The following is a 72,089-nucleotide window of genomic DNA, read 5'->3' as shown; positions in this document are numbered from 1 at the left end:
ACCACTGCAGCAACACTGACACGTTCAGCGGAGTGGCTGCTGTCTCTGTGCCGTCTGTGAAGAGCCATGAGCCGGGAGGGGCAGCAACACCGCCGGGTAATCTCCACACTGACTCGAGACTTGAGAAAAAGACCCATATCGGCCAAGATATCCCAAAACAATGCCCGGGGAACTTTAATTAAAAGCTAGATGCAGTGGCTATAATTGGCTCATGAAAGCTTTCGTGAGCAATGATGTACGAGATTGGTAATACATTCATCAAAGTAACACATTTTTAGACCATCTGGGGGAATTAAATAGTACAAAATGTATTATTATACAATGAATCAATCTGTATATTTATTCTAGAGTACATTTGAATTTTTTGATCAACTAGAATATAATAAAAAAGTGAATCTATGGTACATGATGTGTATTGAAATAAGACACCACTGTCTGTCCTGTGTCCAAGTGGCATGCTACAGCGAGAGCCTAACACCGGGGCTCCACCGGGCGCGTTGCGTCTCCGTTGCGTGCGTCAAAACACGAACTGGGGCAATTTTAATGCAGTCACGCAACGCAACACAGGCAGTGGAGCCACCCTTCATTGACATTTTGTGGCATGCTACGCCAACATTCAGTCAAAGAGCTTCCATGTTGTGGATCCTGATGACCAGACATTTAGCTTTGGACCTGGTTCTCGAGTTACGTGGATTACAGACGTACAGAGACATGTATAGATATATTGTACTATATGACGTAATCATGCAATGACATCACAACCTTGTAATTGTTCTTTTAAAAGACGTGTCCGATGCACTAAACATCAGTTAGTGACTTGCAATGAGGAAAATGAGCTGCCTTCGTCCTAACAAGTTAATCTGTAAACTAGTTGTCAACACTCATTGACAGTGGAGCTACTGTGTGAAATGTTTCACTGGACCATACATCTGGAAGGAGAACACTGGGATGACCAGGCTGCTGTGGTGGTCGGACGCTTTGGTGGAGACGTAAACCAGATAAGAGATCCCATTGATGTGTTCGTCTTCAACACACTGTCTTTACGCTGGAGGAAGTTGCAGTGACCCCAGGAACAGGAGGACGTCATCTTGAGGTTCCTTCCAGGCGCTGGGGCCACACAGCTGTTCTGATTGGAGATACTGTTTACCTCTGGGGAGGGGTGACTAACCAAGGTTACTGCAACGTGCTTCATGCATTTGATGTCGACGCCCACATATGGTTCAAACCCAGGGTGTCTGGTACTGTTCCAGAGGGGAGGAGGTACCACTCAGCCTGTGTGTTGGCACTGTTGGGGAAGGTCATGTTCATCCATGGAGGATACACTAATGACATCTACACATTGGACACGAGCACAATGGTCTGGACTTTAATTAACACCAGAGGAACTAAACCACCTGCCTCAGTTGTCACTCTGTCACCATCATCGGGACAAAGATGTTTGTATTTGGGGGCTTGGGGGAGTTTCAGTACTCCAACACCATCAGTGTTTGACACAGAGACCAACCCCTGGATTAACACATCTTCTCTACAGCTTCTTCCAGAAGGACACTGGTGGCATTCAGCCTTTACCTATAATGGAGAGCTGTACATATTTGGTGGCTGGAACGATAACCAGAGCTTCAATGATCTGTGGGAATTCAGTCCAGAGACGTTCTCCTGGAAGAAGGATGAGCCCAAGGGGAAACGCCCTGCTAAGAGTATAGGATGTGCTGTTGCATGATGGGAGATTGTGTCTTCCTCTTTGGAGCATACAACAGACCTGTATGTCTTATGCCTCAAGACATTATGTAAGCTAGCGGTTATTGAGTACGGTCTGGAGCAGTCTGAACTCCCACACGACATCAGGTGGGAACTGGCAGCCATGACTATAGCTAAAATTAACTAAAATTAAAAATCAAATAGCGAGGCAAAAAAACTAAAGAAAGTATATAAACTGGCAGCCATGATGACTACCAAAAAAATCAAACGGCGAGACAAGCAATGGAAAATAAAGAAAAAAAACGGTTGAAGTGTCAGCCATGATGACTATACCAACCACAGCTGAATAAACCAACACATAATAAAAGCAAGAAAAGTTAAAAATAAAATAACAATGAAAAACAAAAGGTGTGATAGCACGGACATCTCAAGAAGACCTGTCTATATCTCAGGGAGTGATAGACCTATCAGAGAAGACCTGTCTATCTCTCAGGGAGTGATGGACCAATCACATGTCTGGAACCGATGTCTCAGCCTCAGACCTCAGGATTCAAAGATCATGTTCCTCCTTTATTCTTCTTTTTTTGAAGCCGTAAGCCCCTCCCACTAAGCCATAAGCCACTCCCACTTGCCGTTTGGCACGTTCCATCAAGAGGTCATCTTTTAGTGGCAAGACTAGTGACGGGAGATTAATCTGCAAATTTGCTATCGGCCGGTTCTAGTCGTTTTTAGATTAATCGGCATGGTTAATTTAATCAATCAGACCGATTAATAAATTGGTTCGATTAATCGGTCTGATTTTTCAGATAAACAAGCCCAAAGTAACAGCTTGAACAGATCTACAAGCTCACAATATTAAATATAAAGGTAGGTATTCAAGTATATTCAAGGTATCTGAAGTGCAGATACGCGGCTACATGTATTTTTCAGAATGGACAAATTAGTATAATTTTTTTCAATACAGAATGAGATCATATCGACATCGGTAACATCGGGGGGGGGGGGGAGATAATAACAACTTATTTTGCATAACTTTTCAGTTGTTGCATGATGCAAGCAGTTACGACGACAAGCCAGAAGATGGTGCCACAGTCTCAGAGTAAGTGGAGTTAATTTCCTTGGTATGAAATTAAATACATCTACTGTATTATTGTAAAATTCATTAGTTCTGTTTTGTTTTTGTGTCTAAGTGAACTTTAATCACATAATAAAAAAAACAAGATCAAATATTATTTATATTTATACCAGCATGAGAGAGTGAAATTCTGTCATTTGGACTCATTGACATTGTCATGTTGTTGATGAAATATATACAACACACCTGATAAAGATTAGCTTTCACATAATAAATCAATGAATCAAAGTCCTTTATGATTGACACCCGGTTCATGTTTAAGAACTGAAGCTGTATTGAGGTCATAAAACCTAAGAAAAACGAAACATAAAAATAAATGAGAATCAATGCCATAAAACCTTTAAGAAGATCTATTAAAAAAAAGTCAGCAAACAGACTTTTGTACACACTTTTTAAAAAAAAGTTTAAATTGATTATTTAAATAGGTGACATTAAGTGGATCAGTACAAACCCATTGTGACTTCAAAGTAAATCTTCACCACGTTGGGTTCAGAACCATCTGTATGGTCAGGTACAGAACACTGGGTTCAGAACCATCTGTATGGTCAGGTACAGAACACTGGGTTCAGAACCATCTGTATGGTCAGGTACAGAACACTGGGTTCAGAACCATCTGTATGGTCAGGTGCAGAACACTGGTTTCAGAACCATCTGTATGGTCAGGTGCAGAACACTGGGTTCAGAACCATCTGTATGGTCAGGTGCAGAACACTGGGTTCAGAACCATCTGTATGGTCAGGTGCAGAACACTGGGTTCAGAACCATCTGTATGGTCAGGTACAGAACACTGGGTTCAGAACCATCTGTATGGTCAGGTACAGAACACTGGGTTCAGAACCATCTGTATGGTCAGGTACAGAACACTGGTTTCAGAACCATCTGTATGGTCAGGTACAGGACACTGGGTTCAGAACCATCTGTATGGTCAGGTACAGAACACTCAAACAGTGCTTTTTGCATTTATGACGTGGTCAGACCCAGGTGGAATCCTTATGCGCTGAGTGTTTTTAGGTCAAGGGGCTTAATAGCAAATGAAATTGCGCAAAGCGAAAATAATTAACATATGGACACTCCCCCAATGCTAAAATATTCAGGAACGTCGTATGCCATATGTGTGTGCGTTCAACGCAGCTTCCATAATACGAAAGGGCGCAGAGCGAGGCCAATTTCGGTATTACCGCATGGGCTTAGTAATATGATGTGTGTGCGTGTGCGCGTGCGCGCATCCTACAGATAAGGCCCCACCATGTAACAGGTGGGATTAGCTGGTTAGTAAACATAGCCTACTCCTGTGTGTGTGTGTGTGTGTGTGTGTGTGTGTGTGTGTGTGTGTGTGTGTGTGTGTGTGTGTGTGTGTGTGTGTGTGTGTGTGTGTGTGTTTGCGCGTGTGCGCGCGCACGTGAGTTTGCAAACTCAATAAAATGACATTCTCTACATAGAATGCATGTGATCTACAGCATGCCTCACCCCAGTTGAACTGATACTGCTCTTTGATGTGTGCGTGCATGCGTGCATGTATTCTTGTGAGCCACAAAATGTTTACGGTATGCTGTGAGGACAGTTGTAATACAAAATAAAAATAAAAATAATAAAAAGCAGGAAAGCATCTCTCTCAGCTAAAAAAAAACAAGGCATGATTACATAGTAATAATGTGTCCGTTGTCCCTCTTTTTGCCTTTGTTTTCCCACCATATTATTTTGGTTAATATTTTAGTAACGTCTATGTTTCTCTGTCGCAAATAATCATACAACACCATTCGAAATTGAAAACTATCATTTCACCTTGGGCGAGTCCATTTGGATGCGTATAACTGTCGGGCTTTGGAGACCGAACTTGGCATATGAATTAATTTGGTGCGTATTCTCCAGGCACACACGTTGTTTTTGGCAGCATATTTTAGTTTTAGTTTTAGTCATTAGTCTCTTGAATAGTTTTCACTTAGTTTAGTCACATTTTAGTCACCTGGAATGTTTTAGTGTCTAGTTTTAGTCGACTAAATATCATAAGATTTTAGTCTTATTAGTCTTTTAGACTAAAATGTGTTTTGGCGGGACTTGATGCCGTCGTAATGACGGTGTATTGTCCTGTATTGTCGTAATTCGACAATACACTTATTATTACACTTACTTATACACAAATAGCCGATCTACAAGCCCACAATGTGTCTGCGACGCATTGTGAGCTTGTAGATCTGCGGTGGTACACGGAGACGCCACACCAATCACGATACATTACATACATTGAGTCTGCGCGTGCGTGGTTCACCACGATACATTACATACATTGATTCTGTGCCGTGGTTCAATGACAGTGTTTGGTTGTGGCGTTGCATATTGGCCGCAGCGCTGCGCACGCTGTTTCAGCCGCGGTTGGTCTGAAGTTATATCGAGTGACGTGCGAACATTGCAAACGTGTCAAATAAGTGTAGTATGCGGCGCGCGTTTGATGGAAAAGAAACTCCACCTCCGCGGCTGACAGACGCGACGGACAGATTCCCGGAAACGCTCTCCTCCGCGTCAGTCAGCCGCAGAGGTGGAGCTTCTTTTCCGTCCACCAGCTGTCTAAAAAGCCGGGGGTCGACGTCGGGCGTCAGGTTCTTCTGACGCGGCTGTGCGCGAAGGTGTGCCTGAGCCTTATGTCTGTCTGCTTTGCTGCCATCGGTGCCATGGATATTTGCCCCTCCCCTTCCCATTGGTTCCCATTACCTATCCACACTTTTCCTGGGCTGTGTGCTCCAGTTCCTGTTGATTTCATTGGATATCATTGGTCATCTGACCAGTTTCATTGGCTTTCATTGGATCAAATCGACAGGAACTGGAGCACACACAGCCCAGGAAAAGTGTGGATAGAGGCAGCATTGCCGTTGCTTGTCGTCCCATTGGCTAGAAGCAGCCAATCACGTCAGTATGGACTACTATGGTGTTGATCTGGTAGTCTAACTTGGGGGTAGACACTAGTAATAAATCATTATTTAATACTGTTGCTGATGAAAAATAGCAGATCTGGGCGTGTATACCTGCATATATATCTGCAGTTTAAAAAAGGGGGGAAAACTGTTTTTTCTTTCAGTAATATATAGTGTATGTTTCTTTTTTTAAAGAGTCCCATAGTAACATAGTCCCATAGTGACATTGTTGTTCCTTGGAGTGGTTGCACCACTCAAAAAACTAGAAATGTAAAGAAATGTCTAGAAAAATAAACTCTGAAAGAAAAAGGACAAGAGATCCAGTATACGTCATTTTACACTGGGTTGCATGCTGAATATAGCAGATCTACAAGCTCACAACGCGCGTTGTGAGCTGAAATAATATTTGCCTCTGAAATGTAGTAGAAATAAAAGTATTGGAAATACTCACTCAACTGCAGTTCATAATTGTATGAATTAAGCTGCGGACCGTATAGATTTTGGCCCGAGGTCCGCACTTTGGACACCCCTGGTCTAAAGTGTACACCACTGACGCGTGTGCACACACACACACACACACACACACACACACACACACACACACACACGCAGTAGTAGTAGTTACATAAGTGCAGTGGAAGCACTTCATGCAAAATCATCTCAAGCAGAGGGGCGGGGTGTGTTTGTGTGTGTGTGTGTGTGTGTGTGGGGGGGGGGGGGGTTCTGGTGCTACTGATAGAAGCAGTGAGAGAGAGAGAGGGTGTGTGTGTGAGTGTCAGTCTTCAGACCAACACAGAAAAGAACTGACTTCTGATGTCACAACAACAGGTAAACAGACTCTTATAATTCCACAGTAACGTTTCTAATTAATCTTTAACAGCGCTGTATTCTGTATTCTTTATCTTTCTTACTAGCAGGAGTTGTACTTAGTATTTATTGAAGGAATGTTGAGTTCCTTCTTATCTCTAGTTGTTGTCGGTGCTTTTTATCTCCCTATAGCTGTCTTAGTGCTGTCTCTGACTGCAGGGAAGAGTTGTGTCTATAGCAGACCTAAAGGTCCATTTGGTTTGGATTCATTCCTTCAGTTGTTGTGTGTCTATAGCAGAATTATACAGATCTAGTTGCTGTGTGGAATTAAAGGTCTTTTTTACTTTGGATTCAGTTGTTGTGTCCTTGACACAAGTACTGTAGTTTGAGAAAGACTGATAGGATTAGGATTCAGGAGGCATTTATTGGGTTAAAGGTCTTTTTAGTGTGGATTCATTCCTTCATGCTGTCTCTCTTCAATGTCGAAGGAGTAAAACATGGTACGGAATGTGTAGGAGTGTGTAGCTGACACATGGTATACATTATGTGTATCTGACACATGGTACACAATATGTGTAGCTGACACATGGTACACAGTATGTGTATCTGACACATGGTACACAGAATGTGTAGCTGACACATGGTACACAGTATGTGTAGCTGACACATGGTACACAGAATGTGTAGCTGACACATGGTACACAGAATGTGTAGCTGACACATGGTACACAGTATGTGTAGCTGACACATGGTATACAGTATGTGTATCTGACACATGGTACACAGAATGTGTAGCTGACACATGGTACACAGAATGTGTAGCTGACACATGGTACACAGTATGTGTAGCTGACACATGGTACACAGAATGTGTAGCTGACACATGGTATACAGTATGTGTAGCTGACACATGGTACACAGAATGTGTATCTGACACATGGTATACAATATGTGTAGCTGACACATGGTACACAGAATGTGTAGCTGACACATGGTACACAGAATGTGTATCTGACACATGGTACACAATGTGTAGGAGACACATGGTCCACTGTACTACACGATGTGTAGGAGACACATGGTCACAAACTTTACGTAGGTTGAGACATGCATGTGTTGTTGTTATTGTTTCCAGCTTGTATTGATGTTGTCACTGCAATAGTGTATATCAGTGGTTCCCTAAATTGGGAGTCTGGGGAGGCCCCCAGGGGTCCTTGAAAGAGTTCCAGGGGCTCAAGGTTCCAAGGTGTTTATTGTCACACAGAGGTACAAGTAAATGCATTGTGAAAAATATGGGTTGGGTGATGCTCCATGCACAATCTATCTCATTTTTTGCTCGACCGCTGTCTGTCAGTCAGTCCGAGTTAGAATGCATGTTGGGACGGCTTCCGGGTCACCAGTGAAATGCATGTTAGGACGGCTTCCGGGTCACCAGCGAAATGCATGTTGGGATGGACACAGATTAATACTGGGACACACTTTTCCGCGTAACTTGAGTTGTGCGAGTGAGTGATCGCTAAATTATTAGATAGATTACCCACACTGAACATCATTTGCTGTAAATTCATATATTCAGAATGGGTAAGGACTAGTACACAATAAAACGGTAAATAAATAACGATACTTAAGTCTAAAGAGTTTTGAAAAGTGTAAAATAACTCAGTATACAAGGCCTTGATACCATGGAAATGTTCATGTGGGCTTGTTAAGCAGTCTTAGCCTATACAGCCTGGGGGAGAGAACTGTTCTTCAGTCTGCTTGTATTGGCTTTGGTACTCTGGTACCTCTTCTCTTCCCTGAGGGCAGCAGCCTGACAAAGACGTTATGGGGGTGTGTGTTGGTCCTTAATGATCCTCAGGTACTCCCTGAGTTTAAGAGTTTTGTGTCCATATCACTACGCCCAAAAAATAGTTCCGTGTGATAGAGGGGACAAAGTTGAACGAAAGTTGCGCTAATATTTTAGAAATATAGGTCAACAATACAAATTACGTTAGTTTTGTGTATTCATTTACTTTTACTGCGTGGCCCCCTGTGCCCCCCACAAAATGACCGGAACTACTTAATATTTCACCAAAACCAGAGCAGAACTCCCACCACGGGACTCTGGCAATCAATTAATACAGTTGCAACCACTATATTAATGGCAAGTATTCCATACAGCTTATCCCTTTAAAGCGTTGCGCATTATACATAATATTTATCCACAATAATTCACACAATTCACATATTTATTTACAAAAACCATGGTCTGATCCAGAGCCATAGAGTAAGACAGAGTTACGCAAACTGCGTTCACTTCATGGGGCTTCAGTCCAATGGCGGCTCTCCTACATAGATTGCATTGAGCGTAGGGACAACCAATTGGAGGACTGGAAGTAGGCAGAAATGCATTGGACCCAGGCAATAGCCCAGCTTTAATGATCTTAAATCCCTTTATTTTAGATTGTTTTGTAGTAATAGTACAAAATAAACATTACAGAGACTTTAGTTGTTACTGTACAATACTTTAAAACAGTTGTCATGTTGCACACATGCTTAAAATATCTCTCAATGTATTTCCAACTCCAGCTTGTCTCAGTTCAGGCTGCATGAACAGCGCTCGAGCGCTCGGTTTCTGCCCCCTCAATGTCGCAAATCTTCTATTAGATGGCTCTGGTCTGATCCAGTGGGACGGACTGAGCGTGCTCCCTACAATGGAGTCAGGCACTATAAAGGGCAGCCTGATGCTACAATCGGGTCCTTTCCCACTGGCCAGAACCAGGAAGCGCTGCATGTGGTAAACATAAAACAACTTAGTGTCAAACATTTCCCAAACAACATGATTTACAACTTAAATAATAAAGGTGAGACTTTAACCCATTGTTGTGTCCTTATACATACTATGTAGCCTATTTTATGGGAGAACGCAGGAAAACATTCAACAACTGCTACATGTGGCGCGCAATTATGCGTCCCACCAACGTTCTGTGTCTGATTGGCAGGCATAGTTTTACTGAGGTTAGGGTTAAGTAGATATTCAAAGACTTAATTGCGCCTACATTTTCACATTTAAAAAAAAATAGCAGATATACAAGCACCGAGTTTCTACGAGCTTGTAGATCTGCTATTTTTCAATAGCTAAAGTACAAGGGGTTCCCGCCCAGAATAGACATGTGAACAACAGACAGACATATGGTCTAAAAGCAATAGGCCTACTTTATTAGACAGACATGTAAACAGTACATGGTCCAAAAGCTACGTACAGACATGTAAACAGTACATGGTCTAAAAGCTACTTTATTAGACAGACATGTAAACAGTACATGGTCTAAAAGCTACTTTATTAGACAGACATGTAAACAGTACATGGTCTAAAAGCAATACTTTATTAGACAGACATGTAAACAGTACATGGTCTAAAAGCAATACTTTATTAGACAGACATGTAAACAGTACATGGTCTAAAAGCTACTTTATTAGACAGACATGTAAACAGTAGCCTACATGGTCTAAAAGCAATACTTTATTAGACAGACATGTAAACAGTACATGGTCTAAAAGATACTTTATTAGACAGACATGTAAACAGTACATGGTCTAAAAGCTACTTTATTAGACAGACATGTAAACAGTAGACTACATGGTCTAAAAGCAATACTTTATTAGACAGACATGTAAACAGTACATGGTCTAAAATCTACTTTATTAGACAGACATGTAAACAGTACATGGTCTAAAAGCTACTTTATTAGACAGACATGTAAACAGTAGCCTACATAGTCTAAAAGCAATACTTTATTAGACAGACATGTAAACAGTACATGGTCTAAAAGCTACTTTAATAGACAGACATGTAAACGGTACATGGTCTAAAAGCAAGGCCCCAGAAAAAGGTCTTGTTTCCATTCAGGTCCTATCTATTCAATTCATACACGACACGAAAAAAAACAAACAACACAATTCAATATCAGCACAAGGGTCTTGTGTTCGACTGCCTGGCGGTTGTGTTGTGCATGCGTGTGGCTCCAATGAGTAAATATCTATGTACATGCATTATGTTGCTGTACATTTCCGTGTGCTTAATGACTTCAATGTGACGTCATTTGAGGTTCGGGGGTGCGGGTACCGTCCTAAAGTCGGCTCTTCGGTGCTACTGACATTTTGTGACGAGCCAAAATCATTTCGGCACTACAGCACCGAAACAGCGGTAAAATAGGAGTATGAACCGGAACCTTAGTATTAGCCATGTGGACCCCAGACTAGGGACGTGCACATAGTGTTAGAGAGGCAGGGGCTGAAATCCCGTAAGAAGGCACTTTTGGACAAAAATAGCTGATCTACAAGCTCTCAACGCGTCGTGCTGCGACGCGTTGAGAGCTTGTAGATCAGCTATTTTCGGGGCACAACCCAGCACTCTTTAACTAGTGGAGATGCGGATGGATTTATAAACAACTTTGTTCAATGTAAAATGCTGTGTTCAAGTTCAGGAGACTTCAGGGGGAAAAAGCGATTCTCCTGAATGCTGCCTTCCGGTATGGCATGGAAAGGAGAGGAGGGGCATGTGCATTTATTTCACCATGTAGTAAATGCTGCATTCGTGGTCTGGAGAGGGCAGTTGTTTTACAGACGGGTAAAAGGGCAGGGGCTGAAGCCCCCATTTGATGTCTACAGGTCCATCTCAATGATATTGTAAAAGTTCATTAATTATTCCGTAATATAATTAAAAAAGTGAAACTTTCATATATTCTCAATTCATTGTGCATAAAGTGAAGTATTTAAAAAGTCTGAAAAGTATGTTAATGAATGCAGTTAATACTTGGTCTGGGCTACTTTTGAACAAATCATTTCATCAATGGGGCGTGGCATGGAGGCCCAGGTTTGCTTTGATAACGGCCGTGAATTAATTTGTATTGTTCAGTCTCATGTCTCTCACAATACAACTCTTGACAATACAACCTAGATTCTCTGTGGGGTTCATGGGTCAGGCCAGTTGGCTGGTCAGTTAAGCACAGTAATACCATGGCCAGTACACCAGTTACTAGTAGTTTTGGCTCTGTGGGCAGGTGCCAAATCGAGCTGGAAAGGAGAATTAGCATCTCCATGAAGCTTGGCAACATGAGCACAATGTACTTCACTGTCAGTGGATCAACACCATAGCAGATAGCATGGCCTAAATCATCACTGTGTTTTGTCACGTCCAGAGTCTCAACACACGCTGCCGCCTTGTCATTAATTGTGCGGAAGGCACACAGTACTGTAAAATATCATAGTATCCCAGCCTGTGTCCTCTGTGGAGGAAGCCCAACAAACCTCGGTGCAGGCCTTTAGGAGGGCCATTATAATCCACCACTCCTGAATGGAGTGCCTGGTGCTGGGAGTCTGGTCTATCACACAGGTCCTGGGCCTGGTGAAAGCAGGAGTGGACCTGGTGAGACGTAGGAGGGGCCCGGACAGGAGTCAACCCACAGAGCCTAGTCCTTCCACGCGCCAGAATTTGGTTCTCCCCAGCCCCGGCAGAGTAGTTCCGGATCAACGGATTGTGTGGCCTTTCTCATTCCCTGATGGGACTGATCGAGGGTATAGCTACTGGGACGTAAGTCGGGATTTGATCAACCCCGGCTGGGTCGCCTGAGTGAGGGGTATGATGTTGGTAGACCCCGAAACCCCGTTGACCTCAGGATGCATCACTGAGGATACGTCCCAGGTGCATCCATGCGATGTATTTTTAGTTATAATAGACGGTTGTGTTGAGACTTGCACAGGAGGGACTCCGGTCCGTTTGGCTTCAAGCTGAGACATTTGGGAACCACGACAACTGAAACAAGAGATGCAGTGAAGTAGTTTAGTTTACATCATGAATCACATTGGGTTCAAAGTGACCGTAACACTCTGGATGTCAACATCTCCCAAATAAAGCGGCCTCTATAAGAGCATGCTTTCTATTCAGTAACAGATGTTCTAGTCAAGGATCCTTGATCTAATTTGCTTCCACTCTTTTTTACACAATCCTGGCCACAGTTTCTGAACTCCTCTGTGAACGCCACTGGTGGAAAGTAACTAAGTACATTTACTTAATTACTGTACTTGAGTACAATGTTGAGGTATTGTATTTTTTTCCTTTAGTGGAGTATTTCAATTGTCAATACTTGCTTTACTTCTACTCCATTACATCTCTGAGGAAAAGATTGTACTCTAATTGCACTAAAATATTTTGAAAACGTTGTTAGATTTAGATTTCTATTACTAAACATACACAAGCCAATTAAGATCTTTATATACATTTCGGCCATTTGAAAACAATGTAGATCCGCTTGTAGATCTGCAGAAGATTTTGGTATACATTTTTGAAAACTTGATATGGGACATGAGTTCTTTCTACTTTTGGCTACTCTAAGTACATTTTGATGCCCATACTTTTGTACTTTCACTCGTCTCGAGTACACAATGTGAGAACTCAGTCTGAGGGCCGACACTGTGTTCGTCTGGAAGCAGAGACAGATGGTCGTGTGTTCAACACATTCTGCTTGTATAATCTAATCAACTGTTTAAGTCCTCCTCAACCAGTGGCCCGGGGACCACCAGCGGTCCACAAGGGGGTTCCAGGTGGTCCCCATGCAGCTAAATGATGGAGGGATGGTAACCAAATGGACCCTCATATATCTTTAACTCGACTCATGAGAGCGTTACATCATTTTACGCTCTCAAGAGTTCAATTATATTATTACATCTGCATTAGTTAATCTACATAATGAGGGCTCCATCTTTGCGCCACCCTTATCCCTTAATTATGTCTAAACTAATTAGCCATTTTTTACTATTTAAAAAAAACCTTTTAAAATGGTTCAACTACATCTACATCGAGACATTGTGAGCTCGTAGATCGGCTATTTGAACTTAAAAAAGAATATATATATATATATATATATATATATATATATATATATATATATATATATACAGTATATATATATTTGTAATAGGTTTTTTCCATTTTAAAATACAAGACATACATGACCACAAACAAAACATAGGAGATAAAATAAGAGACAAAACAGTAAACAAAACAAACTGAAACAAAACAAAACAGACCCTCACAAGTATCCACCCGCCCTCACGCTCCCATGCCCCGGGGGCAAAAGAATAAGTTACTGTGTCTGAAATTCATGCATTAAAGTAGTTAAAATTAAATGCTAGCAATAATGGAGGCAATGTAAAGAAAACAAATATATATATATATATATATATATATATATATATATATATATATATATTTGAACTATTTTGAAAGGTTTTTTTTTAATGGTAAAAAATGGCAAATTAGTTTAGGGATAAGGGATAAGGGGTGTACAGACACATTGATGACCTTGTGCATTCCTTCCAAAGTGGTATCAGGCCCTGCAGGGTTAGGCAACCTGGCCTGGCGGAGAGGAGAGCACTTTTCCAGTTGAATCATAATGAGTTGCTGTTGCTGTTCTTCCAGGTGATCGGGGGTTAAATGCTGCTGTTCTTCCAGGTGATCGGGGGTTAAATGCGTCGAGGTCATCATGTCTCAGACGTCGGGAGAAGAGGACAGCGATGAGGAAGTGACCTCACAGATCTCCCAGACCACACAGAGTCCACAGATCTCCCAGACCTCACAGAGTCCACAGATCTCACAGACCTCACAGAGTCCACAGATCTCCCAGACCTCACAGAGTCCACAGATCTCCCAGACCTCACAGAGTCCACAGATCTCCCAGACCACTGGCGCCACATCTCCCAGTGAAGCTGAAGGTCAGTAGCTTTAGCTATTGGAAGATAGCGCAGATCTACAAGCTCATTGCGCGGCACCGAGTGCTGCTGAAAATGTGGCGCAAATCATTGAATATCTTTCAGAGCAAACGTTTTGAACTCAAACCTTTGCTTCTGGTGGGGGGTCCCGGAACAACATGTTTTCAGATGGGGGTCAAATACAGATAATTCTGGGGGTCCTAGTAGCCTAGGGTCCACCTATGCTTTCTATGGCATCGGCAGCTCCCGGTAGGATCCGCCGGGAGAATCTAGACGCAGCTGCGCGACATGAGACTGATTAATTAAAGCGACAGAGAGAGAGGTGTGTGTGTGTGTGTGTGTGTGTGTGTGTGTGTGTGTGTGTGTGTGTGTGTGTGTGTGTGTGTGTGTGTGCGTGCATGCGTCAATTTAACACAGGAGAGTGATCAACGTTTGCGCTACTCTATGCCGAATTGAAGTGGACTCGGTCCCAGACTTTTTTTTCTTCTCCCTGGAAATAAAAACGTCTGGGTTTCCGAGGCTACTGACATAGAACCAGGTTTTTCAGAAAAAAATGTTAGAAGACTTTTTCTTTTAAAGCGCAAATAACATGCATTTTAAAACTGCTTTTAATATTTAATATCATATTGTCTATGTCCCTCAAAGTTATTTCTAATGGTTTGAGCCTCAATCACCACTGATATAACCAGTCCTTGTCATTTCTTTCTGGACTTTGAAAGCAGTTTTAGCTGCAGTACCACAATGTCCTGAGGTGGTGGGGGTGCTGATATGCAGATTATTTAATTTATTAGTCAGTATAATACTGATGCTAGATAAAACCAGGCTTGTTTCCATTCCATGCCAGTTTGGAAAATAAACAATGGTGGACATTGTAAACAAAGTGGAAATGCAAATTTGGAACTGAAGACTGAAGAAGAGGAGGAATTATACAAAGTAGGGTGACCTTGATGACATCACGATGAGGACAAAATCTGATGAGCTGTTCCTGAGAGCAATTTCCATTAAAGCACCTATTATGATATTAAAGCCTGATTGTTCAAAATTGGTTATTTGTGGGGATAGAAAACACACATGGGAGCCCCAAAAACACAAAAGGAATTGAAAAAGTTGAATTTTATGTTATAGGTCCTTTAAAGAATAGGCCTCAGGTCTAAATGTGGGGTTACTGTGTTCTATCTAAGGTCCAGGGAGCTCCAGGATGCAGTCTTTACCCAGGTCCACCCTGGAGGTCGTCATCTCCTCCTCCTCCTCCTCCTCTTCCTCTTCCTCTTCGGACGAGGAGGGGTGTGACCCCACCCCCCCCACGTCTCCGAGGACCCCTGCTGGCCACAGAGAGAAGCAGCAGGAGAAACGGGACCGCGAGGAGGAAGTGGCGACACGCGCCGTGGCCGCCTCCCCCACCGGACGCTTCCTGAAGTTCAACGTGGAGATCGGCCAGGGCTCGTTTAAGACGGTCTACAAGGGTCTGGACACGGAGACCACCGTGGAGGTGGCCTGGTGCGAGCTGCAGGTACTCCACGCACCGTACGCACGCAACGCACGCACGCACGCACGCAGGTGACGGCTCCTTGACTGACGGCTGCAGTACATTCCATTGAGCAGATTGATTGACAGGCCACTAGAGATGTGGGTTCAGGCTACTTTGCATACGCTAGGATTTCACAGCCCAGCCTGTCATGGTTTGAGACGTGTGGATGGAGGCTGTGAATGACGATGGGATCCGGAGGGTTCAGGGTCATGTTCACAGTGCAGCACTGATAGAAATACAAGGCAGGCGGGTGGGCGGGCGCACGGGCAGGTGCGCGGGCAGGCGGGCGGGCGTTGTCGCCTGGCTGGTTCAGCGACAGCTCTGCTCATGAGGAGACGGGACGGGACGGGACGGGACGCGTAGCGTAGCGTAGCATAGCATAGCGTAGCGTAGCGTGAAGGCAAAGAAGAGCTGAACACACTCCAGGTGTAGAGCTGAACACACTCCAGGTGTAGAGCCGAACACACTCCAGGTGTAGAGCTGAACACGCTCCAGGTGTAGAGCTGAACACACTCCAGGTGTGGAGCTGAACACACTCCAGGTGTAGAGCTGAACACACTCCAGGTGTAGAGCTGAACACACTCCAGGTGTAGAGCTGAACACACTCCAGGTGTAGAGCTGAACACACTCCAGGTGTAGAGCTGAACACACTCCAGGTGTAGAGCTGAACACACTCCAGGTGTGGAGCTGAACACACTCCAGGTGTAGAGCTGAACACACTCCAGGTGTAGAGCTGAACACATTCCAGGTGTAGAGCTGAACACACTCCAGGTGTCGTCGTCCACTGTATTCCTTCCAGAAGGTGGTAATAGTTTTTTCTTGTGATCACGGCATCATCATTATCTTTAATCCTGCTTGCAAAACCAACCCACCGTGACTAAATCCTTTCTCCCCCTCAGCGTTTAAATCTGTCACAATGTGAAGTTATTAAAGACCCACCTCCACATGTGTGGAAAGTAACTGCCTTTAATTAGTAGCCTACATTTACTTGTCTTTACTTCAGTACAAATGGTATTTGTGCTATATCTGAGTAATTCCAATTTCCAGTAAATTTACTTCTACTCCACTACAGAGACAAATATTGTAGCCAACTTTTACTAATTAAAAACCGTTGAATTTGTTTTTGAAAATCATGAAAAATGTTGCGCACGTTTTCGGCTGCGCGCAGCTTAAAAAACGGGTTTTTAGACAGCTGGTGGATGGAAGAAAATCTCCACTTCCGCGGACAACTTGCGCTGAGGAGAGCGCTTCCGGGAAGCTGGCCGTCGCACAGCCGAAAACGTGCACAGGTTTTTTGATAGTCTGGCAGCACCTCGTGACTTGCCCGGTGGGGCCCCACCCCACCATCCAATCAGGTCACCTGCCCGGGGGCGGGTCCTCACCCCACCGTCCAATCAGGGCCTCGCAGTCCCGAGACGGAGACAAACACTCACATGTAGGACAACAAGAAGTCAGTCTCAGTCAGTCAGTCAGTCAGTCAGTAAACGGTAAATGGAGCATTTCAGTTCACTGAGAACACTGTTGTGCCTTTCTGCCTCCTTTTTTTCAAACTTGACTACAGGAGCGCTGGTCTCAAAATCATGACAGAAAAAGACTTGCTCACTCAAAATGCAATTAAAAGTAGGCAGTGTTACTTTTAATTGCACTTTGAGCACAGAGCACTTTATGAGCATGATAAAAATTAAAGGAACAAATGTTTTCTTAAGTCTCCTTAAGTTTTCCTTCATTTTTTTATACAGTGAGCGAGTCTTTTTCTGTCACGTTTCCTCTATGCGCTTTTACCCAAGGCATGCTTTACATAATATATCCTCCAGCATCACAGTCATTACGACGGCATCGAGGCCCGCCAAAATACATTTCGTTCGACTAAATCAACTGTAGATTTAGTCGACTAAAATCTTACGACATTTAGTCGACTAAAACTAAACCAACACCAAAACATTCCGGGTGACTAAAATGTGACTAAAACTAAATGGAAACTATTCAAGAGACTATAAATGACTGAAATGTTGTGCCAAAAACAACTTTGTACCAGAGGTCTTGTTTAGACCGGCAGCATCTGTCCATGCATGTTTGTTTGTTTGAGGTCATGACCTCATGACCTCATGAGGTCATGTCAGTGTGTTCTGTTACGCTGATGGGACTAACGGAGCTCTTTGATGTGTGAGCGTGCATAGTACTGTACACATGCACACGTGCACACACATGCACTCTACTCCCTCTCTCCCTGGTAGCACATGATATAGTTCTGATGTGTGTGATGTTGCTTATCTCGCCATTGCTCTTTGTGTGTGTGTGTGTGTGTGTGTGTGTGTGTGTGTGTGTGTGTGTGTGTGTGTGCGCGCGCGCACAATAGTTTTATTTGTTTATAACTATAGGCCTAATTCAATCCGAGTAGATACTTTTATTTCACTGCATCAAGGTCAGAGAGAGAGTCAGAGAGAGAGAGAGAGAGATTTTTCTACTCCTTTATTCCTAACAGAATGTTTGCTACATTCCTTCACATAAAACAGTCTCAAACTACAACTACAAGAGGCTACATTTCCTTTTATCTTCTTACTCGGATCATGACATCTAACACGACTCCCTCATCCACAGAAAAACAGCACACTTTAATATAGTCCCAATTCTTCAATTATTATAACATTTTCACTCAAACAATAAACAGTACTCGTGCTTTAACTTATTCTTACAAACAGTCACACGTCACTCTCTATCAATTTTTTTCTTTCCGACTTCAATAAATTGCCAACTTTCCTCGTCCAAAAAGGAAATTCAGCAATCTATTTCCTTTTTCCCCATACATAAAACCACATATACACATCTAGAGAGAGAGAGAGAGAGAGAGAGAGGGGTGGGGGTGGGGGGACAGGTTCTGTCAAAATGCGTGTTTTCTCCTGCCTGCCTGCCTGCCTGTAGAACGTAGCTGATCTACATGCATGGCCGTGACTCATGCCCAAGGCATTGTGAGCTTGCAGATCTGCTATTTTCCTTGTGGGCGGAGACACCATCGCAAGACGCAGCATTTGCATGATTTACTGTATATAGGCCTGCAGTACACTGATCTGTTTGTTGATGGACAAGTATGTACAGTCACTGTGCTGCTGGCTAATACCTGTGTGTGTGTGTGTGTGTGTGTGTGTGTGTGTGTGTGTGTGTGTGTGTGTGTGTGTGTGTGTGTGTGTGTGTGTGTGTGTGTGTGTGTGTGTGTGTGTGTGTGTGTGTGTGTGTGTGTGTGTGTGTGTGTGTGTGTGTGTGTGTGTGTGTGCCCATGCGCGTGCATGTGTGTCTTGCCCAACAGGCTCATTGTCTCATCATCCACCTGTGTTGAATCTGTCAAAGCAACATAATAATTCCTGACACAAGACATGTATGAGAACTTGTCAGCTTTGCTGTCACGTGGGACGCTGCTCATCCCACTGCAGGTTTTTGGGGCAGCGGTGGCCTAAGGGTTAGAGGAGCGCCCTTGTTAACGAAAGGTTGCCGGTTCGATTCCCTGAACGGGCAGGAAAAAATATGGGTCGGGAAGTGTTTCTCATCACTCACCCAACACCGCTGAAGTGCCATTGAGCAAGACACTGAACCCCCAACTGCTCCAGTGGAGCTGCTTAGTGGCCAACAGTATAAGACTGTGGTTGTACTGCATGGTCAGTACAACAGTATCATACTGTGGTTGTACCGGTCAGTACAACAGTATCAGACTGTGGTTGTACCGGTCAGTACAACAGTATCAGACTGTGGTTGTACCGGTCAGTACAACAGTATCAGACTGTGGTTGTACCGGTCAGTACAACAGTATCAGACTGTGGTTGTACCGGTCAGTACAACAGTATCAGACTGTGGTTGTACCGGTCAGTACAACAGTATCAGACTGTGGTTGTACCGGTCAGTACAATAGTATCAGACTGTGGTTGTACTGGTCAGCTCCCAGGTCTTAATGTGTGTGTGTGTGTGTGTGTGTGTGTGTGTGTGTGTGTGTGTGTGTGTGTGTCTAGAGCATTGCTTAAAATGAGCACTTGTGCTCAGCTATACTACGTAAATAAAGGAAAAAATATTTCGGGCCCACAGTTACCAAACACCTCCAGAACACGTCACCACTGTAACTGCTTCCTGACTGGCGGGGCTGGAGGGGCTTAAGTGCACATGAAGCCTGGAGGCACTTAAGCCCCTCCAGATGATCCTGAATGCCTGGTTTTCAACCAGCCAAGATCTTCACCCCTTCTCCGCTCTTTTCCATTGGCTCCCGGTCGCTGCGAGTACAAAACATTGATGTTGGCCACGACACCAAGAGACTTTAAAAACCTGACTTTAAAAACCTGGCCTTTCTGTGTGGAGTTTGCGTGTTCTTCCCGTGTCCCCTAGGGTAGGTACCCTCACATGTTCTCCCTGTGTGCCCTAGGGTAGGTACCCTCACATGTTCTCCCTGTGTCCCCTAGGGTATAGGTACCCTCACATGTTCTCCCTGTGTCCCCTAGGGTAGGTACCCTCACATGTTCTCCCTGTGTCCCCTAGGGTAGGTACCCTCACATGTTCTCCCTGTGTCCCCTAGGGTTGGTACCCTCACATGTTCTCCCCGTGTCCCCTAGGGTAGGTACCCTCACAAAAAACATGCAGTAATCCTGGTCTCTATACTGCCTCCCCCTGGCCAGCCAGGGTGCCTGATGGAGGGGAAAGGAACTGTTCGGAATAACGTGTTCTTCTCACGCGTAACGTCCGGCCGGGGAAACTCTCCCCTGTCCGGTGAAAAGAAGCAGCTTGGACTGCTCATGCATAGAAAAAGCATGAGGTCAGTCCGTTGACCCCCCAGGTTGGCAGAGGAAGTGTAGAGCCCAGGATTACATTAGATAATTGACACTGGGTGAAAACATGGGTTACAAAATTATGGGATAAAACATTAAAAAAAAAAGAAAACCTGATCCAATCCAACCCTCCTATTGGCTCAGATCAGCTAACACAACCCTCCTATTGGCTCAGATCAGCTAACACAGGGAGGCTGTCATTGGGCAGAATGAGGACGACGCTCCACACGTCCCAGACTCTTCTCTCCTGTGGAACGAACTCGCACACTTGGTTTTAATGCTCCAAAAACCTTACGTTTATTTAAACTAGACCGGTGCCCGAGTCGGTAACGATGGAAGTTGGAGATCCATGCCTCCCCGGCTATGCAATATACCCGTTGTACCCATCTGTCTGTGTCCCGTTTATGCCCATATATGGACATTTATGTATGCCTCTCTGTGTCCTTTATTCCTATATATGGAGTTCTGTGTCAAAATGTCAAAATATGGAGTGTTGTGACGTCAGATCAGGCCAGCTCCATATATGGAGCCTGGGCAGAGGCATTTTGTCCCTGGAACAACATGTTTTGAGATTGCGGTCCAATTACATGCACTTCTGGGGGTCCTTGACATGAAATGACTTGAGAACCACTGATATAGAAACATAGTCATAATTCAGAAGACATTTCGTGGAATTGTTTCTCAGGTCTAAATGGGTTCAGAAGTCTTGACAGCAGTGGAACAGGTCTCTGATAATAAGTATTACCACTTCTGCTGTCGGCGACGGAGGTTTCCGTGTTGATGTGAGATAAGTGGTATTATATCAGACGCCTGCACACGCACACACACACACACACACACACACACACACACACACACACACACACACACACACACACACACACACACACACACACACACACACACAGAGAGAGAGATACAGTTACAGAACATGCAGGATCTGCCACATGCAGATAGTGGGAGCAGGCTCCTGGCTCACAGCCCAGTAGAACGGCTGCCAAGCCTCTGTTGAAGTATAAGCCTTTTAGACCTACAAAATGTCTTCTAAATCCTGACAGTTTTGTCCAAAAAAAACCCCATGTTTCTATTGTTCTCAAACATTTTCATGTCAAGGACTCCAAAAATGATATGTATTTGACCCCCATCTGAAAATACGTTGTTCCAGGGACCCCCCCCCCCCCCCCCCAGAAGCAAATTAATATTTGACTTAAAACGTTCACTCTGAAAGAATATATATTCAAAGATTTGCACCACTTTTTCGAGACTTTTAGAAAATAGCACTCGGTGCCGCGCTACAAGCTTGTAGATTTGCTATTTTTCTATAGCTAAAGTATGACATAATGCTTATAATCTCTTTAGCCCCATTGCCCATTGGGCAGCGGCTGTCCACCTCTGAACAGCGCTCAGCGGGTCAATGTAGACCCAGTCGGTCTCCGGTTCCAACTCCGATGTTGCGGATTTCCTCCCTGGACCCCCCTGGGGTTTAAGAGGTTTTAAACCACCAAATGCGGTTCCCGCCCAGAATGGGATAAGGAGTCGTCCTGTTTGAGTTTTTGGCCGAGCGGCGCTGTGTCCGTGCTGTAGTCTGTTCAGTAGCTGTATACGTGTGAAGGCAGGTGGCGGAGAAGTGGGACTGAGTTACTGCAGGGCCCAACAAGATGGGACGACGGCAGTAATCAAGTAAAAATAAGAAAAAGCAGGGCTGCCATATTTCAGAAAATGTCAAGAGTGAGACTAGTGTCTTAATGTGTTCGACGCCGTCCGAAGGGCAGCGGTGATTTTTTTTTATATTTAACCTTAACACTGATGTCTTCACCTCCATGCCAGCTGCTCTCCCTGCACTGACAGCCTCCTCATGCTTAAAGTAGAAATGAAAAAGATATCTATCTATCTATGTATCTATGCTCCTCAGACCCAGCCAGCCAGCCAGCAAGCCCCACACATAGTACTCAGACCCAGCCAGCCAGCCAGCCAGCCAGCCACACACATAGTGCTCAGACCCAGCCAGCCAGCAAGCCACACACATAGTGCTCAGACCCAGCCAGCCAGCCAGCCACACACATAGTGCTCAGACCCAGCCAGCCAGCAAGCCACACACATAGTGCTCAGACCCAGCCAGCCACACACATAGCTCCGTAAGGGAGTGGTTGTACCACTCAAAAAATCTTCAAAAACTGAAGAGGCTACTGGAGATTGGAGAACCTGATTTGGACATGATCTGATGCAGGACAATGTCACTATGACAGAAAGAGAAGATGGGTCTGGCCACATTCATTCACCCCATAATCTCAGTGGAAATTGGGGAATATGTCAGAAAACTGGAATGTGGGAAAATTCCTTATTTTTACATTTTCTTAGTTCAAACACATCTGTGGGCTCTCTCTCTCTATGAACAGAAACAAGTCGCGATGCGGCCCCTCCCCCTTAACTTCACTTCACACACACACACACACACACACACACACACACACACACACACACACACACGACTTTGTCGGAGTTTGTCCCTATAATGTGCACGGGCTATGGCACCGTTCCACTTCCTCATATCACGCAAGAGACGCCACACACCAGTATAGAAGAGAGATAGTCACAGGTCACTTACTCACTTGTTGTAACTTGTGGGGGCTATATTGTCTTCCATGAAAAATATTTCGAAGCGATGTTAAACTCCGCATGGCTCATTTCCATGCGTCACACAGTCAGGGACCCTGCTGACGATTTGGTCCACTGTTTACTTTACCCTCCTGCATGCAGATCGGCTATTTTACCGTTTGAGCGGACGCACACAGGAGCGTGCGTTATTACGCGGCGGAGCCGCAGAGAAAATTGTTATTTATCATTATAATGCGTGTGAAATGGCATGTGTGGCGTGGTGCGTGGTAAAGGGTTAAATTGCGTGACTGTCACACTCAAAGGGTGAGACATGGCAGCTCTGGAAAAAGGCTGCACACTCGTAGCCACGATGCTGTATATTTATTAAGAATCCAACGTTTCAACCTAGGAGGTCTTCTTCAGGGAATAACGGCAGCCATTAACGCGGCTATAGTAACGCTAGCGTATTTCAACCGTTGCTAAACTATATTTGGATTGGCGTTGATTGGACAATGGCTTTTTGGGGTTGTACGCATGCTCGTTTCGTGCAACATACGCCAACGACTGACTATAGACCTGGATATTGTGTTTAGGCCTTCTTTTTTTTTACGCTTGCGTTGTCGTTCGCGCCCCTCGTGAGCCACCATGCGCCACACGCACGGAGTGTTGTTTTTGTCGACTAATACTATGACGGAAAATGTTCGTCGACTACCCTTTTTCACTAACAGTTCAGACTGGGACACAATGTACTGAACACATGCACAGATTCTGCTCTGGGGCACGGTGTCTTGCACGCACGCACATGTACGCACGCACACACAGTACTATCCTGCTGTGGGTCACAGAGTCTTGCTGCTCAAGGACACTTCAACACTGAACCTGTTTTATGGACTTCAGGCTGTCATAATGAACACACGCGCACGCACACAGTCGCGAACTCACTCACTCACTAGCTCACTCACTCACTCACTCACTCACTCACTCACTCACTCACTCACTCACTCACTCACTCACTAGCTCACTCACTCACTCACTAACTCACTCACTCACTAATAACATCATAAAGAACCAATACTTCAATATACACATTCACACACCAATACTACAATATAGTTATACACATTCACACACCAATACTACAATACTACAATATACACATTCACACACCAATACTACAATTTGCTTCTACGGGCCGTCGGCATGGAACAAGCTCCCACTGTACCTTCGTCAGGCAGCCTCTGTAGACATTTTTAAAGCTCAGCTCAAGACCCACCTCTACAACATTGCTTTTAAGTGATCTTTTATTTTTTGTTATTCACGTCCTCACTGTATTGTATTACTGCTTGTTTTTTTAATGTCGTTGCCTTGCTTTATCTGTTCTTATCTTTGTACCACTGCCTTCTCCTGATTTGACACTGCGTTATTGTCCTATTGTTTTAACTGCATGCCTGTTTTAATGCTGTTTTGTTTTGCTTTTGTTTTTATTATCTTTTCTGCTCTGTAAAGCACTTTGAGCTACATTTATGTATGAAAGGTGCTATATAAATATAAATAAAGTTTATTATTACAATATACACATTCACACACCAATACTACAATATACACATTCACACTAGAATACTACAATATACACATTCACACACCAATACTACAATATACACATTCACACACCAATACTACAATACTACAATATACACATTCACACACCAATACTACAATACTACAATATACACATTCACACACCAATACTACAATACTACAATATACACATTCACACACTAATACTACAATATACACATTCACACTAGAATACTACAATATACACATTCACACACCAATACTACAATATACACATTCACACACCAATACTACAATACTACAATATACACATTCACACACCAATACTACAATACTACAATATTCACATTCACACACCAATACTACAATACTACAATATACACATTCGCACACCAATACTACAATACTACAATATACACATTCACACACTAATACTACAATATACACATTCACACACCAATACTACAATACTACAATATAGACATTCACACTAGAATACTACAATATACAAATTCACACACCAATACTACAATATACACATTCACACACCAATACTACAATATACACATTCACACACCAATACTACAATATACACATTCACACTAGAATACTACAATATACACATTCACACACCAATACTACAATATACACATTCACACACCAATACTACAATACTACAATATACACATTCACACACCAATACTACAATACTACAATATACACATTCACACACCAATACTACAATACTACAATATACACATTCACACACTAATACTACAATATACACATTCACACTAGAATACTACAATATACACATTCACACACCAATACTACAATATACACATTCACACACCAATACTACAATACTACAATATACACATTCACACACCAATACTACAATACTACAATATTCACATTCACACACCAATACTACAATACTACAATATACACATTCGCACACCAATACTACAATACTACAATATACACATTCACACACTAATACTACAATATACACATTCACACACCAATACTACAATACTACAATATAGACATTCACACTAGAATACTACAATATACAAATTCACACACCAATACTACAATATACACATTCACACACCAATACTACAATATACACATTCACACACCAATACTACAATATACACATTCACACACCAATACTACAATATACACATTCACACTAGAATACTACAATATACACATTCACACACCAATACTACAATATACACATTCACACACCAATACTACAATACTACAATATACACATTCACACACCAATACTACAATACTACAATATTCACATTCACACACCAATACTACAATACTACAATATACACATTCACACACCAATACTACAATACTACAATATACACATTCACACACTAATACTACAATATACACATTCACACACCAATACTACAATACTACAATATAGACATTCACACTAGAATACTACAATATACAAATTCACACACCAATACTACAATATACACATTCACACACCAATACTACAATATACACATTCACACACCAATACTACAATATACACATTCACACACCAATACTACAATATACAAATTCACACACTAATACTACAATATACACATTCACACACTAATACTACAATATACACATTCACACACTAATACTACAATATACACATTCACACACCAATACTACAATATACACATTCACACACCAATACTACAATATACAAATTCACACACTAATACTACAATATACACATTCACACACCAATACTACAATACTACAATATACACATTCACACTAGAATACTACAATATACAAATTCACACACCAATACTACAATATACACATTCACACACCAATACTACAATATACACATTCACACACCAATACTACAATATACAAATTCACACACCAATACTACAATATACACATTCACACACCAATACTACAATACTACAATATACACATTCACACTAGAATACTACAATATACAAATTCACACACCAATACTACAATATACACATTCACACACCAATACTACAATATACACATTCACACACTAATACTACAATATACACATTCACACACCAATACTACAATATACACATTCACACTAGAATACTACAATATACACATTCACACACCAATACTACAATATACACATTCACACACTAATACTACAATATACACATTCACACACCAATACTACAATACTACAATATACACATTCACACATCAAAGACAAAAATAGATTACAGCTAACCTTAAACGACGAAAGAGTAATTAATGCATTACATGAAAATATGTAAAGTATTGTATTCTATAGTAATGTATAACTGCGATGTGTTCCAGGCTCGCCGTCTCTCCAAGTCGGAGCGCCAGAGGTTCGAGGAGGAGGTGGAGATGCTCAAAGGACTACAACACCCAAACATCGTGCGGTTCTACGACTCCTGGAAGAGCACCTACAAAGGTCAGAAGGTCATCACCCTGGTGACCGAGCTCATGACCTCCGGGACACTCAAGGCGTGAGTAGGCCTACTCTAAATGTCTTGATGAATTGAACATGGTGGACCCTCTTGTAAACCAGTGTAATGCTTTATGGTGTCGTCCACTCACAGTTAACAGTTTTTGTATTGAGTTTGTGCTTGAAATGTACTGTAAAGAAATGTTAATAAATATTTCAATCAATCAAAAAAAACGTATTATAGTTTGAAGTAAAATGGTGGAAAGTACTTTTACTTAAGTACACTTTCGAGGTGTTTGTACTTTACTTGAGTATTTCCAATTTTCAGTACTTTCCACTACATCTCAGAGTTTGTACTTTTAATCCTCTACAATTATTTGAAAACTTTAGTTACTAGTTACTTTGTAGATTTAAATTTTGATTAGAAAACATACATTAACCCTATACATTTCGGCCATTTGAAAATAGCAGATCTACAAGCTCACACAGTACTTTTAGTACATTTTGATGCCGATGCTGAAGTACATTTTCAATTCTGTACTTTTACTTGAAACGAAGTAGTTCTAAATTGCAGTATTGGTACTTTTACTTAAGTAAAACAATTGAGCCCTTTTTCCACTACAGTTGAAGTACCAGAAATAAAAAAAAGTACTCACTTTTCTTCTTGTGAAATGGGAAATAAACAACAGCACTCCATGCAGGGTCGTCAGGATGGCAGTTGCCCCCCCCCCCCCCCTAGTGTTCACATTTAAACATTACATTCAGTTATTTTATAATGCATATTGTGCTGGACTGGTTTTTAGCAGAATCATCTGATTTCATCAAAATCGATTCACTCAAATGTTATAATTAAGCAATGTTACACGAGAGGGTGTGGGTTAACGTGATTATTGCCACGACAGTGATGCAGTCAGGAACGAGACGAAGTCGAGTTCCGCAAGCATCACTGAAGTGGCAATAATCACGTTAAACCACACCCTCAAGTGTAATATTGCATTTCTACAACAATTACCCTTAAAACTAAGAAAATCGCAGAAAAATATATATATTTTTAATGACAGATGTAGTCACTACGACCACAAATGTCCCAATAAACTAGCTAGCCTAGCCACCGAGTTTGCACTCTGGAAGAACAGAGATAGAGATAGAGATAGAGATAGAGATAGATCTTTATTTGTCATTGCAACGTGTACAACGAAATTAAAAGTGCCAACCAATCAGTGCATCATATCACAAAACATACTGTACAAGATAAAACAAAAACACATGACTTCTTGTTATTGCACAACCCCAGCAGCCCTAATGCACAAGCATGTCATTTTCAGCTGTGTACAGCTGTGTAGCTTTGTACAACAAACCCTTATTGTACTTAAGATAATAAATAGTAATAGAAGGTAATAGATAATAGATAATAGAAACTAAAAAGTGTCGCAGCAACAGATCATTTTTTAGCAGCATTTAGTGCAACTACCGCTGTGGGATAGAAACTGTTACTGAATCTGTTGAATTCTTTGTTTTGATTAGGTAGTGAAATGGTGGTGATGGAACTATTCATTAATTATTAACCAGTTTCAATGTCGCATCCCTACTTTGGGGACGTTTTCAGACTGCACGTTTGAGAGCTTGTATAGTATAGATCCACAATTTTATCAATGGGGCATAAAGTGGAAACAATTTATTTTCTTTTTTTGCGTGCCTTTATTGATATAGTTATTAGTGAAGATACAGTAGACAGGAAAGACGGGGAGAGAGAGAGAGAGAAGGGGAGAGACAAGCAGCAAAGGTCGTGACTGGGACTCGGACACGTGACACGCTGTTCAGGCCCAGAGCCTATACGTGGCATGATGCGCTTCCTGGACCACTATAGGCCAGCGGACGCACCCCCAAAACCTACAATGTCTTTCCAGACTCCTGTTTCTCTCTCTCTCTCTCTCTCTGCTCAAAACAATGAATGAATGAGTGAGTGAGTGAATGACAGACACTGTTTGTCTGTTGTTGGACGTTCTTTCCACTCTGGGACGGCGTCAGTGGAGGTGATACAACTGGCCCAGTACGTGTGCATCATTTCAGACACTCCTAAAACGCCAGACACTCTGTCGGAGTAGAACCACTGCTCCTTCAAGATTCAAGACTTTATTGCCATGTCAACAGAGTTGATTGGAATTTGTTTCAGTGCACTAAAAACAGACATACATAAAGACACATATTCACATCACATATTCAGACAGTAGAACAAGATACAAAAGTACAAACATCATATGAGGGGGACCAATAAATAAGAAGAATGCAAAACGTTACAATTCATGTTAAATAAATAGCAATTTCATCACAGTTCATCGTTTTACGAAGCAGCTTCACGCTGTAAAGTGCGAGTGAAAAGAGGGTCAGCATTCAGGAGGCGAACAGCCTCGGGATAAGTGCTGTTCTTAAAGCGGAAGGTATTGCACTTTAGAGACCGGAGTCTCTTACCTGAGGGCAGGGGTGCGAAAAGAGAGCAGGCAGCGTGGGAGGGGTCAGCGATCACCTTCTGCATCCTGCTCTTAGTGTGTATGGTGTAGATAGAGGAGACGGATGGGAGGTCGAGGCCAATGATTTTTGACACTGTGCGTACCACCCTTTCCAGCCGTTTCCTCTCTAAGACGGTGGTGTTTCCATACCACACTGAGACTGAGAAGACGAGGACACTCTCCACAGTGGCTCTGTAGAAGTGAACCAACGCCTCCCCAGTCACACCGAACTTCTTTAAGAGGCGTAGGAAGTGAAGCCTCTGGTGGGCTTTATTCAAGATGTTACTAGTGTTAACTTCCCATTTCAGGGAGCAGCATATAGTGGTGCCAAGGAATTTAAAACTGTCGACCCTTTCAACAGGCTGGTCGTCGATTACCAGGGATGGGGGCATAATCTCCTTTTTCCGGAAATTAAAGATAATTTCTTTGGTCTTAGCCAGGTTTAGGATAAGGTTATTCGAAGTGCACCAGTCTACGAGGGCTGCCACCTCGGCCCTGTAGGCTGATTCGTCACAATTTTTAATATAACCAACGACAGTTGTGTCATCTGCGTATTTAAAAAAATAAACAAATTGAGAATGTGAAATAAAGTCATTGGTATAAAGTGCGAAGAGGAGGGCTGAGAGAACACAGCCCTGGGGGGCCCCAGTGTTAAGAGTCATGGATTGAGAAAGCATGTTGCCAATCTTTACCACTTGCTTCCGGTTTGACAGAAAGTCTAAAATCCAGAGACAAAGAGAGTGATTAATACCCATGGCCAAGAGCTTATCGAATAGTTTGATGGGCAAAATCGTATTAAACGCAGAACTGAAATCAATAAATAAAACTCTAACATATGATATGTGGCAGGGGCCGCAGGTGCTGTAGGATACTGTGGAGGCACAGGTCTGTAGAGGATGCTGTGTGCATCCTCTACAGACCTGTTAGCTCGATAGGCAAACTGGAAGTTATCCATCTCAACATTGGACAGGTGTTTACAGATAATGCGTTCGAATATTTTCATCACCACAGAGGTCAAGGCGACAGGCCTGTAGTCATTCATGCTAACAGCATTAGGCTTCTTAGGAACAGGGATAACCACAGCAGATTTAAAACAAGCAGGGACTTTGCATAGTGTAAGAGACCAGTTAAAAATGCCAGTAAAGACAGGAGATAATTGGTGGGCACAGTGCTTTAAAGTAAAAGCAGAGACCTGATCTGGGCCTGCTGCTTTCCTGCTGTTTTGTTTAAGGAGGAGGGTTTTTACCTCTTGCTCACTAACTATAAAGGGAGGGGTGTAGTTTGTTTTATACTAACTGCTGCTGCACTGGGATGGACATCTCTGGGCATGTCAAATCTACAATAGAACTCGTTCAATCTATCAGGGAGGAGGGGGTCATCATCTGGGGCATGGCGGCTGCCTTTATACCCTGTGATGGTCTGCATCCCTTGCCAAACGCCCTTGGTGTCATTGGCACGTAGCTTGGCTTGCAGACTATCATTATATTTGGCTTTAGCTTTTTTCACAGCATGTTCAAACTCATATCTGGCTAATTTAAATGCCACTCTTAAAGGCTTCGTTTTTCTTTGAGCAGAGGGTTTTAACCTCTTTACTGAACCAAGGTTTGTTATTGCTAAAAACAGTAACAGTCTTAGATCAACGTTTGTTGGTCTTCAGCTGCTGACGATACTGGGGGATCAGTAAGATAGAGTTATGGTCCGACAGACCGAGGGGGGCACGCACCACGGCATGAAACGTGTGGGGTATGGTGCTGTAGCACTGGTCAAGAGTTTTCTCACCTCTAGTGGCAGCGTGGATCTGTTGTTTATACCACGGAAGCGACTTCCTCAAGTTAACATGATTAAGATCTCCCATAATAAGGACGGCTGAATGTGGATGGGCATTTTCCAATTCCGTGATATGTGCAGCTAGCTGTCGGGTAGCTGACATTGCTGCCTCCAGCCTGTGGGGGGATGTACACAGCTACCAAGATGATTGAAGCTAATTCCCTCGGGAGGTAGAAGGGTCTGCATCGGATGCTAAGAGACTCGAGCTCTGGCGAACATGATCGGTGTAGAACTTTAGTGTCAGAGCACCATCTGTCTTTCACGTAGAAACAAACTCCTCCTCCGCGGCGTTTCAGCAAGTCCTCAGTCCGGTCTGCGCGGTGAAGAGTGTAGCCAGGTAATACAACAGCTGACTCAGCCGACTCATTGCAAGACGTGAGCGATTCGATTCACGCTCACAGCAATGAATCGGCTCTTATGAACGAGTCGCCCGTGACCGACACATCACTACCGCTGAGTCGGTGATACATTCGTGCAGCCAGGTCTCTGTGAGGCAGAGCACGGAGCAATCCGAGACGTCACGCTTGGAGTTGACGATAAGAGATAGTTCATCCATTTTGTTCGTTAGAGATCTAACTTTGGATAAAAGAATGCAGGGCAGCGGGGAGCGAAGTTTTCGGCGACGGAACCTCACCAAGGCACCGGCTCGCCTGCCTCTCTTCGGGTAGAGCATAGCGGCGGCTCCTGCTGCGACCTGCATCAGTGTTGGTCACGTCTGTTTGCTTTACAAAGTTGTTAGACGAAAACAAAAGTTGTGGTGGGGAAAGCTGAAAGCTGTCTCTGATGTACAGCAACTCGGTCCTCTCATACTTACATACAATCCACTCGTTCAAACGTAAAACACGCAACAAACAAACAAACAATGAGCCAGACCAGCACTATGTCGTCATGTGCAACGGCGCCATCTTGGTCATGAATGCCTGGAAAGGAGCCAGCTGAGGTGGTCCGGGCATCTGGTTAGGATGCGTCTCGGGCGCCTCCCTAGGGAGGTCCTCGACACACGTCCCACTGGGAGGAGACCCCGGGGCAGACCAAGGACCAGTTGGAGGAAACACATCGACTCACTGGCCTTGAAACGTCTTGGGATCCCCCAGGAGGAAGTCACTAATGTTGCTCTGGAGGAGAGGGAATTCTGGAGCTCTCTGGTGGAGCTGTTGCCCCCGCGACCCGACTACGGATAAGCGGTTGAAGATGGATGGATGGATGGATGGACTCTGTCTGGCGTCTCAGACGGAATATAATAAATGTCTCTCTAAGCTCTCTCTGTTTTTGTTGTTAAACACTAACCAGATTTTATTTTAATGATGTTTGGGAGACAAGAAACACTTTCCTGGGGATTTTTATGTGGGTAATTTGTGTTTTTAGACATTTCAGTATTTCAAAGTGTCCATGAGCTCCATGATGTCATGGACACAGGGCACACTTCCTTCCTGGACTACAATTCCCATAATGCTTTGGTGCACTGCTCCTCTTTGTGGATAGGGGGAGGGGCAGTCTTACTGAGACAATGCATAAGAAGACGCTCTGTGTGTGTGTGTGTGTGTGTGTGTGTGTGTGTGTGTGTGTGTGTGTGTGTGTGTGTGTGTGTGTGTGTGTGTGTGTGTGTGTGTGTGTGTGTGTGTGTGTGTGTGTGTGTGCAGGTACCTGCGTCGCTTCAAGCAGATGAAGATGAAGCTGCTCCGTCGGTGGAGCGGTCAGATCCTGCGAGGTCTTCACTTCCTGCACAGCCGCTCTCCACCAATCATACACCGCGACCTGAAGTGTGACAACATCTTCATCACCGGACCCACAGGCTCTGTGAAGATAGGAGACCTGGGCCTCGCCACGCTGAAGATAGCCTCGTTCGCTAAGAGCGTCATAGGTAGGCACACACACACATGCATGCACGCACACACACTCCTCTCTAGATTGGAGGGTGCCAGGCACGTGCACAGAGTGTTAGAGAGGCAGGGGCTGAAATCCCATGAGAGGGAACTTTTGGACAAAAATAGCAGATCTACAAGCTCACAATGCGACGTGCTGTGACGCGTTGAGAGCTTGTAGATCTGCTATTTTCGGGGCGCAACCCAGCACTCTTTATCTAGTGGAGATGCGCTGTGTAACGACATGGATTTAAAAAACAAATGAGTTCAGGAGACTTTGGATGAAACAATTCTCCTGAACGCTGCCTTCCTTCCGGTATGGCATGGAAAGGAGAGGAGGGCATTTGCATTTATTTCACCAAATGTAGTAAACGCTGCATTCGTTGGTCTGGAGAGGGCAGTTGTTTTACAGACGGGTACAAGGGGCAGGGGCTGGAGCCCCCTTTGATGTCTATGTGTGCACGTCCCTGGAGGGTGCCAAGTACTGTGGAGGAGGAGGGGTGTTTGTTCATGTTTATTATTGGTCTTATTTATGTTAGGCTCTGTAAACGGATTGGGCCTTTGAAATATAGTTGAGTGTTTGTATATTATTTAATATTCCTCTAAAGTATAGTAATGTGGATGAGTATACTCGTATAGGCCTTAATTAGCAGTGTGGTTGAATTAATTAATGACCACTTACTGATTACTAGGGGATGGTTTGCCCCACCTGTATAAAAGCAGGGTTGCTGCTTCAGTCTGACTTGAGAAAAGAAATGGTGTGATTTTAGTCTGGCTTATCAGCCAGGCTAAGTCATGAGTCTGGTTTATCAACCAGGCTAAGTCATGAGTCTGGCTTATCAGCCAGGCTAAGTCATGAGTCTGGCTTATCAACCAGTCTAAATCATGAGTCTGGCTTATCAGCCAGGCTAAGTCAGAGGGAAGCTTTGAGCAGGGTAGCGCATGCTGACAGGGTAGCGCATGCGTCGCGCATGCTGACATTAGCCTCTCCGAGGGTCTTGACACTGAGCAACTTACATCCTCGTTTCTTTCCACCTGCACTGGCATTTTGGACAATGTTGCGCCTTTAAAAGCCATGCGTCCCAAACCCAAGTCTGAGCCTTGGCTAAATGACACCACCCGCGCTGTCAGGAGAGAGTGTAGGAGGGCTGAGCGCAGGTGGAGAAAAGACAGGCTCCATGTGTCGACATTCTTAATGAGTGTTGGAAAAAATATCAGAGGACTGTCAAAGAGGAAAAATCAAGGCATTTCTCTGACATTATTTCAAAAAATATGGATAAACCACGCGTTCTTTTTAAGACCATTGAGCAGCTGGTAAATCCCCCCCAACCCACTTGTCTGGAAGCTTCTCTTGATGTCTGTGAGAAATTTCTCAGCTTTTTTATAGACAAGGTCAATATGATCAGAGCACACATTTCCCCCCCTGCTTTTGACCCCTCCATGGCCGTCACCTGCACAACTACACTTAATCATTTCCAGCCTATATCTTTCTCTAAACTTAGTGAAGTTGTCTCGCAACTCAAAACATCATCCTGCCCTACAGACGCTATCCCCACACACCTCTTTAAGGAGGTCTGGGAGACCATTGGGCCTAGAGTCCATGCTATCATAAATAGCAGCCTTGTCTCAGGTATTGTACCAGCATACTTTAAAACAGCAGTGGTGACACCCCTGATAAAGAAACCTAGTCTGGATACCTCTGTTTTGTCTAACTACAGACCCATCTCAAAGCTTCCGTTCATTTCTAAGATCCTTGAGAAAACGGTGCTGTCTCAACTCCAGTCTTTTTTGCAGCTTAATAGCATTTTTGATGTTTTTCAATCTGGGTTCAAAGCGTTTCACAGCACAGAGTCAGCGCTGTTGAAGGTTTTCAATGACATCCTGTTGACCACCGACTCTGGGGACTCTGTGATCCTACTACTCCTAGATCTAAGCTCTGCTTTCGACACTCTCGATCACAATACTCTCATATCTCGTTTGGAGCTTTGTGTTGGTGTCAGAGATACCGCTTTAGCCTGGTTCTCTTCCTATTTATCGGAGAGATGCTTCTCTGTTAAATTTGGCGACTTCGTATCGTCCTCCACCCCCCTGTCCTCTGGAGTCCCCCAGGGCTCGATCCTTGGGCCTATTCTATTTTCTTTATATTTACTTCCTATTGGCCTTATCTTTAAGAAACATGGCATTTCGTATCACCTTTATGCGGATGATTCGCAAATATACATGCCCCTTAAAAAGGACAATAACGGCTCCCTGAAACCTCTGCTTGACTGTCTAAGTGACATCAAGGCATGGATGGCTCTTAATTTTCTAAGTGTCAACGAAAGTAAAACGGAGGTTATAGTGTTTGGACCTAGCGGTCCTGGTATCGTTCCCAACGACCTAGGTTCCCTGCAGCCATATGTGAAACCTGTGGTCTCAAACCTTGGTGTCAAACTAGACAATGCCCTTAAACTTGACAAACAGGTCAATGCGGTAGTTATCTCTAGTTTCTATCATCTGAGGCTGCTGGCCAAAATCAAGTCGGTGCTATCTTTTAGTGATTTTGAGCGAGTTATACATGCCTTCATATCTACGCGGTTGGACTACTGTAATGCCTTGTACGCTGGTTTAAACCAAGCCTCCCTTGCTCGACTCCAGCTAGTCCAAAACTCAGCCGCTCGTCTACTCACAGGTACTCGCATGCAGACGTGAGCATATCACACCTGTCTTGGCCTCCCTTCATTGGCTCCCTGTCCGCTTCAGAGTGGATTTTAAAATTATTTTATTTGTCTTTAAATCTATAAATGGTCTGGCTCCTCTTTATCTGTCTGACCTTATTGAGGTTTATACTCCTGCTAGATCACTGCGGTCTGAGGGCCAGCTAAACCTCAGGGTCACAAAGAAGACCCGCTTAAAGTCCAGAGGCGACCGAGCCTTTTCTGTTGTAGCCCCTAAACTATGGAACGCACTCCCCTCCCACGTCAAATTGGCCCCCTCCATCGAGACCTTTAAATCCCGCCTGAAGACCCACCTCTTTACCTTGGCTTTTAACCCTGCTTGAGTTCCTTTGGTCCTTGTATATGTTTCGTCTCACTGTGATGCTGTTGTTTTTCTGTTGTTTTCTGTAATGTGTCTCAGTTGTTGTCACTGTTTGTACTTTGTTTTCTCGCTGTTGTTTTTCTGTGTGGTAGCTTTAGTGCACTTGTTTTTATTTTATTTTATTCTCCTGTACAGCACTTTGTAAACTCTGAGTTTTAAAACGTGCTATATAAATAAAGTGGATTGGATTGGATTGGGTCTCCTGTCACAGGAGGCCCTGCTCACAGTCGCTGGCTTCCACTCTGTCTATAAGGCACTTTTGAAGGTATGAATAATGCCTAAAATGTACTTGTGGACCTGTCTACTTCCTGGAGCCTCCGGCCATAGGCAAGCATTATCACAGCCGGAAAATGGAAAGTAAAGAGTTTATTTTGTGCGTGCGTGCGTGCGTGCGTGCGTGCGTGCGTGCGTGCGTGCGTGCGTGCGTGCGTGCGTGCGTGCGTGCGTGCGTGCGTGCGTGTGTGTGTGTGTGTGTGTGTGTGTGCGTGTGCGTGTGCGTGCGCGTGCGTGCGTGCAGGTACCCCAGAGTTCATGGCCCCAGAGATGTACGAGGAGCATTATGACGAGGGAGTGGACGTGTACGCGTTTGGGATGTGCATGTTGGAGATGGCAACGACTGAGTACCCTTACTCTGAATGCACCAACGCTGCTCAGATCTATAGGAAGGTCACCAGTGTAAGGCACACACACACACACGCACAAAGCGCACGCGTACGCACGAAAACATACACACACTATGAAGTGACCTTGTACAATGACAGTCTCTCTCTCTGCAGATAAAATAGTTTTCACTCCAAAGCGATTAGGAAACTATAACAATAACCCTCCTTCCTTGTCTCCTTTCCTCTCTTTCCTTCCCCTTCGTCCTTGTCTCCTCTCCTCTCTCTTTCCTTGTCTTGTCTCCTCTCCTCCTAGGGCATAAAGCCAGAGAACTTCTTCAAAGTAACGGTCCCAGAACTGAAGGAGATCATAGAAGGCTGCATACGCACCAACAGTAATGAGAGGTAGGCTTTTATTTTGTTAAACTATAGAAGGATGCATACGCACCAACAGCAATGAGAGGTAGGCTTTTATTTTGTTAAACTATAGAAGGATGCATACGCACCAACAGCAATGAGAGGTAGGCTTTTATTTTGTTAAACTATAGAAGGATGCATACGCACCAACAGTAATGAGAGGTAGGCTTTTATTTTGTTAAACTATAGAAGGACGCATACGCACCAACAGTAATGAGAGGGAGGCTTTTATTTTGTTAAACTATAGAAGGCTGCATACGCACCAACAGCAATGAGAGGGAGGCTTTTATTTTGATAAACTATAGAAAGATGCAGGGGATCATAGCTTCAAATTGACATATTGGTTGTTCAGTTTGACCCACCAGTTTTGGAGATATGGCTTATAGAGTAATGTCTTGCAGAAAACAACGAGTTGAAAAAACAGGCTTGAAAGGTTCACTGCTGTGGTCTCTAACATTACACCTAGCTACATGTTTAAGCATTCTTTTCATATTTACATGTCTTCTGTGGACTCTAACATTACACCTAGCTACATGTTTAAGCATTTATTTCATGTTTACATGTTTTATGTGGACTCTAACATTACACCTAGTTACATGTTTAAGCATTTATTTCATGTCGATTTCAGCTCTGACATTTATTTCAGACATGCTCTAGTATAAGAGTCTGCCTGTGCTATGGATCAAAATTATAAAAATCAGTTTTTCTCCTCTCCTGAACAGTTAGTCATGACTCATGACTGTCTCTGTATCAAAAAAGAGTCTCATTTTATTCACTGTCAAGCTATGATGAGTTCTAGGGACGGTTATTTAATTGACATTAAGCCTTTGATCTGACGGAAAAGGTTGTGTTCTCTAATTATAAGCTCAGCAGCCTGAGGAGGAGGAGGCGTAGGAGGAGGTTGTTTTGTTCACAAGATGAAACGTCTAAAGGCCTTTGAATTTACTTTGAATTGAAAGATCTTGACCTCCTAGACCCACACGTGCGTGCGTGCGTGCATGCGTGCGTGTGTCACAGTGGGATGCAGTAGTTTAGTGGATATTAGACTATAAGGAAGCACAGTCCGTGTATTCCTCAAGCCAGTGGGGGCCAGCGGTGGCCTAAGGGTTAGAGTAGTGCCCTTGTTGCCGAAAGGTTGCCGGTTCGATTCCCCGGACGGGCGGTAAAAATCTGGGTGGGGAAGTGATTGTCATCACTCACCCAACACCGCTCAAGTGCCCTTGAGCAAGGCACTGAACCCCTCCAGAACTGCTCCAGTGGAGCTGCTTAGTGGCCAACAGTATAAGACTGAGGTTGTACTGGACAGCTCCCAGGTTTTAATGTGTGTGTGTGTCCATGTTCCATGTGCAGGGCGTTGCTGAAAATGAGCACTTGTGCTCAGCTACTACCCTGGGTAAATAAAGGATAAAACAAAAGCCCAAAAATATGCTGTCACTGATCACATGACCCCAAGTTCTAGACCTCCACTGAAGTTCTAGGCTACTATTTCCACCTGGCATATCTTTTCAAATGGGGGTCCGCGGGGCTAATTACTGTCAATTTGGGTACCTTGACGTGAAAAAAGTTTGGGAACCACCGTTCTAGACAACATGGTCTGCCAGGAGAGCAGTGATGGTGTTAAATAGATGCTGTGTCTCCTACAGGTTCTCCATCCAGGACCTCCTGGACCACGTGTTCCTCCAGGAGAGCAGCGAGGGCGTGCGGGCAGAGCTGGCGGAGGAGGACGACGGCGTGCGTCCGTCCATCAAGCTGTGGCTCAGGATGGGAGAACACAGGAAGCTGAGAGGGAAGTACAAGGACAACAACGCCATCGAGTTCCTGTACAGCCTCTACAGCGACGTGGCCGAGGAGGTCGCTCAGGACATGGTATGTCAAGATAGTTCCAGGACAGGGTACGTTAAGATAGTTCCAGGAAGTTTCCTTATATGGTATGTTAAGATAGTTCCAGGACAGGGTACGTTAAGATAGTTCCAGGAAGTTAAGATAGTTCCTTATATGGTACATTAACATAGTTCCAGGAAGTTCAGACAGTTCCTTATACAGTATGGTATACGTTAACATAGTTCCAGGAAGTTAAGGTAGTTCCTTATATGGTACCAGTGATGGGCAAGCTACTTGGAAAATGTAGTAAGCTACACTACCAGTTACTCTCTATTAAATAGCTCAACTACAACGAAGCTATCCCCAGATAATTGTAGCAAGCTACACTATAAGCTACATGGCAAAAGTAGCTAGCTACATGGACACTACTTTTTTTAAAATATTTTTTATCAACTTAATGATCAAGTTTCCACCGAACAAATAGCCTAATAGGCAGGCAAAAATGCTGAGTTTGATTGTTTATTAAAAAACAAACAGGAAACAAGCCCTCTGTCTGGCTTTTGGTGTCAACTTTTTCACATTTACTTGTATTAATGTACCTTGCGGTGTCAGGAGCCGGCTGATTCATGTGTTCAGTGTTGGGAAAGTTCATTTTTTTATTTACTATAGTTCAGTTCACAGTTATTATTTTTTTAAAGGAACTAATTCAGTTCATAATTCAACATTTTGATGTTTGATTGATTGATTGAAATATTTATTAACAGTTTGTAGAATTTACAGTACATTTTAAGCACAAACTCAATACAAAGACTGTTAACTGTGAGTGGACGACCCAATTAAGCATTACACTTGTTTACAACAGGGTCCACATTGTTCAATTCATCAAAACATTTAGAGACATACAAACATTTAGAGACATACAAATAGACATAGACAAATAGACAAATAGACATAACTAAAGTTCATGGTTCCAATGGGATACTCAGATTGAGAGAATGCTGACAGGCACTTAAATGAGATGTTAATGTCCTGTAGGTAGACTTAGAAATAAAACTAGTGTTGACTAATCAATACAAGTGGCTCTTATTTTGATGGGGCAGTTTCTGCACAAGAAGTCCGCTTGACTTGTAAACAAGCTACGATGAATGAGCTGTCGAAGTACTATAGTCGCTAAACCACGTTAGCGATCAAATTTTTCAATATGAAAACTTTCACTTAGACAATAATGTAGGTTACACACACTGGAATTAAACATGGAACCTGCAGGCAGCATTAGGTGAGTAATTCATTGTGTTGTGCTAGAGATATTAAAGTTGTTCTTTAACTACATAGAAATGTCTATTTGTATGTCTCTAAATGGTTGTATGTCTTTAAATGTTTTGATGAATTGAACAATGTGGACCCTGTTGTAAACAAGTGTAATGCTTAATTGGGTCGTCCACTCACAGTTGACAGTCTTTGTAGCCTATTGAGTTTGTGCTTAAAATGTACTGTAAATTCTACAAACTGTTAATAAATATTTCAATCAATCAATCAATCAAAGGACAGCTGCTGCGTGGGATCCTCTTGCTTAACAACATAACTGTGTCAGACTCTTCTTATCTAAACCAACCAATCATGGATTTATTTCCAGGGATCTTTTTCCCCCACAAAACTTTATTTAACAGTCAATTTGTAACGTATAGCTTTTGTTGAAAGCTACATCACTACTTGGGTCTAAAAATAGCTACACTACAAAAAACGCTACTTGGTTCAAAAGGAGTGAAGCTACCATCAAGCTACTGATAAATGTAGTTAAGCTATGTAGCTTCGCTACTTGTAGCTAGCTACTGCCCAACATATGGTACATTAACATAGTTCCTTATTATGGTACGTTAACATATAGTTCCTTATATGGTACGTTAACATAGTTCCAGGACATGGTGTGTTAAGATAGTTCCTTATATGATATGGGAGTTCCATGATGGGATTTATGATAGCTTCAGGATATGATAGTTCCAGGATTTCTCTCTACCTTATACCTCTCTCTCTCTCTCTCTCTCTCTCTCTCTCTCTCTCTCTCTTTCTCTCCCAGGTGGTGTTAGGGTTCGTTAGTGAGTCGGACTATAAACTTGTTGCCAAGGCGATCAGGGACCGCGTCACCGACATAAAGCGCCAGCGCGACAACCGGCGACGCCTCGCCAAACAGGAAGTGGCGGCGGGCACGGAGGAAGGGGAGGAGCCAAAAAACACCACCACAACAACCAATCAGAACGCAGCAGCCGTCGTCTTGGCCGGCGCCGCCGCCAGCCCGCCGCCCGCGATGATGTCATCAACGTGGGACAGCGCCTCGTTGGATTCTGGGACCACCAGCGAGGAGGCCCCGCCCCCTGACCCCTCCTCCTCCTGCCCCACTTGTATGTGTGTGTGTGTATGTGTATGTGCATGTGCATGTGCATGTGCATGTGCATGTGCATGTGCATGTGCATGTGCATGTGCATGTGCATGTGCATGTGCATGTGCATGTGCATGTGCATGTGCATGTGCATGTGCATGTGCATGTGCATGTGCGTGTGTGTATTAAGAGAGTCTGATAAATGGCTACATTGTAAATTGTAAATCTGGTTGCCATGACAACAGATTAATGAAAACCATGTGATTGGTTGCCATGACAGCGGACTCATGCGACACAGACGGTGACATCAGCTCCTCCGGTAACCAGGACAACCAGAGGCCACGCCCCTTCACCCTCTCACCGCACGTCCAGAGCGTCATCGATTCCCACAATGCCGAGCTGTCTGGCTCTTCACCCGTAGACAGGTAACGCACACACACACACATGCCACTCGCGCGCACGCATGACACACATGCCAGGTGCAGCTCAAAAGGCTTCAGGACACACGGAGAAAACCCAGAGCACAGAAAATCCACTGAATGTTCAAAGTTCAGGTTGTGTGGGTGTAGGTGTGTGCGCACGCACGCATGCCACGCACGCCACACTCACACACTGCTTACACATGAAAATGCATCGTTATAATTATGATAATGTTGTTTTTGTCGTTTTTGTCGTTTGTCGTTTTTGTCCCCGCCCACTTCTTGCATCTGCATGTCCGTCCGCAGCAACACGTCGGACGTGACGTCGGGTGACGGCAGCGAGAGCCTATCGGAGAAGAGCAACAAGGGCGTGGCCAAACGGACAGCCAATAAGATATTCAGGAGGAAATCCAGGTCCCGCCTCCGGATTACTGGGGTAACCTGTCTGTCTGTCGGTCTGTCTGTCTGCATGTCAACCTGTCTAGCTGTCAGAGCTAGAGCCAGACTCACAACAGTTGTGTGTGTGTGTGTGTGTGTGTGTGTGTGTGTGTGTGTGTGTGTGTGTGTGTGTGTGTGTGTGTGTGTGTGTGTGTGTGTGTGTGTGTGTGTGTGTGTGTGTGTGTGTGTGTGTCACGTGCGTGCGTGCGTGCAGCTCTCCGAGCTCGCTGACAGGGTGGTGGAGTGTCAGCTACAGACTCACAACAGTAAGATGGTGACCTTCAAGTTCCACCTGGACGTGGACAGTCCTGAGGACATCGCCTCTGTCATGGTGAGACACAGACACAGCCTTATTTGGTCATTATGTTATAGAGGGAGACAGTGGCTCAGGAGGTAGAGCGGCCTACAACAGTTCCTATAAACTCTTTGGATTGGCATTGGTTGGACAATCGCTTTTTGGGGTGGGATTTAGCGAAGGGCGAATTGCTCCCGATGTGCAGGTTGGTGCCTTAATGCATACATTTTTTCCGCCTATATGTCGTCCAGGCACGTGCACACACATAGACATCAAAGGGGGCTTCAACCCCTGCCCTTTCACCCCGTCTGTAAAACAACGTCGCTCTCCAGACCATGAACGCAGCATCCACGATTAACGAAACATACATATGCCCTCCCTTTCCCTTCAATGCCTGAAGGCAGCGTTCAGGAGAACTGCCTTTTCCCAACTCTCCTGAAATTAAACGCAGCATTTTGTGTCTAAATATTTATTCCTAGAAATGCCTTCATCTCATGTATAAATTATAATATAATATTAATTTATATATTTATATTAAAGGTTCGTAGTTACTTCATTCTACCGTCGGAGCGCCAGAGTCTCACCCTACACATATATTTACATATATTTACATATTTTAAAGGTGCGTAGTTACTTCATCCTGCCATCGGAGCTCCAGGTTTTCATCCTTACATTTACATATATCTACATATTTTTACATATATTTACATATTTTAAAGGTGCGTAGTTACTTCATCCTGCCATCGGAGCTCCATGTTTTCATCCTTTACATTTACATATATCTACATATTTTTACATATATTTACATATTTTAAAGGTGCGTAGTTACTTCATCCTGCCATCGGAGCTCCATGTTTTCATCCTTTACATTTACATATATCTACATATTTTTACATATATTTACATATTTTAAAGGTGCGTAGTTACTTCATCCTGCCATCGGAGCTCCAGGGTTTCATCCTACACATGCGTGACATCATCAAGAGGGCGCGGTCGATGATGCAACAGAACCAGCCACTCACAGACAACGAGTATGACAGGCTGAACTACCTCAGCCAATCACAGGTCAGTGTGTGTGTGTGAGAAACGCCATTGTACTAAAAGGGCCAAAAACAGCATGATCCTTTTTAAAGACGATGAGGTGAAATGGTTAATTTGGGCATTTTATTTTTAAGTTTCACCCTGATTTTGAGCCAATCAGAACGCTGCATCCCTCCAGGCTATGGGACGTGGTTCTGCTACGTGCGCGACGCATGCACAAGCAGATCTGTTTGTAAACAAAGTCACTGAGAGACAGGCAGGAAAGCGCATGGCTTATTCTAGACATGTTTTTAGATATCATATAGTACATGTTTTAGCGTGCTGCTGAAGTTTAAAAGTATTTTTATATAAAATGTTTATGGACTTTTTATATAAAAATACACACCATTTTTTGTGGGGCATCCATTGTTTGGTATGCTCATATGTGACCACATTTGATTGGGGGGCTGCCATTGGATTCTTTAGAATTTTCGTTTTTTTTCATGTCGTATGAAAGCAGTGAATCATAGCTTCAAATTGACATATTGGTTGTTCAGTTTGACCCACCAGGTTTTGGAGACATGGCTTCTAGAGTAATGTCTCAGTTTGACCCACCAGGTTTTGGAGACATGGCTTCTAGAGTAATGTCTCAGTTTGACCCACCAGGTTTTGCAGACATGGCTTCTAGAGTAATGTCTCAGTTTGACCCACCAGGTTTTGGAGATATGGCTTATAGTGTAATGTCTCAGTTTGACCCACCAGGTTTTGGAGTTATGGCTTATAGAGTAATGTCTCGCAGAGAAACAGCGAGTCACGGATGTATTTTTCATTTCACTCGGTCTTTAAATTAGGATTTAGGCACGCTGGGAGTGCATTGGTGGAATTTGGCGGAAGTACCGCTCAAGGAAATTATGTTGACACTTTACAAATCTGCTTACATTCTCCGTGAATGAAACAAGTGTTGTGATTGGTCAGAAAAATATCGTATCCGGGGGAAATACATCTGACGGATGTTCCGGCCCGACATTTTTTTTATTGATTGATTGAATACATTATTAACAGGCTTTGGGCCAATAGGCCCCTATAGGCTTGTTTCAATTGTGGTCCTCTGTATAATGAACCCAGAACAAAATACTCACGAAAAGCTTGCTCCATTATTTCACCCCTTTAATAACACCAAATGTTATTCTAATCAAAAGGAGCGATGTTTACGGACGCTACTCGCGGTCCTCTGTATAATGTCGGAATCGGTCAGAATCGGCATTGGCAGATCTGGAAACTATTGGAGATCGGATATGGGTCATACATTCATAATCGTGGCACCCCTAAATATTATGCTTATTATTCTATTAATCTGTTGTTTGTGTTTAATTCTCTGCAGATCAAACACGGTCTGACCAGAACCATGTCGGCTACGTCACTACAAGGTAAGGAGACAAGGACACAGGGAAGGAAGGATGGGAAGGAAGGAAGGAAGGGAGGAAGAAATCAAATGTATTAAAAGGAACCCTGGCTAATAAGACAAATGTGCCATAAAACACTATACTTGCCCTCTACGACTAAAACAAAATAATAAAAACACCATAAATATTTGATTTCTTTCATAACTAGAGAATCTTTCACTCAATAGGAACTGCTCCTGTCGCAGGTTGATGATGTCATATGTCCATGTGTGGTCCAGCCCTATGGAATATATGGAATACACGCGCTAATAAAAAGTATTTCAAATATTGCTTTGATGCTCATATTATCCTTAGGAAGCATTAAGTTGTTTTTTATTAGCATATGCATTCCATACATTCCATATAGGGCTAGACCACACATGGACATATGACATCATCATCCTGCGACAGGAGCAGTCCCTATTGAGTGAAAGATTCTCTATTTATGAAAGTAATTAAATACTTAAGGTGTTTTTATTATGTTATTTTAGTTATAGAGGGCAGGTATAATGTTTTAACTCATTTTGGGGGCGGGAACCCCTGTTGGTGTTTTAAGCATTATGTTACACTTTAGCTATTGAAAAATAGCAGATCTACAAGCTCATAGCGCGCCACCGAGTGTCACGCTACAAGCTTGTAGGTCTGCTATTTTTGAAAAATCGTGAAAATGTGACGCAAGTCTTTGAATATATTCTTTCAGAGCCAATGTTTTTAACTAACATTTTGGTTCTGGGGGGGGGGGGGTCCCTGGAACAACATATTTTCAGATGGGGGTCGGCAGCCAATTACATATAATTTCCTTGACATGAAATAGTTTGAGAACGACTGACAGAAACATGAGATTTTTCAGAAAACTGTCATTTTGTAGAATCGACGTCAGGTCTAAATGTTTCAAGGCATATTTGTCTCATTAGCCATGCAGGGATCCTTAAAAAAAATAAGTGTTACCATAGATGGATAACACTTTGGAGTTGAGTTGACGGTGAAACATTGTGCTGTCATTGGTTCAGGCAGCCGAGGCTCCACCCCATTCGTGGGCGGAGACTTCTACGTGGACACAGAGGCCACGCCCACTGTCAGAACTCTGAGGTCGCAGTCCTTCCACACCACGTCAGGTACGCACGCACGCACATGCATGCACAGTGAGGGGTTAATCGTGGGCTGTAGTTTGTACTATCATAGTATACTATATAGTGTTTATTTTGTTGACTATGACGAAGAATGTTCATCGACTACCTTTTTTCACTGACAAAAAAATAACATACTTAGCTAAGATGAGTAGAACTAAGACTAAATATATTGACAATTACGTCATCAGATTAAACACTATAGACTAAAATCCAGCAGAACTAAAAACTAAGCTTGGTCCATCATTTCCCCCCTTTAATAACACCCATTGTTATTGTCCCTTATATCGTTTTAATCGTTAATTAGTCACCTTTACAACGAGGCACAGCTTGTAAGGATCGGGTGTTCGTGGAATGAGAAACACAGCTGAACGTGTGGGTAGCGCCCCCCCCCCCCCCCAACCATTTTTGTTAAAGTGCCTTAATGGTCTACAGCTTGTAGATCTGTGGCTGAGAAGGTACCCAGAGGCCCCAATCTGACCAGGAGGAAAAAAAACATACTGTATACCCCACTGTATAATGTTGGGGGTCCTGACATGAAAAACTTTGAGAACCACTGACACATAGGGGTTTTTCTGAAAACTGTCCAGGATTTAGAAATGTGTAGAATCTGGTGTCAGTGTCAGGTCTAAATGGGTTCATGTAATCATCGCCCTGTCTCCTCCCCTCTCCACAGCCCATCCCACCTCCTTCCACTCTGCTCCTCCCCCCCTCCCCCCGCTGGCCTCCACTCCTCCACAATACACCACCTCCTTCCTCTCCTCCCATCTCTCTCTCCTCTCCTCCCATCCTCCCCCTCTCTCTCTCCTCTCCTCCCATCCTCCCCCTCTCTCTCTCCTCTCCTCCCATCCTCTCTCTCCTCTCTCCTCTCCTCCCCCGCTCTCTCCTCTCTCCTCTCCTCATCCTGTCTTCTCTCCTCCTCTCTCTCCTCTCTCGCCCCATCCCCGTCCCGTCTCCTACATGCTTCCTCCTCTCGTCTCTCCTCCTCTCTCTCCTCTCCTCTCCTCTCGCCCTCGCTCCTCCTCCACACCTCTCTCCTCTCCTCATATCAATCTTTCCCGTATCGTCTCGTCTCCTCCTCCTCCCGTGATTTCGCCTCCTGCCTCCTCACTCGCTCTCTCCTCTCCTGCTCCTGTTTCCTCTCCTCTCATTTCACCTCATCTCTCGCCTCCTCCTCCCCTCTCCTCTCCTCTCTCCACGGCTCCTCCTCCCTTATCCTCTCCTCTCTCCTCGCCTCCTCCTCCCCTCTCCTCTCCTCCCCTCTCCTCTCCTCCCCTCTCCTCTCCTCCTTTTTCCTCTCCTCCCGGTTCCTCCCCTCTCATTTCACCTCCTCTCTCGCCTCCCCCCCTCTCTCCTCTGCCCTCTCGCCCTCGCGCCTCCTCTCCTCCTGTCTCCTCTCCTCCTGTCTCCTCTCCTCCTGTCTCCTCTCCTCCTGTCTCCTCTCCTCCCCTCTCGTCTCTCTCCAGCCTGGTCAATGTTCTCTCCATGGCCATGTCCGCCGCTCAGTCCTTCTCCTTCTCGGCTCCTCAGCGGTCCCCAAACTCCTCCTCTTCTTCTCCCCTCCCCCTCATGGCGCCTCCCCTCCCCTCCCCCGCTCCCTCCTCCCTCTCTTCGCCTCTCGCTCCTCCCGTCCCCCAAACCTCTGCGTCCTCCTCCTCCTCCCCCCCTCCTCCAACTACTCCACCCTCCCTGCTCCCCCACCACTGCACTGAGTCGCCTCCTTGTCCTCCAGAACAGCAGGGGGCAGCAGCTCCCACAGCGGGCCAGGTGAGGTTAGACACACAGACAGCGCAGGCACACCTGAACTTCCATGCGCGGCCAAAATAAGTTGTCTGCCGGAATCTCTTCTGGGTTTTTAGACAGCTGGTGGATGGAAATTAAGCTCCACCCAAGCGGCAGAATGCCGCTGGGGCAAGCTTTTCCCAGGAATCTGGCCGACACGGCAACCTGCCGCGTGGGTGGAGCTTCTTTTCCATCCACCAGCTGTCTAAAAACCAGGAAGAGACGCCGGCAGACAACTTATTTTGTCCACGCATGGAATCCTAGGTCTGCTTACATCCACTCACACACTTCACTTCTAAATGAAAGATCCATCATTTTGGGAAGATATAGGAAAATATAGAAAGATATGCCGCTGGAGTAATTCCATAAATAATTCACCCCATGTACATTCAATCCCCAGCTATTCATTGTGTTAGTTAGACAGGTATGAGTGTATTTTCCTAAATGTCCTACATTTGTCTCATTGTGTTGCATGTCTCCAGATTCCAGCAGATTCCTGCTCAGAGCCTCTGGAAAGCCAGCAATCGCACAGTCCAACATCACCCCCTCCTGGTGAGAGTCTGTTATTACACCTTTTTCTTTCAATGAATTCTTTATTGTCGACACCACCAGGCCGAAGGCATGTGGCCTGGCGCAGCCACAGTCATAGCGAGGCATGTAGCCTCATGGCGCAGCCAGAGTCATAGCGAGGGTTCACTGACGCCCGCTCCCTGCATACATGTAAGCTACTTCAGCTACATCTTTGAAATGGCCCTGAGGCGTCGCTGGGCGTCCTGATTTAACCCATTTTGGGCGGGAACCCCTTTTGGTGTTTTAAGCATCATTTTACACTTTAGCTATTTTAGAAAAATCGTGAAAATGTGGCGCAAATCTTTGAATATATAGCCTATTATTTCAGAGCGAATGTTTTTAACTCAAATCTTTGCTTCTCGGGGGGGGTCCCTGGAACGACATATTTTCAGATGGGGGTCGGCGGCCAAATACATATATTTTTGGGGGTCCTAGACGTGAAATAGTTTGAGAACCACTGACATAGAAATGGGTTTTTCAGAAAACTGTCATGATTTTGAAGACATTTGTATATAGAATTGTCCTCATGTCTAAATCATTTAATGGTTACAAATACCCCCCCGGGCCTTCTAGGTGTTTTTAACAAACACCTGATAGCGTTAGGTTCAACACTTCTTTAGAATCCCCTCGCTATCATGCTGGATATGGAGGTCATGTCTCCGCCTACTTTCAAGATGAGAAGACAATTTTAAGGCGCTAGGAGTAGGAAATACTATTGCAACAGGCACTTCTCAATGACGCTGCCGCTGATTGGTCCGTTCCAGCCACATGGCTGCTGCTGATTGGTCCGTCCCGGGCCACGGCGTTTCTACACAGATCAGTGAGGCAGTCAGTGAGTGTGAATCAATAGCGCCCCCATCTGGCTGTGCACTAACTGTCTGTCTGTCTGTCTGTCTGTCTGTCTGTCTGTCTGTCTGTCTGTCTGTCTGTCTGTCTGTCTGTCTGTCTGTCTGTCTGTCTGTCTGTCTGTCTGTCTGTCTGTCTGTCTGTCTGTACAGAGAGGACAGTGGGTCGTTTCCAGGTCACTCCCAGTAAGACCAAAGCACTCTCGGACCTTAAACAATTAGACCACACTCCCACACCTCCAGACCACACCCCCAGTGCTCTAGACCACACCCCCATCCCTGCGGAGTCAGCCGGTCCGACACCGCCCCCTCCTGGTGAGTTTGTGTTAATTTACATACAGGTGTATTGGTCCAGCATGGTGGTGGTGGTGTTACTCCCACCCACTTTGAATGTATTCAACCCATAATCACCAGTAGGGGTCAGTATTGAGTCATCACTAGAATGTTATCACCAGTAGGTTACTGATCACTAGAAGGTTCTAAACATAGACATATATAAAGGCTAGATGGCTCAAGGCGGAGTCTCTGACGTGGTTCACCCGGCCTCCATCTTGCTGAGGGGCTACAGTACAGTATGTTCAATGGCAGCTCAAACAAAAACAGTCATAACTCGCCTAAATGTTGACTGATTTACAAACGGGTTGGTTTATTACAAACGTTGTCAACGGCTATGATTCAGGACACTTATCTGCTTATTTTCGTTTATAACAAGATCTAGCTTTCTTGTCACCCATTCTTGAGATATGGGACAAAACTTTTTTCAAACTAGATTTTTTTTTTTTTAAGATACATTCAAATCAAATAGATGTATTTGTAGACACAGGTCTCAACTACCAATCTTGAGAAGGAACAGGTTTTTCGCATAACATTTCTTTCTAAAATGGGACATTTATGCACTTAATACCTGATTCATGTCAACTCCGTCAGACACACTAAAATCCCTTTTAATTGAATTTGATAATTTCAACAATAATATAAAGTCCTCAGTTATCTTATAATGGCTTTCAGTAATCAAGTTAAGTAATACAATTATTTTAATATTGTTTTGTTCCAATATCACACTATTATGAAATATCCAATTTCTCAAATCCGTCATTTCAACCTTCATTTTCAATATTACAACATGAAAACCATGTAAAGAAAAAAATCATCATTACGTATCATTTCAGTTGGTGTTTCAATACATAAGCACAAAAGATTTAACATCGAATTTTCTATTTCTTTGGAAATTAACAAAAACATCACAGGACGAACGTCTGACGGAGTTGACGAACATCTGACGGAGTCTACAAGTTTAACTGATTTAGGTTCTAGACCACCTAGGATCTTGGTTCTGGTGACTAATCATACATTTTCAAGGATGTGGGATACATTGGTACTATTTAGATTTGTCCTGTGACCATGGTAGACATTTTTTAAAATGGCCGACAACTTTCTGTTATTTCCCAATAACTCAAGTTCTACACCCCCTAGGATCTTGATTCTGGTGACTAATCCTACATTTTCAAGGAGGAGGAATACAGTTGTACTATTTAGATTTATCCTGTGACAATGGCAGCCATTTTCACAAATGGTGGACCTGCTATTATTTTACCAATTTAGTCAGGGAATATCAGAATAATGTCAAATCTGTGAATACATTTCTTACCAAGAATTCTTTCACCAATGTGTTTGTAAAGGTGTCTACTAACATATCCCACAGTGGTTTCTATTGAACCACCCTAGGGGCATTTTTGACAGCTGCTGAAAGTTGGGTACCATACCAAGTGGCTATGGCCAAACTAGGGAGTCTATGGCCAAACTAGGGGTCAAACCCCTTGGGCTAAATTCGGCCATATATCCACTTGCCCAAATGTGCTGACCTCAGTTTGTGATGACGGCTATGGCCGTTTTCAGCCCAAGGAGTGTTCTTCGTGCATAGCTAATGCTTGGAATGCATTCAGAATCATGAAAACTCCCTAGTTTGACATGTCACATGCTACTTAAAGCATAATGAACATTTTGCCTTATATAGGTTGTTGATGGTACCCCAACTTTCAGAAGCTGTCAAAAGTTCCCCTAGGGTGGTTGAATATAAAGCAATGTGGGATATGTTAGTAGACACCCTTCCAAACACATTGGTGAAGAAAATTCTTGATAAGGAATTTATTACCAGATTGTATTAATATCCCCTGACTAACTCATCTTCTAGACCACCTAGACCCGACTTCACCAACAGAGACCCGATTGACACCTAAACAACAAGTTTGGACAGCCCCACCAAATAGTGTTACGGAAAATAGCAAGTGTCTACCCTAGGCCCAGAGGGAGACACAGAACTTAGATGCGGCTCACATGTTGCACGACTCCTCAACAAGCTGCCACCAGAGATGAGAGCTGAATTCTGCCGCACAATGCTCTGCGGCCCAGGAGCAACCAACACCATGTTGGAGTTCTCTGAGTGGTTGAAGCACGAGTCCTAGCCATATAGCCTGTGCAAAGGCAAACACCTTGAAGACCTATTTGAGGTGAACAGTGAGCAGTGAACAGTGAGCAAAAGACTGAAGACAGAAGATCTGCCTTCAGGACTATCAGGCAGGATGTGCAGACACTGAAGGCATCAGTGTCGTTCTGTGTCCCCAGCATGTCAACCAAAGCAATGTTACCAAATCAAAGGAGCTTTCACCTCAAGTCCCCTTGGGCTGGGTGAGCAATCGTATCCTGTATCTAGCCTCACAACTAAATACAGACACTTGGCCAGACTGCCGTTTGAAAGGGTCAAACCCTTCATCCTGATTGGGGAAGACCACCCCACCTAATCACACCAACCGAACAAGTGAGGTTGGGGCCTCCAGGTGGGCCAGCAGCCATCTGCACAAGACTGGGCTGGACCCTGCAGGAAAGCAATCTCCAGCCAAGACAATGTAAGTTGACTATAACAGAGCCCCAGAACACAGAGCTCATGAGAAGGATGGAGAAACACTGGCAGGAGGCCACCAAGATACAACGCCACACTGCAGTGGCCAGTGAAGTCAAACTGTGCGCCTGTACCTGAAAGGGACAAGTCAAAGGCCAGAAAGCCCACCTCCTTTTAATGTCCTGTCAGTAGCAACTCAACCTGCACCTGAAATAAGCCCTGACCCCTCCCAGAGAAAGTTCATCCTTGAAAATGTAATGATTAGTCACCAGAATCAAGATCCTTGGTGGTCTAAAACTTGAGTTATTGGTAAAATAACAGCAGGTTGGTGGTCATTTTGAAAAACAATGGCTGCCATGGTCACAGGACAAATCTAAATAGTACCACTGTATTCCTCATCTTTTAAAATGTATTATTAGTCGCCAGAATCAAGATCCTAGGTGGTCTAAAACTTGAGTTATTGTAAAATAACAGCAGGTGGCGGCCATTTTGAAAAACAATGGCTGCCATGGTCACAGGACAAATCTAAATAGTACCAATGTATCCCACATCCTTGAAAATGTATGATTAGTCACCAGAATCAAGATCCTAGATGGTGTAGAACTTGAGTTATTGTAAAATAACAGCAGGTGGCGGCCATTTTGAAAAATGGCTGCCATGGTCAAAGGGAAAATCTAAATTGTACCACTGTATCCCTCATCCTTGAAAATGTAGTCTTAGTCACCAGAATCAAGATCCTAGGTGGTGTAGAACTTGAGTTATTGTAAAATAACATCAGATGGCGGCAATTTTGAAAAATGGCTGCCATGGTCACCACGAGACAAATCTGTGATGGCCCTATAGCCAAAAATGTTCCTTAAGGCATGCTCTAACTGTGTGCCAAATTAGAATACGTCCCATTATTCAAAAACTATCATTTTATTGTTTTAGGAACACTTTTGTCAACTCCGTCAGATACATGTCAACTCCGTCAGACACAAAACCTGACGGAGTTGACGTCTGACGGAGTTGACAAAATGTCATTTGTTTTCATCTTAACCCTCTGTAGTAAAATGTAGCCATTTTGTTTTTGCTTCATTTGTTAGCTAAACCTAACCCTAAACTAAAATAATAAACATTATTTTGGAATTCTTAACAAAGATCATAATAATGTCCTGACGGAGTTGACATGTAAAAGCTGTGACCTCATTGATATCAACATTGTTTGTTTAGAATATCAAACAATTGAATGCTTGTCAGACCAGGTGCTCCACTGTTGCAACAAATATAAATGGGACTTGGAAAAGGAGTCTTCACGCTGAGACGTGGGACACACATTTGATATGAGATATCTAATGGAAAATATAAATTAAAATTAACTGTGTATATTGTTTGCTATGTTGTTGACAATCTACTTTAATTTAGTATGTATATTTATGTGATTGTGACAGTATTAGACACTTTTTTAGCAGTTTGAAACTGTGACCACTTGCTGGGGACAGGCTAAATACAGGCGTTTTTGGGTACAGTGCCTGCTTTTAACTAATTCAGATGGCATATGAAAACAATTATAATGAAATTAATGGCATAATTACAACTGTATTACATTTAACTTTGCAAGTGCTTTTATTTTTATGAATTAATTCATTTTTAACATAAATAAGGCTCTTATGTGTGGGACATGTTTTTTCCACTTTTGTCCCTCATCTCAAGAATGAGTGATATATGTATGGTTATCAACCCATAATCACCAGTAGGTTACTGATCACTAGAGCCAGCAGGCTCGCTTGGAGCTGACTGCACGTATACTGGCTGTGAAACACGGAAGTGAAATTACTGCTGCCGAAGCGAAAACATAGTGAAACTGACTAACGTGGCTGGTTAAGACTGATATTAGGTTAGGGGATTTACATGGCTGGTTAAGACTGATATGAGGTTAGTTAGGGGACTTACGTGGCCGGTTAAGACTGATATGAGGTTAGGGGATGTACGTGGCCAGTTAAGACTGATATGAAGTTAGGGGACTTACGTGGCTGGTTAAGACTGATATGAGGTTAGGGGACATATGTGGCCGATTAAGACTGATATGAGGTTTGGGGACTTACGTGGCCGATTAAGACTGATATGAGGTTAGGGGATTTACGAGGCTGGTTAGGACTGATTTGAGGTTAGGGGACTTAAGTGGCCGGTTAAGACTGATATGAGGTTAGGGGACTTACGTGGCCGGTTAAGACTGATATGAGGTTAGTTAGGGGACTTACGTGGCCGGTTAAGACTGATATGAGGTTAGTTAGGGGACTTACGTGGCTGGTTAAGACTGATATGAGGTTAGTTAGGGGACTTACATGGCCGGTTAAGACTGATCCCCCCCCCCCCCCCCCCTGGCTACACCCCTGGTGGGGGGCCACCTGACAACATCTTGCATAGGGCCACTTGAGTCCTAGAACCGGCACTATAGTCTAATCCAGTGGTTCCCAAACTGTGGTGCGTGCTCCCCTTGTAGTGCGCGGGCGCCTTCTAGGGGGTGCGCGACATGAAAAGACTAATGGTGGAGCTATGGTTTTATTTTAGATATACTAACATTATGCCAATATATGGTAAATGGTAAATGGTGCATTTATATAGCGCCTTTATCCAAGGCGCTTTACATAGATTGTGCATTACATTCACCCATTCACACACACATTCATACACCGATGGCAGTGGAAACCATGCAAGGCACAAACCAGCACATCGGGAGCAATTAGGGGTTCAGTGTCTTGCTCAAGGACACTTCGACACTAACTCTCGGGGAGCCCGGATTCGAACTGGCAACCTTGCGGTTACCATCCAGCCACCCTACCCCGCAAGTATATGCAGTATATAGCCTATGCTGCATATAAATGCCATATGTGCACATGTGCATAATGTGGATAAATCTCTCTCTCTCTCTCTCTCTCTCTCTCTCTCTCTCTCTCTCTCCAGAGGTTTCTCCTCAGAGGACAGTGGGTCGTTTCCAGGTCACTCCCAGCAGCAAACCTCCAGACCGCACCCCCAAACATCTAGACCACACCCCCAAACATCTAGACCACACCCCCAAACATCTAGACCACACCCCCACACCTCTAGACCACACCCCCAAACCTCCAGACCACACCCCCAAACCTCCAGACCACACCCCCAAACCTCCAGACCACACCCCCAAACCTCCAGACCACACCCCCAAACCTCCAGACCACACCCCCAAACCTCCAGACCACACCCCCACACCTCTAGACCACACCCCCAAACCTCCAGACCACACCCCCACACCTCTAGACATCACCCCCAAACCTCTAGACCACACCCCCAAACATCCAGACCACACTCCCATCCCTGCGGAGTCCCGCCCTCCCCCGGTGGCCACTCCCACCGCCGGCTCCCCGCCTCCCTCGCTGACCAGCCAATCATCGGAGAGCAGCAGCAGCGACACGGAGCAGAGCGAATCAGAGGACAGCGTCGGGACCATGGCGCTCTGCTCGTCCAATCCCAGCCCAGGTGGAGTGGGAGGAGGGGCGGGGCCTGTTGGTGTCGACAGCACCCTCCACTGGTCCAAGACGTTCCCCTGGGCGGAGCGCAGAGAGAAGATGAGGGAAGGAAGCAAGGGAGCAGGAAACGACCAGGAGACGAGGTTACAACTATTTATTATTGTTATGTCATCGCAATTATTTGAAATGATCATTATTGACTGTCATTATGTCCACACAAATAGACCCGTAAGGGTCCATTTGGTTCCATTTCAACACCCTCAGGCCCCTTTTCCACCGATTGGAAACCGGTTCAGTTCAGAATCAGTTTTTAACGTTAACTTTCATTTTGAAGCCACGGGTTTACTGTTCTGTTGCCCATTGGTACGCAGCTCCAACCGCGCTGAGTCGGCTCTGGTGGCCGTCACAACGCTCTGCGTGCTGGACACAAAAATTAGGCCGTGAGCAGGATTCTTTCTACTACAGCATTTCCACTTGGATGCATTTTATGTAATGACGAAAATAGTGCATTTTAGAGAGAAACTGAGGAGCTGAGACACTTCCTAGCCTAGAGAATAGACTTTCACCAACACTAAACAGTCTTTGTTTCGGTCATTAGCATGGGGTAGTTATGTTCATATAGGCCTACTGTAAATTTGGACCCCTCGCACGGCAGTGACATTTTTACACGTTCTCGACATGGCGTTGATAGTGATATGAGGACTGGACCAGGGCTAACGTTGAACATGGTCAAAATCTGTGGTGGAAAGTAACTAAGTACTTTCCAATGTCCAATACTTTTACTTCTACTCCACTACATCTCAGAGCCACAATTTGTACTTTTACTCCACTACAATTATTTGAAAACTTGAGTTGCTAGTTATTTGTAGATTTAAATTTTGATTATAAAACATACATCTACCACGTCAACCCTATATACATTTCGGCCATTTGAAAATAGCACATCTACAAGCTCACAATGTGTCGCAATGCAACGAATTGTGAGCTTGTAGATCGGCTATTTTCTAAATATTTTGAACACATTTGAATTTGTGAAATGGGATATTCTGCAATATGAGTACTTTTACTGTACAATTTGAACCCCATTCTTTTGTACTTTTACTTGAGTACATTTTTAATGCAGGACTTTTATTTGTAACGGAGTACATCTACATTGCAGTATTGATACTTTTACTTAAGTAAAACATTTGATAACTTTTTCCACCACTGGTAATAATAATACTATTAAGCGTACAATAATAAGATGATAAAGTTTTAAAATGGCTGCCGTGCTAAACTGTGCTGCTGGTTGGTCAGTCTGGAGGGGGAGGAGCCACAGGCGGATGGAGGCAGCAGGAGGCGGGGCATGCGGCGGCTCAGCATCAGCCTATGGGAGGGCACGGCCAGCAGCCCTCGCTCCGCCTCCTACGTCAGCTCGGACCAATCGGACGGCTCGGACGAGGAGATATGGACGGAGCTGCAGGAGCTACGGGAAAGGTGATTGGCTGCTGTGGAGTTAACGGTTTCATGACATTCATTTTCACTTATTTCATTTTTTCTATTGTATCTTTTATGACCTCAATTTCACCCGCAAAAAAACCCTGAACTTTGAGCATTCACTGGAATTTCTGTGGTCTGGGGTTTTCTCTGTGTTCTTAAGCCTTCTGAGGTGCAATGAAAACAGGCAAATCAGTGACATCTGCTGGCAGACTCTTATGACATATATGGAATTTGCAGGCTGTGACATCACAAACAGCAGGACAATCAGAGCACTTGTTTGAGCCAGAAAACCCCAGACCACAGAACATCTACTGAATGTTAAAAGTTCAGGTTGTGTGGGTGCAATTGAGCTCAGAAAACCTAAACATAATGTGACTGAGGGGCTTAAATTTTCGTTTTCAAATTGACATATTGGTTGTTCAGTTTGACCCACCAGTTTTGGAGATATGGCTTATAGAGTAATGTCTTGCAGAGAAACAGCGAGTTGAGAAAACAGGCTTGAAAGGTTCACTTCTGTGGTCTCTAACATTACACCTACAGTAGCTACATGTTTAAGCATTTATTTTATATTTTAATGTCTTCTGTGGACTCTAACATCACACCTAGCTACATGTTTAAGCATTTATTTCATATTTACATGTCTTCTGTGGACTCTAACATTGTCGATTTAAGCTCTGACACTTATTTCAGACAAGCTCTAGTATGTGAAGAGTCTGCCTGTGCTATTAACTGATTTTGGATGAAATATAAATACATTTAGTTTTGCTCCTCTGGTGAAAAGCTGGAGGTTGCACGATGGCAGGCTCTCAGTCAAATCTGGTCACAAAACCTTCATGTCCCAATCCCTGTAATCCATGCAGACCATGGACGTGTGCACACATAGACATCAAAGGGGGCTTCAGCCCCTGCCCTTTTACCCGTCTGTAAAGCAAGTTTACTTTTCCAGACCACGATTTACTATGGCGAAATAAATGCAAATGCCACTCCTTTCCATGCCATCCCATGCCGGAAACCACATTCAGGAGAATAGCATTTTTTTCCCCTTAGTCTTCTGAACTTTAACACAGTATTTTGCGTTGTTGTTTAGATTTGTTTAGATTTGTTTAGAAATCCATGTCGTACACACCGCATCTCCACTAGCTGGGGTTGCGGCCCCAAAAATAGCTGATCTACAAGCTCTCAACGCGTCGCAGCGCAACGCGTTGTAGATCAGCTATTTTTGTCCAAAAGTTCCCTCTTACGGGATTGCAGCTCCTGGCCTCTCTAACACTCTGTCCCTGACGCAGACACCAGTCGGAGGTGATCGCCCTGCAGGTGAAGCAGAAGAGAGAGATCGAGTCTCTGTACGAGAGGATGGGTAAGGCCCCGCCCCCGGGCATCGTGGCGCCCGCCGCCATGCTCAACAAGCGGCAGAGACGAGTGTCCAAGACGCTGTACAACTCGCCCCCGCTGCGCAGCATGCTGGCTCCCCCCGCAGGTAGGGAGCACACACTGCACTGCACATATTTCTGCAGGCAATACTCCAAACCATAGATATTTGAAAAATAGATGCCTCATTATAGATGCCGCTGCAGTTCGTTGGAGCCATGTGTGTTGACGGGAGGGTGGAAGAATTTACACTGGCACGCCAGTACCTTCTGGCGTGCCCGCAGCTTCTGCAGGGCTTTGCAAGGAATCTCATGGATTTTTTGCCCTCCCTTGAGCACATACGCGCCAGAGCCGAAAGGGGCGTCTGTCTACCTTTATATGTCTATGCTCCAAACAAACCCAATCTCTGTTCGTCCAGGGTGACACAATAAGAGATAAACGACATCAGAAGAACGTGCATGTTTCACGGACCAGCTTACAGCGTGGCTTCAATATAGGCATTTGTATGACATCAATACTATGATGTCAGACATGTCCATATTTGGACAAATAATCGGGCCAAGCTGCCTGTCGTCCGTTGACTTTCTGTATAAAATGAAGGCTCTAAAAAGTTCAACTACTAGAAAGGCAGCAGCATTATCCGACGTACCAAATGATCTTCCGTCTCGAGGACACGTTGAGTGTGCTGTATGGATCTCAGGACTCCAGTACACCCGTACGTCCATCTCTTACCATATAGTCTTGAGCTTGTGGTGTTCACAGCTCATGACCCACAGTGAAAGCGTGTTCACAGCTCATGACCCACGGTGAAAGGGTCACAGCCACAGCTATCGCGGCGGCAGGAGACGACGCCAGTGACGGGAGCGATGACGACGACTATGCTCCGGCGCTTTCTGTCCCAGAAGGCTTTGCGGCAGGCGTTTTCGTTGCTGACGGTCCGCGCGTCCGACCGCCGTCCCGTGGTGGCGTCTGCGGCGGCGTGCAGCTGCCGTGCCAAACGCCCGTCCCCGTTCCCCACCGATCGGCGCCGGGCATCAGGGACCGTCGGCAGTGCAGCCGGTCCACTGCACCCAACACAGCAGCAGCAGCAGTGCCACCACCAGGCACCGCCAGGACATGACGCTCATCCCAGGTCGACTCCACCAACCCTGGCACCAAATGAACCTCATCCCAGGACCTCTCCACCAACCCAGGCACCAAATGAACTTCATCCCAGGACCTCTCCACCAAACCATTCACCCAATCATCCCAGCTTCACCTCTCAAACTTGGGCAGTGAACAAGCCTCATCGTGGGGCACAATCTGGGACCGAGGTCTCCCCCGCGACCTCCTCCATATCTCCGGACCCTCATTGTCCTCCTCTGGAGGTGAACCCCCCTTCCGTGGGTTTCTACCGGCGGTTCAGGAACGTCTTCCGGCAGTACGGCAAGGTGGCGAGCGTCGTGCACGTGACCACGTCGTGCGCATGGTACGGCACCTTCTACTACGCGGCGCTCTGCGGCGTCAACCCCGTGCCACTGCTGGAGCTCCTGGGCGTCCCGGACGCCGTGGTGGGTCTCCTGAGGGGCTCTTCGGCCCACCTGCTCACTGCCTACACCCTGTACCACATCAGCACACCACTGCGCTACGCCCTCACCCTGGGAGCCACGCCGCTCACCGTCAGCTACCTGAGGAGGTGGGGCCTGATGGCCACGCCCCCCGCCGTCTTCCAAGGAGAACGGAGCGGGAAAACGGAGGAGGAGGAGGAGCGGACGGGAGGGATGTTTTCCGAGAGGACGACCAAGGAAAGACTCTCCAAGAAGATGGAGGAAACCAGAGATAAGCTGTCGAATAAGATGGAGGAAACCAGAGATAAGATGGAGGAAACCAGAGATAAGCTGTCGAATAAGATGGAGGAAACCAGAGATAAGCTGTCGGATAAACTGCAGGGAATTGAATATCACGTTGACCTCGTCTCTGGGGGAACGTCGTTTTTCAGAAAGGAAACCGATTAAGCGAATACAATTTACAGGCATCGCTTGGCTGTGAAAAAAATAATTAATCCACAAGCTTAGGTGGTTTAGGCGTCTAGTACGGATGCCTCTCTAGCATCCCACTGGGAGGAGACCCCCCGGGGGAAGACCAAGGACCACACTGGCCCAAGGAAATCTTCGGGATCCCCCAGGAGGAAGCTGCTAATGTTGCTGTGGTGAATGAAGGCTAGAAATATCTCCTGACTCTGGATAAGCGGTTGAAGATGGATGGATGGATGGATATCTCAATATCTCTCAAAATGAGTGCGTTTGTTTCTAAACTATAGGGGAGTGTGACCTGTCTGTCAATGTACTGTAGACAGTAGGCAGTCCTGCACGCTGTCTTCACCTACATTAAACAATCAAGGTACCCAAAGTCGCTTTACAAAACAGAAGTAAAAACAATTTAATTGGAAAATAAACTAGTTAAAAGGTTAAAAGCTAGAAATCAAAAGTGGAACATAACAAGGTTATGTAGGGAAAGCCAGTCTGAAAAGGTGGGTTTTGAGTGTGCTTTTGAACATTTAGAGAGGTAGAGGGGAGGGCTGGTTATTGAGGGCCTTGTATGTGTTATGGTGAGTCAATTCTGAACTTGACTGGAGTTGATGGAGGATGGGTGTGTGTGGTCCCTGGATCGGGTTCTGGTGAGCAGGCGGGCGGCGGAGTTTTGAACATACTGTAGTTTTTTGAGAACCTTGGTTGACTCTCAGCTATATGTTTCAGTCAGTTGGATCCAAACATTGTTCTGTTTATTTAAAAAACGCTTTCTACTACTAAGCTGTACCCGATTCCTAGAACTAACTATAAATCATCTCATTGATTCATGTCCGAGAGGCACAGAATCATAAATCTAATATTTTTGGGAAAAAGTGTTTGTCCCAATTAACTGCCAATCAAAGGGACTACTGCCCAATCACAGCACATCTTCATAACAGTGAATCACATCACTAATTGATTGATTGATTTAATACTTTATTAACAGTTTGCATAACACATCCCAGTAAAGTACAGTTTCAAGACAAGGTCTGTTATTAGAGGATTTATAACCCAATAAAGCACTGTGGCTCGTTTCCATGGAGGTCCTTCAAATTAAATTAATCTGAAAATGTAATGACGTACTAATATACAGTACTATGCAAAAACATCATACAAAAATCACACATGTGTGAAGTGAGGGGCGCTCTTATAATTATACATCTTTATACATCATCTCGTGATCAACTGAATTCATGTGATTGGTTAGCCGATTTGCTCTTCTGCATATGACGTAAATGTTCCCGTCATTGTCAATGGAATTTAATGTTTGTGTTGCCACAAATGTACGTCTCATTTGGCGGACATTTGACCCGTTTTCTCCTTTCATTGTCAATGGCAAATATTGAGACGTGTGGGGACAAAAGCTGTATATAGGAGGGGCTAGTGCATGCCCATCAAAAATCACACTTGTGTGACGCGAGGGGTGCCTCACTCCATTGGTATTTTGATTGCGCCACATGACGTTTACGGCTCTAAACTAACTTTAAAAGTCCATAGACTTGGGGCTGCCACTCTGTTTTTTTTAAAGTGCTCTGAACAAAGGAGTTTTTGTCGCATGTCTGAGCCGATGGTCGTCACATTATTGCCACAGAAATGCCACAAAAACAAAACAAAGTGGGTATTAATTCAAGGCCTCATGGGGTGTGATGTTGATGAGTCTATTTTTGAGTGGCGCTAGCCTCTATACAGGTTTAATGTTTGTCTTTAGTTCAATTTACGTCATCTTTATTGTTTCAGTATATTTTTTATCCCACGATTTTTGTAACCCATTTTTCACTCCTGTGTCAATTATCTAATGTGATCCTGGGCTCTACACACCCTCCACCAACCTAGTCCCCATTTATGGGGGACAAGGGGAGAGCAACGGACTTGAATTCATGCTTCCTTCATGCCTGAGTGTCCAAGTTGCTCCTTTACACCTGACAGGGGGGAGTTTCCCTGGTTGGAACACGTTATTCCAACCAGTTCCTTTCCCCTCCATCAGGCGCCCCGGCTGGCCAGGGGGAGGCAGTTTTAGTGACCAGGATTACTGCATGTTTTTTGTGAGGGTACCTACCCTAGGGGACACGGGGAGAACATGCAAACTTTCTGTGTGGAGTCATCTTTATTGTTAATGGTGTTTAATGTTTGTGTTTGCACCGTTTGTTAGACTTTAATATATTAGCGCCCCTCACTTCACACGGGTGTGATTTTTTGGGGGGTTGAAATTAATTAGTTAGTTAGTTAGTTAGTTAGATGCTGCGACAGTGAGGTCTAGCCAACACCAACTCAGGATTCCTGGATCGCTGACCTCCACAAATTCAGGTTCTTGAGCTCTGCAGTGTTGTCAGCCAAGCTGTCGCGCCGCAACATGTCTACATAGGTGGTACGCTTCTTTCTCCTCCTGGCTTTGCCCTGGGTTGGCTCCCATAGAGTCAATTTACTTGCCTCAAGTTCTGGGGGCCTGACGCAGTGCCCTGCCAGCCTCATCCTTCTCTCTCTGACTTTGTCCACGTGACACCTATTGCCATTCGTAGCATTCTTGTGTAGACTCCATCCAAGGGTTTTTCCTGTTGTACTGTGAGGGTCCATGTCTCGTCTCGGCCCCATACAGCAGTACTGACTCCACAGTAGCTATGAACAGCCGCCTCTTAAGGTCTTCTCTCATGTCTGATTTCCACACTCTCCTCATCCCGTGCAAGGCTTTCCAGGCAAGTGCTCTCCAAACCTTCAGATCCTGTTCAGTTGAGGCAGTCCAGGCCCCGAGGAGGTACTTGAAGTCCTCGACTCGCTCGAGCACCGTCCCGTCTGCAGTGGCAATGGTTTTGTCCTCGGTGTTGACTGTCATTACCTTTGTTTTCTTTTATTGAGCTTGAGGCCGATCTTCCTGCACTCCTTTTCTACTGCCAGAAGTAGCTCCCTTCCTTTCTCCACTGTATTCTTTAAGTAGAGGAGGAAAGTTGCTCATGAACACAGGGGTTGATTCATGATTTATTTATGCCTGTGAAAAATGCATCTCCTGAGGCTAAACTGTGAAACCTTTTGAATTAAATCAGGCAGACTTTGATACTGTCAATTTCTAACTGTGTGAATGCTGGGTTGTGCTTTAAGTACAGGATACTGTGAGGACTCTTTTGAGCGAAACTTTTGTTGTTGTAGGTTTTCTACATAGTGTATAGGCTATTTCTTTAGGTGTATTCTGTATTGTGTTGCTCTTCTATTCCAGGTATTATGGGTATGTATTACCCTGTATTGTTCCTGCTTACTCTAAAACACTCTGGATTAAGAGCTTACATTGTAAATTGTCTATTCCAGGTATTATGGTAAACATTGTGTTGCTCTTATATTCCAGGTATTATGGTAAACATTGTGTTGCTCTTCTATTCCAGGTATTATGGTAAACATTGCGTTGCTCTTCTTTTACAGGTATTATGCGGAAATACAGTGGAAGCAGCAGTGGATCTCAGGAGAGACACAAAGTGACCTTTGCCCCCGAATACAGTGTGATGGTGAGAAACTGAGAACGCTACGCTATGCTTCGCTATGCTACAATACACAATAATACACAGAACACTACACCAGTAACACACCTGAGGGCGAGAAGCGACCTCGCCCTTCGCAGGTGACAGCAGACTGCTGGACGAGCACTGGCGCTTTGGCATGGGGGGTAAGATCTTAATTTCTAGAGGGCACGGTGGCACAGTTGGTAGTGCTGTCCCCTCACAGCTAGAAGGTCCTGGGTTCGATTCCCGCTCGGGGAGCTGTGGGTGCTGGCGGCGTGTTTCCTCCTCCACGTCATCAGTGCCCATACCCGAAGGCGGGGTTGGCGAAAGGGCCTTTCTGTGTGGAGTTTGCATGTTCTCCCCGTGTCCCCTAGGGTAGGTACCCTCACAAAAACATGCAGTAATCCTGGTCTCTAAACTGGCCAGCCGGGGCGCCTGATGGAGGGGAAAGGAACTGGTTGGAATAACCAGTTCCTTCCACGCGCTACGTCCAACCAGGGAAACTCCCCCCCTGTCAGGTGTAAAGGAGCAACTTGGACACTCAGGCATGAAGGAAGCATGAGTTCAAGTCCGTTGCTCTCCCCAGGTTGGCGGAGGGTGTGTAGAGCCCAGGATCACATTAGATAATTGACACAGGGGTGAAAAATGGGTTACAAAATCGTGGGATAAAAATTACAGAAAAAAAAAAGATCTTAATTTCTGGGCCTGTTGAGAACACTAGTTTTCACCGGCTGCCGGGCGCGGCTGCACTAATAACTTTGGGGCAGGCCGGTCTAGAGTTTAAAGGAGCATTCAGTGATTCAAGTGATTTGGAAAAAAACCCAGTCCGCACCAGTAACAAGATGTGCACATGCACACGCTCTACAGTGGCGGGACACTCAACAGGCCAACAGCACAAACACAAAGGCCCGCCCCCGCTCGATCATGATTGGCGGAAGGCCCCTCTCTATCCTGATTGGATGAAGGCTGGGCCACCGAGCCAAAAACGAAACCTAAGGGTTTTGTTCTACCCCAGGGTTTAACTGGGGACAGGGATGAACTCCTTATATGGTCAGCACACTCTATAGTAGGGAGGATTATCACAACAAGTGAAATCACTGAATATACCTTTAAATTTAAGAGGAAGGACGGATGAGGAAGGATCAACATATGGAATGGCAGAACAGGTCAGCTCCATATATGGAGATCTAAGGGTTTGAGGTCAGATGTAGAGTTGTTGGCCAATGTTGATGACATCAGGGATCTTGTACTGTCCAATTATGAATGGACGAGATTATGATCAAGATTGGGGATGTATTAGGTGATCTGGACATGTGCTCTCATCAGGGAGAGAGGAGAGGGAACTGTCTATAGATAAGGTCTCTAAGCACATTCCGTGGGGCAATAAATGAGCTGCATGCAACTCCAGTGGGGTTGGGTTGTAGGCTACCTTCCTGTAGAGTGTGGGGTGTTTTACGATGCCTACAGGGGAAGGGGTGCTACACACATGTTGATAGCAGGGGAGCAATGGATGAAGTATCATTTCAATTCCTGTAATGTGGGTCAATATTTGTTCTAAAGTCCATACTTAGATATTGGGTTACCAAAACACCTTTATAATAATATCTAAGGGTCTACCAGTTTAAGCTAGTCTGAGATACCAGCTAGGCACAGCACAGGAAGTGTGGTGGAAGTTGGCTGACAGGCATGGGCTTAGAACCATCTCAGGCAGATAAGGAGCAGTCTGGGCTTTCGATTGGCTGATAACTTTGCCAGGAGGTGTGACTCCAGTCAGGGCCTGCTGTATCCATGTGTGTAAATCAACAGTGGGGTAGATTCAAGGAGAAGATCATGAGAGCAACAGGCGAGAGGCCAATGGTGAATATACATATTAATGTGCATTTATAATAACATGTTGTGTTGTAATGTGTTTAGATTGTAACAGAGTATGTATTGTGCCTCTTGTTTTGTCTCCCAAATTCAGATTTAAAACCATAGAGGTAACATAGAGAAAACATAGGTAAACATGAGCATAGGTGATGCAAAGGTGGTAGTGTTGAACTAATCTAATACCAACAGCTAAGTTGTACCAGATCGAGAGAGCGAAGAATGGCTCTCAAGTGGCCGGTCTGGGCCAGCTTAGAATGTTTCAATGAGAGCTGAAATCCCAGCCGACAGATAGGATAGGAACAGGCTATTAGGCAAAGATCCGGGGTACTGTATCCACCTGTGTCAGCGGGAGGGGGAAACAAACAGTGTGTATGTATGAGTGTTTATGTGTAATAATGAGTGAATAAAACCTTATAAAAAGCATGCGTTTGTAAAGAGAAGCGATTATTGGAACATTTTAGTTCAGTCTATGCGTGTTGAATCTTAGTTAAAGTCTTGCCGGTTGCTGAGTCCGTCGGATACTCGGTTAATCTCCCGAAATCCGAACAGATCTCATAGGCTTAATATTGATCTCGTGATGTCACGTGCTCCATCGTAGTAGAGTGGCGACATTATTGTTGACTCCCATTGTAACAATGGAAGTGCTCATCCTATCTCACATTAATACAGAAATGTGCTGCATGCTTCTAAAAGGGTCAGAACGAGTGGAACATGACCCAATTGACCTTTCACCTTTTGACCCTTTCTCCTCCAGTGATTTGGGCGGCCTAGAGGTGAGAGAGGGGTCCGCGTGCTACCGACCTGACGACCGCCGTTTGGTTGGGAGAGAGGAGAGGAGAGGAGAGGGTAGGCAACTATACTGCAATATGACTTTGTTCACAACTCCGGCTGAGCCTGTCAGAACTGTGCACAACTTGACATCAAAGGGGTCTTCAGCCCCTGCACTTTTACCCATCTGTAAAAACAACAACAACAACAACAACAACAACAACAACAACGTCCCGGACGATGAATGCAGCTTTTACTATACGGTGAAGGAAGTATGAATGCCCCGCCATTCCTCTCCACGGCATACCCGAAGGCAGCAGTCAGGATTATAGCCATTTTTATTTTAGGAGGTTTAGTTCCGGACTATTGAGACATTCAGGAGGTGTTTTTGATTGATTGATTGATTGATTTAATACAAATAGTTTATTAGACATGAATGTTAAAACAGCAACAGAGTATACAGTCAAACGCTTAATTCCAAAAGTGAAATATTGCGGTCTTGTCTCCATGTAGGCCTATGCAATCAATTCATAGTAGTGTAGTGTATAGTCTAAATAACATTCAGGAGGTGTAGTTCCAGATTATGCACAGACTCACTTTAATGTTTTATAAATAATTATAGATCATTATTTTATATTATGTGTACACAACGCTTTATACAGTAGCCTATACCTATGGCTTCTGGTGCACTGGAATGTGTGTGTGTGTGTGTGTGTGTGTGTGTGTGTGTGTGTGTGTGTGTGTGTGTGTGTGTGTGTGTGTGTGTGTGTGTGTGTGTGTGTGTGTGTGTGTGTGTGTGTGTGTGTGCGTGTGCGTGCACGTGCGTCCGTCCCTGCGTGTGTGTGTGTGTGTGTGTGTGTGTGTTTGTGTGTGTGTGTGTGTGTGTTTGTGTGTGAGTGTGTGTGTGTGTGTGTGTGTGTGTGTGTGTGTGTGTGCGCGCACATGCGTGTTTGAGATAAGGTGGCTGCGTGTGGTGCTTGTAAGCTTTTAATGTAAATAATATCAACATTTATGACAGGATGTTTGGTAATGTACTCCAAATAAATCAACATGTATTTTATAATTTATTTAACTGTTTTATATTATATGACTTTGAAAAGCAGACAGAGATTATATTTGTATACCAGCAAATACATGATTTTTAGACAATCATTTTGGCTCTTTCATATCATATCAAGTGTTTAAATGAATTATTATTCATATTTTTTATGAAACGTGAGATTACATTAAGACTTATTATTTAAAACATTTTAATTATTAGAGCCATTCATTGGATGTTGTGAGTTTCATAACAATAAGAAGTGGAGAATTATTCAATGATACGAGTCAATACTAAAAGTTCTGCTGGATATTAATGTGACTATAGTGAAATCGCCATTAAAACCTACAACAACATATCAGTTTAAACTATTTTATTTTTATTTTTACACATTTAATGTTACAAAAACGTATTAACATAAGTCTTGTATTGACTTGGGGTCGCTCCCTGGCACAAACCATTTTCACATGGGGAATGGACCCTTAAGGCTCATACATAGTCTGGATTGTCGGTGGTGGGGTGACCACCAAACTACAACATGACATCTCGAGCCATGGTGAAGAGCAAACCACCGCCACCGCTCCAGCCCTTCTCTCTGTTTTTACTCACCACCGCTCAACGTTATTTCAGCTCCGGTGGTCAGCTCACCACCGGAGCGGTGCTCACCTCACCACCGAAAATCCAGACTATGAATAGGCCTTTACAGGTCTGTAACTCTGAGAGTGTAACACATGGAACCAAATGGACCCTTACAGGTCTGTAACTCTGAGAGTGTAACACATGGAACCAAATGGACCCTTTTAGGTCTGTAACTCTGAGAGTGTAATTAACACATGGAACCAAATGGACCCTTTATATGTCTGTGACTCTGAGAGTGTAACACATGGAACCAAATGGACCCTTATAGGTCTGTGACTCTGAGAGTGTAACACATGGAACCAAATGGACCCTTACAGGTCTGTAACTCTGAGAGTAACAAATGGAACCAAATGGACCCTTACAGGTCTGTAACTCTGAGAGTGTAACACATGGAACCAAATGGACCCTTACCGGTCTGTAACTCTGAGAGTGTAACACATGGAACGAAATGGACCCTTACAGGTCTGTAACTCTGAGAGTGTAAAACATGGAACCAAATGGACCCTTACAGGTCTGTAACTCTGAGAGTGTAACACATGGAACCAAATGGACCCTTACAGGTCTGTAACTCTGAGAGTGTACAAATGGAACGTTTTGCACTCATAGAGTTAGGGTTTTATAACGTAGATCGGGGCCCCAGACATAGAAAATGGGGGTCCTTCCTTCAAATGAAACACTGGTTTATATATAATAATTAATAATTGAGTGATAATGAATAATTATTCACCTCTAAGCACTGTGGGTGTGGTCTGCTGTCTCCGTTTCTGTTCTTGTTGCTTCTTTCCTTAATTCTAAGATAATTATTTTATTCTCATGTTTTCATTTCACTTTATTGCACTTTTTGCACATGATGGAGTTTTATTTCATTGATTGGATTTTCATGTAAAGCACTTTGCAACTCTAGTGTCACTGAGCGCTTCATAAATAAAGTTCATTGTTATAATTGTTTGTTTATCATCATTAGACATGTTGTATATAATCTTGCGTGCGTGCGTGCTTGCGTGCGTGCTGGAAGTCTTTGATTAAATTAAAGATCGAGACCCCCGTGAGGCGAGACATGGTAGATTATGTCTAGCAGTAAATTATAGATATCATGTTTATGGTAGGTTATGTCTGGCAGTAAATTATAGATATCATGTTTATGGTAGGTTATGTCTGGCAGTAAATTATACATATCATGTTTATGGTAGATTATGTCTATAGTAAATTATAAATATTATGTTTATGGTAGGTAATGTCTGGCAGTAAATTATAAATATCATGTTTATGGTAGGTTATGTCTAGCAGTAAATTATACATATCATGTTTATGGTAGGTTATATCTGGCAGTAAATTATAAATATGTTTATGGTAGGTTATGTCTAGCAGTAAATTATAAATATCATGTTTATGGTAGCTAGGTTATGTCTAGCAGTAAATACAAATATCATGTTTATGGTAGGTTATGTCTAGCAGTAAATTATAAATATGTTTATGGTAGGTTATGTCTAGCAGTAAATTATAAATATCATGTTTATGGTAGGTTATGTCTAGCAGTAAATTATAAATATCATGTTTATGGTAGGTTATGTCTAGCAGTAAATACAAATATCATGTTTATGGTAGGTTATGTCTAGCAGTAAATTATAAATATGTTTATGGTAGGTTATGTCTAGCAGTAAATACAAATATCATGTTTATGGTAGGTTATGTCTAGCAGTAAATTATAAATATCATGTTTATGGTAGGTTATGTCTAGCAGTAAATTATAAATATCATGTTTATGGTAGGTTACGTCTAGCAGTCATTAGAAAAACAACGAGCAGTCAAAGAGTTTGGAGAAGCACTGGTATTTATTTATTCCTTGTCTTCTGTAAATGAGGAATGAACAACACAGTCGATGTTCCTGAACACACTGGTGGGAAAAGATGAGGTCCCAAAAACCCAGTTAATTATTACGTTAATATTGTTCTCCGTTAGGGTGTAACGATAATAGGAACTGCATTGAAAAATCGATTTTGAAAACAGGCTATGTATCGTATTGAATCGTTTTGCTATGCTATTAACCCATTGTATCAATACTACATTTCTGTGCGTGGTATTTAGCAATTTTTGGAAGAAAAAAGAAAAGGTTTAATTACTAATTTAATGTATTTTAAATAGTTAATGTATCGATTTCAAATCATTGAATCGTATCGTATCGTATCAGATCACCATAATGAACCAATATGGTCCATGTATCGTATCGTCAACCATGTATCGTATCGTCAACCATTTATCGTGATACGTATCGTATCGCTGTTACAATGTATCGTTACACCCCTATTGTCTGCATAACTGTAGTTCCCCCAGATCTCCAGAGGGTGGCATACTGTATATCTGTTTCCTGTTCAGGTTCCCATCACTTCATCTCATTGGCTCAGGCAGCCAGTTTTGACTGAGCCAGAGACCAATAAGACACATCTCATTTGGTAACTTTCAAACCGTTCAAATGCTGAGCCAATCAGATGAAGCTATTAGAAACCTCACACACACACACACACACACTATATGACACACTGTTTACTTGCGCAAGCAGAGCGTGCAAGTACTGTGGCTGGCTGAGTATGGTATGTAGTAGAGCCCTGCAAGCCCGTCGGGAACCGACGGGGCCCGGCCCGGCCCACAAAACGGGCTCACGCGCCGTTATATTAATTTTCCGATGTGAATTTCACACAGACTGGACTTGCTTCCGCAGCGCGGCAGCATGCTGCTGTCTGCTCCATAGTGACGACGTGACAATAACCCCTCCACACACACGCACACACACAAGCACACTAAAATCTGGTCAAAACTATAAAGACTTTTACAACGTGTTTTACATTCTATCTCTCTCGCTCCGCGCCTAAACTCTCGTCCTCTCTCTCTCCTAATTATTATGCAGCGCAGCTGTACACACACACACACACACACACACACACACACACACACACACACACTGACACACACACACACACACACAGTCACACACCGAGTACTAAGTAAGTAGGCTCCTCTGACAGAATTCATTTCAGGAGCTCCGCAGTCCGCAATAAAAACAAATGAAATACTGCGGGAGCATTATTACCACACTAAACAAAGTTGGATTTGTACATTGCAGAAACTGCAGATACATAACGTAAGTGTTATTATTGTCCGTCTACTCTGGGTTTTATAATGCAGCGTGAGTCCGCGATAGCCGATCTGCAAGCTCACAACGCGTTGCGCTGATTGACAGTGCACGTGCAGCAGCTACTGTATAAAACTATAATTAAGTAGGCTACTTTTTAGTGTGATGTCTGTGTGTGATTGACTTCTTGTTCCTTAA

General features: G+C 44.0%; 1 protein-coding gene across 1 annotated transcript; it reads left to right on the top strand.

The window, feature by feature from the left end:
* The first annotated feature begins 14,186 nt into the window (after positions 1 to 14,186).
* On the top strand, positions 14,187 to 67,821 carry LOC310869904 (uncharacterized protein). The gene is made up of 22 exons (XM_083780882.1): positions 14,187 to 14,298; positions 15,477 to 15,805; positions 27,157 to 27,329; positions 33,243 to 33,463; positions 37,060 to 37,217; positions 37,458 to 37,546; positions 39,202 to 39,424; positions 41,454 to 41,775; positions 42,034 to 42,178; positions 42,479 to 42,608; positions 42,825 to 42,941; positions 43,821 to 43,970; positions 45,307 to 45,352; positions 46,378 to 46,482; positions 47,171 to 48,261; positions 48,759 to 48,828; positions 49,845 to 50,006; positions 55,531 to 56,215; positions 57,369 to 57,548; positions 58,838 to 59,028; positions 64,373 to 64,455; positions 67,073 to 67,821. Exons 2-22 carry the CDS (start codon positions 15,494 to 15,496, stop codon positions 67,073 to 67,075), a joined length of 4,656 nt encoding a protein of 1,551 aa, XP_083637008.1. The 5' UTR covers positions 14,187 to 14,298; positions 15,477 to 15,493; the 3' UTR covers positions 67,076 to 67,821.
* Positions 67,822 to 72,089: the final 4,268 nt, after the last annotated feature.

This window comes from Protomyctophum parallelum, assembly GCF_964188405.1.
Source record: "Protomyctophum parallelum genome assembly, chromosome: 13".
Taxonomy (NCBI): domain Eukaryota; kingdom Metazoa; phylum Chordata; class Actinopteri; order Myctophiformes; family Myctophidae; genus Protomyctophum; species Protomyctophum parallelum.
Note: the sequence above shows the minus strand (reverse complement) of the source record. Positions and strands in the feature narration are given on the sequence as shown.

Bases quoted from the DNA above. Each gene is read 5' to 3' on its own strand.
- LOC310869904 (XM_083780882.1), top strand. From the start codon at position 15,494: ATGCAGTCTTTACCCAGGTCCACCCTGGAGGTCGTCATCTCCTCCTCC. The intron at 42,942-43,820 runs GTGAGACACAGA...CATATTTTAAAG, and splicing joins AGGACATCGCCTCTGTCATG to GTGCGTAGTTACTTCATCCT. The intron at 48,262-48,758 runs GTGAGGTTAGAC...GCATGTCTCCAG, and splicing joins CAGCTCCCACAGCGGGCCAG to ATTCCAGCAGATTCCTGCTC.